At 40.6% G+C, this 72,089-nt stretch overlaps 1 long non-coding RNA gene and 1 pseudogene across 1 annotated transcript; both read left to right on the top strand.

The window, feature by feature from the left end:
- Positions 1 to 22,930: 22,930 nt before the first annotated feature.
- On the top strand, positions 22,931 to 42,325 carry LOC129053336 (testis-specific basic protein Y 2-like; annotated as a pseudogene).
- On the top strand, positions 36,043 to 37,365 carry LOC129053149 (uncharacterized). Its single transcript, XR_008518239.2, has 3 exons — positions 36,043 to 36,156; positions 36,379 to 36,426; positions 37,277 to 37,365. It is a non-coding gene; the product is annotated as an uncharacterized LOC129053149 (long non-coding RNA).
- Positions 42,326 to 72,089: the final 29,764 nt, after the last annotated feature.

Below are 72,089 nucleotides of genomic sequence, written 5' to 3' on the forward strand. Positions count from 1 at the left end.
GTCACCCAAAAAGATAAGGAAACTGTGTCATATCACTATGCCTAGTAACCCTAGGTGTTGAGATTAATGGCTTAAATTCTTTACCATAGGTGGATTGTGAAATATCGCTGGGTTAGAATCATAATAATGTGACTCTTGTTCTTGGACCCAGCAAACAGGAAATATTATCACATATCTCTAGGCCTATTTGCTAGTGGATGTGTCTCTCCTGCCAATGTCCTGCCCACAGGGAACACTATGACATGCCACTAGATATAGCATCAAGGTAATGTGACTCACCTCTCCTGCCTGGATCCTGCCCACTGATGAAACTGTGACATACCCCATCCTGGACTCTGCTAAGAGCAGCAATTATGTCATATTGCTGAGCCCAGCAGGTAGAGGATGTAACTATCCACTATTTTTTCAACCCTGTATGCAGTTGTCAAGATGATATATTATTTGAGATTGTAACCAGTGATATGACCCATGTGACTGGCTCCTTACCACAGAGGAGATTACAGTGTATCCATGGCTCGGTATGCAAATGATGTGACTCTTCTGCCTTGTTCCTGTCCAAACAGAAAATTGTGATACATACCAGAAATCAGCACACTTGCACAATAATAACTCTCATACAGCAACCCAGCCAGGGGGAATATTTTAACTCTCATAGCCTGTCTTACAGCCATGGGTAAATTCCAAATCTGCCACCTATAAGAATTCACAGAAAGGTAGCCTAGTCAGGCATATCATATTAATCCTGAGTGGTACAAAAATGTCATAACAGGCATCAGCAACCACGTGCTATTGTGACTCTTGGACGCACACCCAGCTGGCATGGTTGTTATAAACAGGGCCTACGAATGATGTACTAAATTTCCCTAACATAAGCAGCTGAAGCTAGAAATTGTTACCTCATATATGAATCAGATCCATAGGTGGTTTGGTGATGTTTGAACCATGATTCAGCAGACCTTTAGTGATGTGACTCTCATCCTGGAACACAATCTTCAAGTGGGATTGGGGCCCTTATACATGCATCTTGCCCATTGTTGATATTGTGACTCCAGTACTTTGACCCAATCATAGGAGATGTTGAGTCCTAAGCATGAAGCTCAGACTTGTGTGGGACTGTGAATCTGATTTCTGAACATTTTTTAGTGTGTGAATGAGAAGTGTGACTTTGCCCAGCATCTGAGTGTTTTGACTCTGTTTTCTAGGCCCAGAGCAGCGTTGAAATTGTGACATACATGCAACAGGCAATAGACAACACCTTTAGCAATGTGACAAGGGGCACTTTTACATGACATTGACACCAGAATGCAGCTGATGTAAAATCTTGGCCTCAGCCCTGCCTACAGACAGCACTGTGGCTTTTTTCTAGGTCCATCACATAAGTGACATGACTTCTTTCTACTGCCTTGGCATTGCATGTATGGTGCATTGTGACACATAACTGGGTACTGCACTCAGGTAATGTGACTCATTTTTTTGTGGCGCTCTGCCAATAGGAGGCTTTGTAACAAAACACTTGGTTCAATACCTAAGTGATGTTTCTTCTCTCTTGCCTGAGCTCTGGCCACTAGAGAGATTGTGAAATGTTGCTGAACCCAGCACCAAAGAGAGGACACTCTCCTGCTTTGGCCCTGCACATAGGGGCTATTGTGACATATCTCCAGGCCAATTGCTTAGGTGAAGTTTGTCTCCTTTCCTGCCTAAGCCCTGACTTTAGGGTGGATTTTGATAAATCACTTAAACCAGCATCCAGGTGATGTGACTCTTTTCCAGGAGTCATGTCCACAAGGAGGATTGTGATATTTTACTGGACCAGCACCCGCTCAGGTGATGTGACTTTCCTTCCTTCTCCTTGCCCACAGGTGAAATTGTGCCATATACCTGAGACAGATCAAAGGAATAATAACATTATACCTGGAGCCAGGATGTGCAGAATGGTGACTCTCATTCCTGAACATTTCCACCAGTGTTACTGTGACATACACCTTTGTCCAGCTCCTTAATGATTTAATAATCCTGCCTAATTATAGCCTGCATAAGACATTTTGACATATACCTGGACCTAGAACCTTGGTGATTTGACTCTCCTGTCATAGAAGGTCCTTAGAAAAAATTATAACATATCTATGGGCCCATCCTCTAGGTAATGTGATGTTCTTCATTTGTCTGAACCTCCTTTCAGTGAAGAGTGCAGCATTTCTAAACACTGCATCCAAATGACATGACTGTCTTGTCTGAGCCATTTCAACAGGAGGTTTCGTGACATATCTCTGGGCCCATCATTTTGGTGATATGACTCTCCTCACCTGCCTGGACACTGTCCACAAGAGGTATTATGCAATAGAGCTGGGACTAGCACCAAAGTTTTCTTATTTCTCGGTTAGTGCCCTGCTGACAAAGAGAATGTTGTAATACTTCTGGCTTAGAACGTAGGTGATGTGTTTTTTCTGTCTCTTTTATAACCAAAAATGGGATGGTGACATATAGCTACGCAAAGCTAATAGGCATGATAATGACTCTCTTACATAGACCCAGCCAATAGAAGAAATTTTGTCTCTTATAACTAGGTTTAGGGACAAGAGTGATGTAGAATCTCCTTCTGGTAAAAAGGTCACAGAAGATTGCAACACTCACCCATATTTTTCAACACCCTTGTGTTGAATAGAGAGTGTCACAAAGCACCTAGCACACAGAATAAGTTGTGAGTATCGTATGCAAACACAGCTGATAGTAAGGAATTTCACCATCACAGGTGGATGAAGGCAACTGTACCGCATGAAAACAGGACATGTGTGGTATTCTAAATCTAATTCCCAGAATTTTATTCCTTCAACACTGTGATATAAATCCTTGCCAATTACCAGTGTGATTTCACTCTTCAGACTGGTTCAAGCCTACATATGGGATTTTGATATTTACCTGGGCCAACCTTGACATGATGTTACTCTTCTGCCTGGGCCCTCCTCTCAGTAAGAATTGTAACATCACTGGATCCAGCACCCAAGTAATGTTACATTCTTGCCTGCACCATGACACACATATTATTGTGACATACTACTGTGTCAATCACTTAAAAGAAGTAATTCTCCTCTCTAGAATGGGCCCTGCACACAGGGCAGGATAGTGACATATTCTTAGGACTGGCACAGAGGTGATGATACTATTTTGACAGGGCTATGCCCAAAAGAGGGCATTTTGAAATATTGCAGGGCCTATCATAGAGATGATATGTCTCTTCTGCTTCGGACCTGCAGACTTGAAGATTGACACACACAAAGGTGATGGTACTCTTTTACCAGGGACATGCTTTAGGGAAAGCTTTGTGATATACTTCTTTTTTTTTAAGGGTTCTAAACTAGTAAAATCAAAATTATGAAATGGCATCCACTTATGTATTTATCCTTTATTGAACACCCATTTTTTTTTATAAAGTTGAAAAATCTTTTTTTTTCTTTTTTTTCTTTATTTTTTTCTTTTATTTACTATTATCATACTTTAGGTATATCTCCCAATGCTATCCCTCCCTCCTCCCCCCACCCCACAACAGTCCCCAGACTGTGATGTTCCCCTTCCTGTGTCCATGTGTTCTCATTGTTCAATTCCCACCTATGAGTGAGAATATGTTGTGTTTGGTTTTCTGTTCTTGAGATAGTTTACTGAGAATGATGATTTCCAATTTCATCCATGTCCCTACAAAGGACATGAACTCATGATTTTTTATGGCTGCATAGTATTCCATGGTGTATATGTGCCACATTTTCTTAATCCAGTCTATCGTTGTTGGACATTTGGGTTGGTTCCAAGTCTTTGCTATTGTGAATAATGCCGCCATAAACATACGTGTGCATGCGTCTTTATAGCAGCATGATTTACAGTCCTTTGCGTATATACCCAGTTCTATGCCTATCACCTAGGTGATGTGACTTCCTGCTTGGCCCCACCCATATGGAGCATTGTGACATAAGTGTGGGACCTGCACCTAGGTGATGTAACTCTCTTGACTGGGTCCTTTTCTAAGGAGGGCTTGTGAATAACTCAGGACCCAGGACCAGGTGATGTGGCACTTCAGCTTGGATTCTGCCCACTTAATAAATTGCCTAGGTATATGAAATATATCTAAACAATTGACATGTTGTGACATATTGAGCCCACCACTTACGTAATGTGAATCTCGACTTGTTGCCGAACAACACCCACGAACAGGCCTTTTGCCATATTTTAGGGCTCAGCACCCAGATGATGTTACTCTTCTGCCTAGGCCACGCATAAAGATGGAATTATGGCATACTGTTTAGCCCAGCACCCTAATGATGTGACTCTCCTCCCTGTGCCAGGGCCACAGAAAGTATGTTTACATATCTTTGGCCCAGTCTGTAGGTGTTGTGGCCCTCAACGCTTTGCTTGCTTTCTTCCACGTGTGGTTGTATCATATTACAAAGCTCCATCCCCTAGTTAATATGACCCTCTTTACTAGACCCTGCCTAATGAAGGCATTGTGATATATTACATTGCACACAACCTAGTTGATGTTAAACTTCTGCCTAGGTTTTGCCCCCCAAAAAATTGGATTATGACATATACCTTGCTTCAGTTCAAAGGCATGATGATCAAGTTATATTCAGCCAATAGGACATATTTTTCCTCTCATCACTATGTTTAGGTCAATAGGTAGGTCTTTCATTGGATATTTGTACAAAGCTCACAGTTTACAGTACTAACTCATATCATAAATACTCTTCTGTGGTACAGAGGTTTCATAACCGGGCTCATCAAAATATTAAGATTGTGACTCTCAACTACACATTGAGGTGAAAGTAAAAGTTGTGACCATCCTACATTTACAAAGCTCATTGTTGTGGTCCTCAGTCTAACAAGTGAATACAGTACAAAATTGGAATTGTAACTTTCATAAGTGAATCTGGCCATAGGTGGGATGGTGACTTATTTCTGGAGCCAGGTCACAGGCATAATAATGGTCTCATCCCTGAAGCCAGCATATAGGAGAGATGTGGACTGTCATAACTTGGTTTAGGAAAATATGTAATATTGTGAGTCCATAGAAGCATGTAGGCCTCAGAGTGGTTTGCAATGCTCATGCATGCTGTTTAAAGCCTTCAAAGGTTGTAGAGGGTCATGCAGGGGCCCAGGAAACATTTGAGATTGTGACCCTCATATACACAACCAGCTCACAGTTAATGGTGTCACCCTCAAAGACAAAGAGATTTGGCATATTACTAGGCAGAGTACCAAGGTGTTGAAACATTTTGGCTTAAATTTCTTCCCATGGGTGCATTGTGACATATCGCTGGGTTAGAATCATAAAAATGTGACTCTTCTGCTTGGACCCTGCCAACAAAGGATAGTTTCACGTATCTCTGGACCTATAAGCTTGGTGATTTGTCTCTTCAGCCTGTGCCCTGCCCCCAGAGGACATCGTAAAATATCGTTTGGCTTAACATCTAGGTCATGCTACCCACCTCTCCTGTCTGGGTTCTGCTCACCAAGTAAATTGTAATGTACTGCTGATTACAAAACCTAGGGAATATGACTCTCCTTCATATTCTTTGTGAAGAGAGGGGATTATTACATATTGCAGAGCACAGCACCTAGGTTGAGTGACTCTTCTCTTTTTCTGTCAATAACAGGATTAATGTCATACTATTTCAGTCTGTATCCAGCTGATGTGACTCTTCAGACTATGCCCAGCCTACAAATGTGATTATACTGTATAACTGGCTAAGCATCCAGGTGATGTGACTCTCCTGGCTTCTTCCTGCTCATAGGTGGAATTGTGACAAATGCCTGGGTTAAGCACTCCTGCACAGTAATAACTCTCATACCTGGACACAGCCAGTATGTTGTGATTCACTCAGGTTTGTGGCAGAAATATTAAAAGGAAATATTGGGGAACATTATAAGGAATAGTCACAAAGTTTTTGGAAGGCTGAAAGATTACATAGCTTGTAATAATTGAACAGGCTTAAGGTGGCCAGTTCTTACTTGAGAATATTAGGTCATAGGGTAAAATTACGGACAATATAGGCTTCCCCAGCTAAGTCTGTTTATTTTACCTCCATTAACCAGTCTTTGAACCAGAGAGCTCTCTCAGTGGGGAGCTCACCCAGGAAAGTTGCCCACTAATAGTATTTACTTTAGACCATGGTAGCTGACCTTAATCATTTGTAGAACTACTTTCTTAACCATGTTAATTATCTGCAGCTGAGTTTACTCAAAGCTTCTGTTGTTAATTCCATATTAAAGAAATGACTGGATTACAAGCTGCTTAGTGCCAAGTTTCTCATTCTTTACAGGACTCTCCTCAGAGGCTGAGTGGCCTGGGACCCTCAGCTGGAATGGCAAAGCAAAATATCTGTGTGTCAGCATATTTTATTTTTTTGTCACCAGGTCAGGGGTCTGCAAGGGACAGACTCTCCACAGCTAGTGCCCCCACAAAAGGAGTGCAGCCTCACCGGAAGAGATATTTTGACTCACACAACCAGTTTGAAGCCATGGGTAAAGTCCTGGGTTTTTCACTTGTATAAAGTTCACGAAGAATTATAACACTCAGGCATAGCATGTAAAGCCTTAATGGTACAAAGAATGTCATAACAGAGACCAGCAACCAGGTGAGAATGTGACTCATGTATGCAAATGACACAACTGTCATTCTGACACATCTACAGGGCCTACTAATGTAGGCCCTGAATCTCACACATAGAAAAGCAGTCGAAGGTTGAAATAATTACTCTCATAAAGGAATCTGATTCACAGGTGGTTTGGTAACATATGAACCATGATTCAGCACACTGTGGTGCTGCGACTCACCGACTGAAACACAAGCTTCAAGTGAGAATGGGCTGTCATACATGAATCTGGCTGATTGTTGAGATTGTGACTCCTCTGGTTCGACCTGACACATAGAAAGTGTTTACTCACATACAGGAAACCAGGACTTGTGTGAGATGTGAAACTTATTTTTCAACCTTTTTGAGAGTGTGATTGGGACAGGTAACTTTGCACAGCACATGAATAATTTGGATCTCTTTTATACACTCATGCCACAGAAGAAATTGTGCCATATGTGGAACAAGCATCTAAGCAATATATAACACATTCCTTGGCTCTTTCTATGAAGGGCACTCTTATATATCACTGGGACCGTCACCTAGGTGATGCGGATTATCTGCCTGAAAACTGCCTAGAAAGAGAATTGTGTCTTATATCTAGGTCCATCATGTAATTGACATCACTCCCTTCTACTCCTCTGGCCCTGCATTTACAGTGCATTGTGACACATAACTGGGTACTACACGCAGGGGAAGTGATTCTTCTATTATGGTTCTGCCAGTAGGATTTGTGTGACATATTGCTTGTTTTGCCAACTAGGTAATGTTACTTTCCTTTTGCCTGGGTCCTGACCAAAGGGAGATTGTGACATATTGCTGGGCCCAGCACCAATGTGAGGTCACTCTCCAGCTTGGTTACTGCACATGAGGGCCATTGTGACATATATCTAGGACAATTTCCTAGGTGAAATGAGCATCCTCTTTTGCCAAAGTCCTGCCCACATAGGGCATTTTCAAATGTCACTGTGATGTAAGCATCCAGGTGATGTAACACTTCTGTCAGGATCCTGCCCACAAGGGGGATTGTGACATCTCACTGGACCCTCACCCACATAGGTGATGTAACTTTCTTACCTTCTCTCTGGCTACAGATGATATTGTGCTCTAAACCTGAGCTCATAACAAAAGCCTAACATCAACTCATATATCTGGAGCCAGGACATGTGCAGTTTCATAAGTCTTATTCTTAAACCTTTCCACAAGTTTAATTGTGACATAGGCTTTTGCCCACCTCCTGAGTGATTTAATAATTTTGCCTAGATATAGCCCCAAAATGAGATTTTGACAAATATCTGTGTCAACCACCTTGGTGTTTTGACTGTGCTATCTTAAAAAATCTCCTCGGGGGAATGTCACATATTTCTGGACACCTCATCTAGGTTACATGACTCTCTTCTTTGGCCTGTACTCAGCTTCTTTAGTAATTGTAGCATTTGTAAACACTGCATCGAAATGAGATGACTGTCTTTTCTGGATCCTGTCAACAGGAGGCACTGTGACATATTTCTGGGCACAGCTTTTAGGTAGTATGTCTCTCTTCTACTGCCTGGTCACTGCCCACAGAGACATTGTGCCACAGGGATAAACCTAGCACACAAGTTTTGAGACATTTCTGAAAAGACCTTGCCTACAAAGAGAATACTGGAATATTTTTTGCCCACCATTTAGTGACATTGCTCTTCTTCCTGCTTCATAAACACAGAGGGAATTTTAAGATATGCCTAGGCATGACTATCAGGAATGACAATGACTCTTATATGTGGATTCAGCCAATAGAGGATATTTTGACTCTTATGACTAGGTTGAGGGAAATGCATGATGTCCTGAATCACCTTCTTGCACAAAGGTCACAAAAGGTTACAACATTCACCCATATTTTACAAAGTCCTTGGGTTATACGGAAGGAGTCAAAGCAGGTCTCAGAATGCAGGTAAAATTGTGAGTCTTGTGTGCACATACAGCTGACAGTAGGACTGTTATCATCTCGCATGGATAAAGCCAACTGTCACACTCGAAAAAGGATGTGTGGGTTATTGTAAATCTCATATTTGGAATAGTTGGACAGTGTGATTGTGACATCAATCTTTGCCATGCACCTGCGTAGTTTGCCTCCCCAGGTTTGTTCCAGCACATATATGGGATTTTGATATCTACCTAGGCCAAGCCAAGCTCAAGGTGATGTGACTCTTCTGCCTGGGCCGTTCTCTAAGTAAGGATTGTAATATATCACTGGATCTTGCATCCAGGTGATGTTACATTGTTGCCTGCACGATGCCCACGACAATTCTTGTGACAGATGCCTGTGTCCACCTGATAGATGATGGAACTCTCTTCTCTGGAATGTTCTCTGCACAGAGAAAGAATAGTGACATATTGAAAGGCCAGGCACAAAGGCATAGGTGCTTTTTGCCAGAGTCATGCCCAAAAAGGGCATTGTGATATAGCTCCAAGCCTATCATCTAGGTTATGCTGCTCTCCTGCTTGGGCCCTGCCAAACTGGAGACTGATACATTTCTAGGTCAAGCACACAGGTGATGGTACTCTTTTGCCTGGGCCATACTTTATAGAGGACATTGTCACATATCTCTAGGCCCATTACCTAGGTGAAGTGACTTGCTCCTTGGGCCCTACCCCTATGAAGCAGTGTGGCATAAGCAGAGAACCTACTCCGAGGTGATGTAAGCCTCTTGCCTAGGTGCTGTCCTAAGAGAGCCTCATGACATATCTCAGGACCCAGCACCCAAGTTATGTGGTTCTTCTGCCTAGTTTCTGTCCTCATGTTACCCTGTGACATATTCCTAGGGAAGCACCTAGGTGATATGACTCTCCTAATCTGCCTGTGCCATGCCTAAAGGGGCTATTGAAACACATGACTGAGACCAAGACTGAAGTGATGGGACTATTTTTTTCTGCCTGGGCCTTCAAAATAAGGATACTGACTCATTGTTGAACAGAGCACTCACGATATGTGACTCTCCTCTTTTTCCCGAATGATGCCCACAAAAAGGAATTTTGACCTATTACAGGGTCCAGCACCCAGGTGATATTACTCTTCTACTTGGGTACTGAACAAAAAGAAAATTATGGCACATTGCACATTGCTGGGCCCAGCATTTTTATAATTTGACTCCCTGCCTGTGCTGGAGTCAAATATGTTGATATATCTTGTGCCCATTAGATAGGTGCTTTGGCTCTCATCACTTGGCTAGGTTTTTTTTCCACATGTGGGATGGTGTCTTATTGCTGGGTCCGGCACTCAGTCAATGTGACCAAATTTCCTATACCCTGCCTAGAGAAGGCATTGTCACATATTGCCTGGCATAGCACCTAAGTAATATTACCCTCTTGCCTAGCTTTTGCTCACAAAAGGGATTATGACATATACTTAAGTCCACTTCACAGACATGATGATGAACTTTATATTGGGATTCACCCAATAAAAGATATTCTGCCTTTCATCATCAGGCTTAGTGCAATAGGTTTAATCGTGGAATGCATATTTGTACCAAGCTCATAGAATCTTTCAAGAGTAACTCACATTGTATAAACTCTTTGTTGGTAGAGAGTTTCATAACAGGGCCCAGCAAAAAGTTCTGATTATGACTCTCACTTACACAACTAGTTGAAAATAAAAGTTGTCACCATTCCGCATTTACAGTGCCCACTGTTGAGATCTTGAGTCTAACAAGGGAATACAGCACAAAGTATGAATTGTGACTTTTATATGTGGATGTGGCCACAGGGAAAATGATGATTCATTTCTGGACCCAGCTCACAGGCTTAATAATTGGTCTTCCTCCTTAACCCTGCCTATAGGGGAGATGTTGACTGCCAAACCTAGGTTTAGGATGATATGTATGACTGTGAGTCCCTATGAGCAAGTAGGCCTCAGAGACATTTGCAATTCTCACACAGGTTTCATAAACCCCACAGGTATTTTAGAGAGTGTAATATATTGGCCCAGCATACACATGAGATTGTGACACTAATGTACATGGTCAGCCAAAATTTAAAGTTGTTACCCTCAAAGATGAAGATATTGTGTCATATCACTAGACCTAGTGCCCAGGTTTTGATACTTTTTGCCTCAAATTCCTTTTCTTGAATGCATTGTTACATATCACTGAGTCAGAATCATAATAATGTAATTCTTCTCTTGAGCCCTGTAAACAGTGGATGTTATTGAACACCTCTGTGTCTTTCAGCTCAGGAATGTGTCTCTCCTGCCAATGTCTTGCCCACAGAGAACATTTGGACATATTGCTAGATATAGCATCTATGTAATGTGCCTCTGTCCTCCTGACTGGATCCTTCTCATTGAAGAAATTGTTGCAGAACACTGAGTGCAAAACCTAGGCGATATGACTCTCCCCTTAGTTATGGACTCTGCCAAAAGAGGGAATTATAACATGTTATTGAGCCCAGCACCTAGGAAATGTGACTATCCACTATTTATTCAATCCTGTATACAGTGGGCATATTGACATATTATTTGAGACTGTACCCAGGTGATATGATTCTTATGATTGGGTCCTGCCTAAAAGGAGATTATACTGTTTCCCTGATTCAGGATGCAGATGATGTGACTCTTCTCTTGTCTCTGCCCAAAGGTGAAATTGTGACATAGACCTGGATTCAGCTCATATGCACAATAATAACTCTCATGCCTAGACCCAGCCAGGGAATTTATTTTGATTCCCTTAGTCTTTCTGCCATGGTTAAATTCCTCAATCTCACATCTGTAAGAATTCATAGAAAAGTATGCTACTCTGTCATATCACATAAAGTCTGAGTGGTACAAAAGATGTCATAAGAGGCACCAGTGACCAGGGGCTATTGGGAATCTTGGACACACACCCAGCTGATGCAGTTGTCACTCTCACACATGAACAAAGCCTACAAATCAGATATTAAATTTCACACACATAAGCAGTAGAAATTTTTGTTACTCTCAAACATGAATCTGATCCACAGGTGGCTTGGTGACATTTGAAGTATGACTCAGCAGATCTATGGCGCTTTGACTCTCCTACTGGAACACAATCTCCAAGTGGGATTGGGACATTTTGTTGTTGTTGTTGTTGTTGTTGTTGTTGTTGTTTTGAGACAGAGTTTTGCTCTTATTGCCCAGACTGGTGTGCAGTGGTGCCATCTCGGCTCACTGCAACCTCTACTTCCTGGGTTCAAGTGATTGTTCTGCCTCAGCTTCCTGAGGGCCTGAGACTACAGGCACCTGCCACCATGCCCGGCTAATTTTTTGTATGTTTAGTAGGGGTGGGGTTTCACCATGTTGGCCACTCCTGACCTCAGGTGATCCACCCACCTTAGCCTCCCCAAGTGCTGGGATTACAGGCATGAACCACAGTACCTGGCCAGATTTGGGGCTGTTATATGTGGATCTTGCCCATTGTTGAGATGGTGACTCCTGTACTTTGACCAAACTGATAGGAGGTATTAACTCTCATACCTGAAGACAGGACTAGTGTGGGACTGTGAAATTTACTTTTGAACATTTTTGAGTGTATGATTGAGAAATATGGCTTTGCCCAGCCTTTGAGGGTTTTGCATCTCTTATCTAGGCCCAGAGGACAGTTGAAATTGTGACATATGTTCACCAAACACCTAAGCAATGTATAAAACCTTTCTGGCAATGCGACAGAGGGCACCTTTACACATCTCTGGGACCAGCGCCCAGCTGATGTAAAATTTTGACCTGAAACACACCTACAAAGAGCATTATGGCTTTTATCTAGTTCTATCATGTAAGTGATATCACTTCCTTCTACTGCCTTGGTCCTCCACTTATGGTGCCTAGTGACCCATAACAGGATACTGCACCCAGGTGATGTGACTCATTTTTGGGTGGAGTTCTGGCAATAGAAAGATTTGTAACATATCACTTAACTCAGCACCTAGGTGATTTTTTTTTTCTCTCTTGCCTGAGCCCTGACCACCAGAGAGATTGTAACATATTGCTGAATTCAGCACAAAGGTGAAGTCATTCTCTTGCATTTTCCTGCCCATAGGGACAGTTGTGACATATATCCAGGCTAGTTGCCTAGGAAGCAGTTTTTCTCCTCTCCTTCCTATGCCTTGTCCACAGGGGGAATTTAGATATACCACTGAAATCAGCATCCAGGTGATGTGAAACTTCTTCCAGAGTCCTGCCCACAAGAAGGATTGTGACATTTCACTGGACCAGCACCGACTCTGATGATGTGACTTTCCTTTCTTCTCCCTGCCCACAGGTGACATTGTGCCATATACTTGAGAGAAGATAAAAATTCTAATAACAACTCTGGTACCTGGAGCCAGAACATTTGCAGGATGGTGACTCTCATCCCTGAACCTCTCCAGAGGTGGTGTTGTAGCATATACCTTTGCCATGTTGCTGGGTGATTTAATAATCCTGCCTATTTATAGCCTAGAGATAACAGTTTGATATACACATTGGCCAAAAACCTTGGTGATTTGACTTGCCTGTCTTAACAGTGTCCTCAGAGGGATCCTAACAAATCTCTGGACCAACATCTAGGTTATTTGACTTTTCTCTCCTGCCTGAACCCTGCTTCCAGTGAAGAGTGTGGCATTTCTAAGCACTGCATTTAAATGACATGACCCTCTTGCCTGGGCCCTTTCAACAGGAGGCATTGATACCTTTCTCTGGGCCCATCATTTAGGTTATATGGCTCTCCTCTCCTGTGTGGACACTTTCCAGCAAGGACATTATGCCAACGACCTGGGCCTATGGCCAAATTTTGTGGCTTTTCTGTTATGGCCCTTCCTGCAAATAAAATATTGGAACATTTTTGGCTCATGGTTTGGGTGATGTGGTTTTTCTGCCCATTTAATAACCACAGAGGGCATGGTAGCATATACGTAGGCACAACTAACAGCCATGATAGTGACTCTCATATGTGAACCCAGCCAATAGGAGACATTTTGACTTTTATAACTAGGTTTAGGAACATAAGAGATGTCAATGATCTCTTCTTGGTAAAAATGTCACAGAAGTTTACAACACTCACACATGTTTTGTTACACCCTTCTGTTGTATAAAGAATGCCATAACAAGGCCTAGCACACAGAGAAAATTGTCAGTCTCATAGGCAAACCCAGCTGACAGCAAGAACTTTCACTTTTATAGATGGATGAAGGCAACTCTTCTACATGAAAATAGGACACGTGTGGTATTGTAAACCTAATTTCTAGAATTTTATTCCATCATGACTGTGATATAAATCTTTGTCATGCACCATTCTGATTTCATTCTTAAGATCGGTTCAAGCCTACATATAAAATTTTGAGATCTCCCAGGGCCAACCTTGAAGTGGTTTGACTCTTCTCCCTAGGCCCTGCTCTCAGTAAGAATTTTGACGTCACTGGATGCAGTAACCAGGTAATGTTATATTCTGGACTGCACCATGATACAGACATCATTGTGACATATTACTGTGTCCATCATTTAAAAGATGTAACTCTCCTCTCTGGAATGGGCATATAGGATAGGATAGTCACATATTCATAGGCTAGGCACACAGGTGAAGATACCTTTTTTTTTTTTTTGCCAGGGCCATGAAAAGAGGGCATTTTGACATATCAAAGGGCCTGTCATGCAGGTAATATGGCTCTTCTGCTTGGGATCTGCCCACTTGAAGAGTGACATATTGCTATGCCGGACACAAAGGTGATGGTACTGTTTTGCCAGGGACATGCTTTAAGAAAAGCTTTGTGGCTGTGTGTGTTGGCTCTTGCCTATAATCTCAGCACTTTGGGAGGCCGAGGCAGGTGGATCACGAGGTCAGGAGATCAAGACCATCCTGGCTAATACAGTGAAACCCCATCTCTACTAAAAGTACAAAAAATTAGCTGGGTGACATGGCAGGTGCCTGAAGTCTCAGCTACTTGGGAAGCTGAGGTGGGAGAATACCGTGAACCCAGGAGCCAGAGCTTGCAGTGAGCCCAGATGGTGCCACTGCACTCCAGTCTGGGCAACAGAGTGAGACTCTTTCTCAGAAAAAAAAAAAAAAAAGGAAAGAAACAAAGAAAAAAAAGAAAAGCTTTGTGACATATCTCTATGCCTATCACCTGGGTGATGTGACTTCCTGCTTGGCCCTGTCCACATGGAGCATTGTGACATGCATGTGGAACCTGAACTTATGTGATGTAACTCTCTTGACTGGGTCCTTTTCTAAGGGGGGCTTATGAATATCTCAGGACCCAGGACCACGTGATATGGTATTCAGCCTTGTTTTTTCCCACATATTAAAGTGTGACATATACCTAAAGAAGCACCTAGGTGATATGATTCTCTTTTTCTGCCTGATCCCTGCCTACTGGTGACATTTGGCCGTATCTCTGAGCACACAACCTATGTGATGTGACTCTCTTATTCTGTCTGTGCTTTGACAATAAGAAGATTGTGAAATGTTGACAAGTCCAGCACTTGGGTAAGGTAACTCTTGTCTGGTTGCTGAACAACCCCCACAAACAAGACTTTTGCTGTATTTCAGGGCCCAACACCTGGATGATGTTACTCTTCTGCCTAGGTCACACATAAAGAGGGAATTAGGGCACGTTGCTTGGCCCAGTCCCCTAATGATATGACTCTCCTGCTTGTGCCAGAGCCACAGAAGGTATTTTGATATACCTTTTTCCCTTTCTGTATGTGTTTTGGCTCACATAACTTTGCTGGTATTCTTCCACGTGTCGTTGTATCATATTGCTGGTTCCAGCCCCCAGCTAATGTGACCCTCTTTCCTAGGCCCTGCCTAGATAAAGTATTGTGACACACTGCCTGGCACAGTACCTAAGTGATGTTAACCTTCTGCCTAGATTTTGCCCACAAACCGAATTATGACAGATACCTTGATTCCATTCAAAAGCATGATGATCAAGCTTATATTGGGATTCAGCCAACAGGAGATATTTTGCCTCACATCACTAGGTTTAGATCAATAAGTTAGTCCCTTCATTGCATATTTATATAAAGCTCAGAGAAATTTACATCACTGAATCTTATCATGAAACCTTCCAGTGTGGTACAGAGATATTTATAACAGATCCCAGCAAAAAGTTGAGATAGTGAGTCTCCACTACACATTCAAATGAAAGTAAAAGTTGTTATCTTCTCATATTTACAAATGTTGTTGTTAAGGTCCTGAGTCTAACAAGTGAATACAGGACCAAGTTGGAGCTGTGATTTTCAAAAGCTAATCTTGTCACAGGTGGGATGATGACTCATATCTGGTCCCAGGTCACAGACTTAAAAATGTTCTCATCTCTGAAGCCAGCCTACAGGAGAGGTGCTGAGTGTCATACCTTGATTTAGGGCAATATGTAAGATCGTGAATTCATATAAGCTTGTGGGCCTCAGAGAGGTTTTCAGTTCTCATGCGTGTTGTATAATGTTCCCAGATATTGCAGAGAATGTCATACAAGGGTCAGCACACACATGAGATTGTGACTGTCGTATAAACAACTAGCTAACCATTAATTGTTTCACCCTTAAAGGTGAAGAGATTGTGTCATATCACTTGGCATCATACCCCAGTGTTGAGACATTTTTGTTTAAATTCCTTTCCAAAAGGGCATTGTCACATATCACTGGGTCAGAATAATGATAATGGGACTCTTCTGCCAGGGCCTTTAAAACAGGGGATATTTTCACACACCTCCAAGCCTATTGGCTAGGTGATATGTCTCTCCTCCCAGTGCATTGCCCACAGGGGACATTGTGATATATCACTAGATATAGCATCTAGGTAATGCTCCTGCCTGTAACCTGCCCACCAAATAAATTGTGACATACAACTGAGTGCAAAACCTAGGTGACATGACTCTCCTATTTGTCCTGGACTCTTCCAAGACAGGGAATTACTACATATTGCTGAGCCCAGCACCCAGGTGTTGTGATTCTTTTTTTATTTGTATTTTTCATCAAATCTGTCTATGTTGGGCATGGTGACATGTTACTTGAGGCTCTATCCAGGTGATGTGGCTCTTCAGCCTGATTTCTGCTCACATGTTAGATTGTGACATACAACTAGGAAAGCAGCCCATGCCCTGCCCCACTGGGAGAGTGGGATCTAACTCTGAGCCAAAGACCTAAGTGAAGCAACTCTCTTCTTCAGCCTTATCTTTTCAATGGGGCATTGTGATATATTGCTGAGCCCAGCACTCAGATTTATTGACTCCCGTTTCTCTTGAATCATACAAACAAACAGAAATTTTGACTTATTGCAGGGCTCAGCACACATATAAGGTTACTCTTTTGCCCGGATTTTGCATACACTGAGAATTATGGCATACAATAATATATAATAATAGCACACTAAAAATGTGACTATCATGCTTTCCTGCAGCTACAGAAGGCATTTTGGCATATACTGAGCTAATTCTGTAGGTATCTTGGCTCTGATTTTTTGCCCATTCTTTTTCTACATATGGGATTGTGTCATGGTGCTGGGTCCAGTACCCAGTTAATATGACTTTAATTCCTATACACTGCCTAGAGATGGCATTGTGACATGATGCTTGGCACAGCACAGTGATGTTACACCCCTGCCTAGTTTTGGCCCACAAATGGGACTATGACATATACCTTACTTCAGTTCACAGGCATGATGGTCTAAATTACACTGGGAATCAGCCAAAGGAGATATTTTGCCTTTTATCACTAGAACTAGGCAATAGGTGAGGTTGTGGTTTGCATATTTCTACCAAATTCAAAGACCTTTACAACACTACCTCATAATGTATAAACGTGTGCAGTACAGAGAGTTTCATGACAGGGACTAGCAAAAATTCAGATTGGGACTCTCGATTACACAACCAAGTAAAAGCAAACATTGTCACTATTCCATAAGTCCAAACCTCACTGTTAAGGTCTTGAGTCTAACAAGTGAATACAGTACAAAATCTGAATTGTGACCTTCATATGTGGATCTGGCCATAGGTGGGATGGTGACTCATTTCTGGATCCAGCTTACAGGCATAATAAAGTGTCTCATCCTTGAACCCAGACTACGGAAGAGATGTTGACTATTATACCTGAGTTTAGGGTAATATGTAAGATCAGGAATCCATACAAGCATGTAGGCCTCAGAGTGGTTTGCAACTCCCATGCATGCTGTATAAAGCCTTCAAATGTCATAGAGTGTCAATCAAAGCCCAGGAAACACATGAAATTGTTATGTTCATATACACAGCCAGTTCACAGTTAATGGTGTCACCCTCAAAGGCAACAAAATTTGGTACATCACTAGGCCATGTACCCAGCTATTGAGACGTTTTGGCATAAATTCTTTCCCATGAGTACATTGTGACGTATCACTGGGTTCATATCATTATAATGTGACTCTTCTGTCTGGACCCTGCCAACCGGGGATATTATCACATATCTCTGGAGCTATAAGTAGGGGAATTTTCTCTCCTGCATGTTCCCTGCCCCCAGAGGACATTGGAAAGTATTAACTGAATATCTAGTTCATGTGACTCTACTCTCCTACCTGGGTCCAGCTCACCAAGGAAGTTGTGACATACCGCTGATTGCAAAATCTATGTGATGTGGCTTTCCTTCATACTCTAGACTCTGCCAAGCCAGCAGATTATTACAGTTTGCAAAGCCCAGCACTTAGGTAGAGTAGAGTGACACTCCTGTTTTTCTTTTTTTCCTGTCAATAGTGTGCTTGGTGACATAATCTTTGAGGCTGTCACATTACCAAGATTATATTGTATCACTGGACCAGCATAAAGCTGACACTTCTGACTATGCCCAGCCTTCAAATAATACTATACTGTATAAATGGCTCAACACCCAGGTAGTGTGACTTTCCTTTCTTGTCCCTGGTCTCAGATCAAGTTTTGACATATATCTGGGTTAAGCACACATGCAGAATAATAACTCTCATACCTGGACCCAGCCAGTAGAGATAATTGACTCTCATAGCCAGTCTCATGACAATGGGTTATGTCCTGGGTTTTTCAATTGTATAAAGTTCACAAAGGATTATAACACTCAGGTATATCATATACAGCCTTAATTGTACAATGATTGTCATAAGAGAGGCCAAAAATGAACTGAGAATGGGACTTTTAAATGCACACCTAGCTGACATGATTGTCATTCTCACAAGTGAACAGGGCCTAGGAATGAGATATTAATCTCACACATAAAAAACAGTCAAATTTTAAATAATTACTCTTATACATAGATCTGATTCACAGGTGGTTTGGTAAAGTTTGAACCACGATCCAGCACACCTGTGGTGTTATGTCTTCCCTACTGGAACACAATCTTCAAGTGGGATTGGGGCTCCTACACATGAATCTTGACCATTGTTGAGACTGTGACTCCTCTACTAAGATCTACCTTATAGAAAGAGTTGACTCATACAGGAAACCAGCTGTTGTGTGGCATGTGAAACTTATTTCCAAACATATCTGAGAGTGTGATTGGGACAGGTAACCATGTCCAGCACATGAATAATCTGAATCTCTTTTCTAGGCCCAGCACACAGATTAAATAGTGCCATATGTTGAACAAGCACCAAAGAAATGTATAATACCTTCTTTGGCCTTGCCTGCAAAGGGTACTTTCATATATCACTGGGACCATCACCCAGGTGATGTGAATTATCTGCCTAAAACCTGCCTATAAGAAGAATCATGTTTTATATCTACATCCACCATGAATTGATGTGACTTCCTTCTACTGCCTTGGCCCAGCACTTACAGTGCCTTTTGACACATAAGCGGAAACTGTGTCCAGGTGATCATTGTCCTTTTTGTGTTCTGCCAACAGGACCATTGTAACATATCACTTAGCTCAGAATGTAGGTGATGTTTCTTTGCATTTTCCTAGGCCCTGACCACGGGGAGATTGTGACATATTTCTGGGTCCCAGGACCCTTGTGAGGTCACTCTCCAGCCTTGGTAATGCACATAAGAAGCATTGTGAAAAATAGCTAGGCCAATTGCCCAGGTGAAGTGAGTCTCCTCTCTTGCAAAAATCCTGCCCAGAGAAGAGGTTTTGATATTTCACTGATACCAGCATCCAGGTGATTTGACTCTTCTGCCAGGGTCTTGTCCACAAAGTAGACTGTGACTTCTCACTGAATCCACACCCATGTAGCTGATGAGATTTCCTTGTCTTCTCTCTGGCCACTGCCAATGTTGTGCCTCATACAAGAGACCATAATAAAAGCCTAATAACAACACATGCATCTGGAGCCAGGACATGTGCAGACGGTGACTCTTATTCTTAAAGCTATATACAAGTGTAACTGTGACATATACCTTTGCCCAGCTATTTAATGATTTAATAATTCTGCATAGGGATAGCATCAAAATGAGATTTTGACAAATCCTTGGTATAAACATCTTCATGATTTGACTGTGTTATCTTAATACTATCCACAGGAGTGATTGTAACATATTTCTGCTCCATCACACAAGTTACATGACTGTTCTCTGCTGCCTGTACATGATTTTCTTTGGTAACTGTATCACTTCTAAACACTGCATCCAAATGATATGACTCTCTTGCCTAGGCCCTGTCAAGAGGAGGCATAATGATATATTTTGTGTTCCATCATTTACCTGATATGGCAGCTCTCCTCTCCTGCTTGGACGCTGCCAATAAAGGACATTGTGCACCAAACTGGATCTAGCACACAAGTTATGTGGCATTTCTACAGAATCCTGCCTATAAGGAGAATATTGGAATACTTCTGGCCAAGAATTTAGGTGATGTGGCTGTTCTGCCTGCTTTATAACCACAGAGAGTGTTTTATATATATACATAAAGTCTGAGACAGACTCACAAGTGATGCTACTCTTTGACAGAGCTATGCTTCATAGAGGTTATTATGACAAAACCCTGTGCCTATCACCTCAGTGAAGTGACTCCTAAATTGGGCCCACAGACATGGAGTATTGTGGTATAAACAGAGAATATATATATATATATATATATCAGATATATATATATCAGATATATATATCAGCTATATATATCAGATATATATGTATATCAGATATATATATAAAACAGATATATATGTGTGTATATATACATAAAACAGATATATATGTATATATATATAAAACAGATATATATGTATATATATATAAAACAGATATATATATATGTGTATATATATATATGTATACCTAGGCACAGCTCACAGAAATAATAGTGACTGTCATATGTGGACTCAGCCCACAGAGGATATTTTGACTCTTAAAATAAGTTTACAGATGTTTGTGATGTCTTGGATCACCTTCTGCATACATCACAAATGATTACAACAGTCACACATATTTTACAAAGTCTGGGTTATACAGACAGAGTGAAAGCAGGGCTCAACACACAGGAGAAATTTTGAGTCTTGGAGGAACACCTAGCTGACAGTAAAGCTGTCATCATCTCACATGGATGAAACCAGCTGTCACATATGAAGATAAGACATGTGTCATATTATAAATCTCATCTGTGGGATTTTCTGACAATGTGATTGTGATATAGATCTTTGCCGAGCACCTGTGTAATTTGACTCTACAGACTTGTTCCAGACTATCTATGGGATTGTGATATCTATCTAGGCCAATCTCGAGGTGATGTGACTCTTGTGCCTGGGCCCTTCTCTCAGTAAGGATTGTGAAATATCACTTGATATAACACGCAGGGGATGTTACATTTTTGTGTGTGCCATGCCCATCATAATTATTATGACATATTTCTGTGTCCAACTATAGGTTATGTAAATCTCCTCTATGGAATGGGCCCTGGACAAAGGAAGGATAGTTACTTATTGCAAGGCCAGGCACACAGGTGAGGGTACTGTTTTTCCAGAAATATGTCCCCATAAAAGGCATTGTGACATATCTCTGGGCCTATCACCTATGTTATATGGCTTTTCTGCTTGGGCACTGCCAACCTAGAGAATGATATATTTCTAGGACAGACTCATAGGTGACGTTACTCTTTGACAGAGCTATGCTTCCCAGAGGTTATTATGACATATCCCTGTGCCTATCACCTCGGTGAGGTGACTCCCAAATTGGGCCCTACAGACATGGAGCATTGTGGCATGAGCAGAGAACATGCATCTAGGTGATGTAACACTTTTACCTGGGTGCTGTCCTTAGTTAGCCTTGTGACATATGTCAGGACCCAGCCCCCAGTGATGTGGCTCTTCTGTCTGGTTTCTGTGCACACATTACACTGTGACATATTCCTACAAAAGCACCTAGTTGATATAATTCTCCTCACCTGCCTGAGCTCTGCCTACTGGGAACATTGGGACATATCTCTGAGTTCACGGCCTAAGTGATGTGACTCTCTATTTCTGCCTGGGCCTCACAATAGGATGATTTTGACACATTGCTGAGCTCAGCTCTCAGGATATATGACTCTTTTCTATTTCCCAAACCATGTCCCCCTTAAAAGGAATTTTGACCTATTACAGGGCCCAAGACCCAGATATTGTTACTTTTCTGCCTGGTTTCTGTAAAAAGAGGAAATTATGGCATATTTCCTATTGCTGTGCCCAGCACCATTATGATGTGACTCTCCTGTCTGTGCTGGAGACACTGAAGTTATATTGACATATCTTGGGTCCGTTATGTATGTATTTTGGCTCTCATAACTTTTCTGGCTTTTTGTCACATTAAATGATGTCATATTGCTGTGTCTAGCACCCAGTTAATTTGACCCAATTTTCTATACCCGGCTTAGAGAAGGCACGGAGTCATGTTGCTTGGCACAGCATCTAACTGGTGTTACCTTTCTGTTTATTATTATTATTATTATTATTATTATTATTATTATTATTATTATATACAAATGGGATTGTGACATGTATCTCGATTCAGTTCATATACATGATGATCATGTTTATACTGGAATTCAGAAAATAGGATATATTATGCCTCTCATCCTTGGATTTAGGGCAACAGGTAAGTCCTGGGTTGCATATCTGTATGAAGCCCAAAGAAGATTACAACACCGACTTATATTGTATAAATTCATTGGTGGTAAAAACTTTCATAACAGGGCCCAGTAAAAAGTTCAGATTTGGACTATTGGTTACACACCCAAGTAAAATTAAATGTTATCACCATCCTACGTACACAATGCTGACTGTGGAATATGGCACAAATTTGGAACTGTGAATTTACATGTGGATCTGTCTGGAGGTGGGATAATAATGGCTCTTCTCCTTTAACCCTACCTATAAATGAGATGCTAACTATCAAACCTGAATTGAGGGCAATATGTAAAATTTTGAATCCATATGAGCATGAAGGTCACTGAGAGCTTTGCAACCCTCATGCAGGTTTTATAAAGCCCTTGGATGTAAAGAGTGTCATACATTGGCCCAGCATACATGTGAGATTGTGACTCTAATATTCAAGCTTAGCTGAAAGTTAAAGGTGTCACCCTAAAAGATGAGGAGAGTGTGTCTTATTACTAGGCCTGGTAACCAAGTGTTGAGAATTTTGGCTTAAATTCTTGCCGATAGGTGCATTGTGAATTATCCTTGGGTCAGAATCCTAATAATGTGAGACTTCTTCTTGGACCCAGCCAACAGGAGATATTATCACATATCTCTGGACCTACCAGCTAGGTGATGTGTCTCTCATGCCAGTGCCCTGCCACAGAGGACACTGGGACATATCTCTATAGTATCTAGGTAATGTGGCTCTCCACTCCTGCCTGGATTCTGGCCACTGAAGAAATTGTGACATACCACTGAGTGCAAAACCTAGGTGATGTGACTCTCTTCTTTGTCTTGGACTCTGCCAATGAGTTTGTCTTGTACTCTGCTAATGAGGAAATAATAATATATTGCTGAGCCCAGCACCTAGGGGTGTGGCAATCCTCTATTTTTCAACCCAGTGTTTAGTTGTCATGATAATATTATCTGAGACTGTATCCAGGTGATATGACTGTTCTGACTGGGTCCTGACTGAAAAGGAAGTTATAATGTATCCCTTGCTCAGCACCGAAATAATGTAACTCTTCTGTCTTGTCTCTGTCCAAAGGTGAAATTGCGATGTATACCTGGATTCAGCTCATATACACAATAATAACTTTCATACCTAGACCTAGCCAGTGGGAGATATTTGACTTTCACAGGCAGTCTTAAGGCCATGAGTAATGTCCTAGATCTCCCACCTGTAATAATTCACAGGAAATTATACTATTCAGGCAAGAGTTTCATAACAGGTACCGGCAACCAGGTTCTATTGTGACTCTTGGATGCATACACAACTGACACGATTTTCATTTTCACACATGTACAGAGCCTACAAATGAGATAGTAAATCTCACACACATAAGCAGTTGAAGCTTGAAATTGTTACTCTCATACATGAATCTGATCCATAGGTGGTTTGGTGATGTTTGAACTATGATTTAGCCAACCTGTGGTACTTTGACTTTCCTACTGGAACACAATCTTCAAGTGGGATTCAGGCTCTTACATATGGATCTTTCCTATTTTTAAGATTGTGACACCTGTACTTCAACCCAACTTATAGGAGGTGTTGACTCTCATACCCAAAGCCAGGACTTGTGTGGGACTGTGAAACTTATTTCTGAACATTTTTGAGTGTGTAATTGAGAAGTATAACTTTGCACAGAATCTGAGTGTTTTGACTCCCCTTTCCAGGCCCAGAACACAGTTGAAATTGTGACTTACGTGCACCAAGCAACTAAGAAATATGTAACATCTTTTTTGGTAATGAAATATAGGGTACTTTTACATATCACTGAGACCAGCACTTGGCTGATGTGAAATCTTGGCCTGAAGCCTGCCTACAGAGAGCACTGTGGTTTTTATTTAAGTTGATTACTTAAGTGATATGACTTCCTTCTACTGTCTTGGCCCTGCACTTCTGGTGGATTGTGACACATAACTAGGTACCACGCCCAGGTGATGTGACTTTTTTGGGGGATGAAGTTTCTGCCAATAGGAAGCTTTGTAACATATTACTTGCCTCAGCAACTAGGTGATGTTTCTTTCCTCTTGCCTGTGCCCTGACTGCCAGAGAGACTGTAACATATTGCTGAACCTAGCACCAAAGTAAGGTTACTCCCCTGCCTTGATCCTACATATAGGGGCCGTTGTGATGTATATTCAGGCCAATTGCCTAAGTGGAGTTTGTCTTCTCTCCTGCCTAAGTTCTGCTCACAGGGGGCATTTTATATATCACTGAAAACAGCATCCAGATGATGTGACTCTTCTATCAGAGTCCTAGCCACAAGGACAATTGAGAAGTTTCACTGGACCAGCATCTACTAAGGTGATCGAACTTTCCTTTTTCTCTCTGCCCACAGGTATATTGTTCCATTTACCTGAGACCAGATAAAGAGCCTAATGATGATGCTTTTCCCCATGGCCAGGACATGTGCCGGATCATTACTCTCATCCCTGCCCCTTTTCACAGGTACTATTGTGACATACGCCTTTGCCCAGCTCCTGAGTGATTTAATAATCCTGCATTGTTATAGCCCACAGATGACATTTGGACCTATACCTTTGCCAAGAACCTTTGTGATTTTACTCTCGTGTCCTAACAGGTTCTCAGAAGTGATCATAACATATCTCTGCAGCCGCTGTCTAGGTTACATGACTCTCCTCTTCTGCATGAACCCTGCTTCCAGTGAAGAGTAGCATTTCTAAGCACTGCACCCAAATGACATGAGTCTCTTGTCTGGGCTTTTTAAAGGGGAGGCTTTGTGATATCTCTCTGGGCCCATCATTTAGGAGATATGACTCTCCTCTACTTCCTGGACACACTCCACAAAGGGCATTATGCCATAGAGCTGAGCTTAGCACCCAAGTTTTGTGACATTTCTGTTAGGGCCCTCTCTACAAAAAAAATTGGAGTATTTCTGGCTTAGGATATAGGTGATGTGGTTTTCTGCCTGTTTAACTACCACAGATGAGATGGTGCCATATATGTAGACACATCTAAAATGCACGATAGATCTAAAATGCATGATAAAAGGACTCCCATATGTGAACCCAGTCAATAGGAAATATTTTGACTCTTATAACTAGGCTTAGGGAGATAAGTGATATCCAGGATCTCCTTCTGGTAAAAAGGTCACAAAAGATTACAACAATCACACGTATTTTATAGCATCCTTTTGTTGTATAGAGAGAATCATAACAGGGCCTAGCACATGGAGAAAATTGGGATTCTCATATGCACATTCAGCTGACAGTAATGGTTTTCACCATTACAGATGATGAAGGCAACTGTCCTACATAAAAGTAGAACATGTGTGATATTGTAAATCTAAGCCCTAGAATTTTATTCCATCATGACTGTGATATAAATCTTTGCCAAGCACCTGTGTGAGTTCACCCTTCAGACTGGTTCCAGCCTACCTATGGGATTTTGATATCTACCTAAGCCAGCCTTGAAGTGATGTCACTCTTTTGCCTGGGCCCTCCACTCAGAATTATAACATCATTGGATCCAGCACACAGGTGACATTACATTCTTGCTTGTGCCATGCTCGCAGACATCATTGTGACATATTACAGTGTCCATCAGTTAGAAGATGTCACTCTCCTCTCTGGAAAGGGCCCTGAACACAGGGAAAATTAGTGACACATTTCTAGGCCAGGCACACAAGTGATAATGCTCTTTTGTCAGGGCTATGCCCAAAAAATGGCATTTGACATATCACAGGACCTATCATGTAGGTGATATGGCTCTTCTGCTTGAAACTTGCCCAGTTGAGTAGTGACATACTGCTAGGCCAGGCACAAAGGTGATGGAACTCTTCTGCCAGGGCCATGCTTTCAAAAATGCTTTGTCATCTATCTCTGGGCCTATCACAAAGGTGATGTGACTTCCTGCTTGGTCCTGCCCACATGAAGTATTGAGATATAAGCATGGAATCTGCACTTAGTTGATGTAACCCTCTTGCCTGGGTCCTTTTTTAGGGGGACTTGTGAATATCTCAGTACAGAGGACCACGCGATGTGGCCCTTCAACTTGGTTTTTGCCCACATATTAAATTGTGACACATAGCTAAAGAAGCATCTAGGTAATATGGCTCTTCTTCTGTCTGAACCCAGCCTACTGGTGATATTGGGCCATATTTCTAAGCCTGTGACCTAAGTGATGTGACTCTTTTTTTGTCTAGGGCTTTACAATGGTAAGATTATGACATATTGATGAGCTCAGAACTTAGGTTATGTGACTCTCGTTTTGTAACTGAACAATGCCCATGAACAGATCTTTTGCCGTATTTCAGGGCCTAGTACCCGGATGAAGTTGCTCTTCTGCCTAGGTTGTGCATAAAGAGGAAATTGTGGCATATCTCTTGGCCTAGAACCCTAATGATGTGACTCTCCTGCTTGTGCCGGGACCACAGAAGGTATTTTGACATATCTTTGGCCCATTTTCTAGGTGTTTTCACTCTTACCACTTTGCTGAGTTTCTTCCATGTGTGGTTGTATTATATTGCTGACTCCAGCCTGCAGTTAATGTGGCCCTCTTTCCTAGGCGCTGCTTACAGAGGGCATCATGACATATTGCTTGACAAAGAACCTAAGTGATGTTAACATTCTGCATAGGTTGCTAACAAATGGGATTATGACAAATACCTTGCTTCAGTCCAAAGGTATGATGATCAAGCTTATGTTGGGATTCAGCCAACAGGAGATATTTTTCCTTTCACCACTGGGTTTAGGTCAAAGTATCAGGTTATTCATTGCATGTTTCTACAAAGCTCACAGTAGTTTACAACACTAACTCATGTAATAAAAACTTCCTGGGTGATACCAAGTATTTCTTAACAGTGCTCAGCAAACTGTTAAGATTATGATTCTTGACTACACACTCATGTGAAAGTAAGTTTTTTACCATCCTACATTTACAAAGCCCATTGTTCAGATCCTGAGTCTAACAAGTGAATACACCACAAAGATGGAATTGTGACTTTCATAAATGAATATGGTCACAGGTGGGATGGCGACTCATTTTTGGAGCCAGCTCTCAGTCATGATAATGATCTCTTCCTTAGCACCAGCCTATAGGAGAGATGCTGACTGTCATACCTGGGTTTACGGCAATATGTATAATCATAATTTTGTAAATGCCTGTAGGCCTCAGAGAGGATTGCAACTCTCATGTATATTGTATAATGTTCTCAGGTATTATAGAGAGTGTCATACAATGGCAAGCACACACATGAGATTGTGACTCTCTTATACACAGATAGCTAACATTTAATGGTGTCAGCCTTAAAGATGAGGAGATTTTGTCATATTTCTTGCACTAGTACCTGGTGTTGAGAACTTTTAGTTTAAATTTCATTCCATTAGGGTGTTGTTACATATTACTGGGTCAGAATCAAAATAATGTGACTCTTCTTCCAGGGCCCTGCAAACAGAGGATATTTTCCCGTATCTCCAGGCCTATTGGCTATGTAATATGTCCCTCCTGCCAGTACCTTGCCCAGGGGAGACACTGTGACACATTGCTAGGTTTAGAGTCTAGGTAATTTGATTCATCCCTCCTGCCTGGATCCTCCTCACTGAAAAAACTGTTATACACCATCAAGTGCAAAGCCTAGGTGATGGAAGTCCCCTTTTTTTCCTGGACTCTGTCAGGAGAGGGAATTATTACATATTGGTGAGCAGAGCACCCACGTGGTGTCATTATCTATTTTTATAAGAAACCTGTCTACACTGTGGATGGTGACATATTACTTGCAGTTGTACCCAGGTGATGTGGCTTTTCAGTCTGGTTTCTGCCCATAGGTAAGATTATGGCATATAACTAGGGCAGCATTTAGGTGATATGACTCTCCCTTTCTGACTGGGCCCTGTTTACTGGGGATACTGGGCTATATCTCTGAGCCCATGAACTGAGGGAAGTGACTCTCTTTTTCTGCTGGGTCTTTACAATGGAGACATTGTGAAATATTGTTCAGCCTAGCAATCAGGTTATTTGATTCACCTCTTTTTTTTTTCTCAAATCACGCCCACAAACAGAAATTTTGGCCTATTGCAGGGCCCAGCACCCAGATAATGTTACGCTTTTACATGGGTCCTGTATGTAGAGAATATTTTAACATACTGCTGGGCCCAGTACCCTGAAAATATAAAACTCATGACTTTGCTGGAGCCAGAAAAGGTATTTTCACAGATCCTGGGCCCATTATGTAGGTGTTTTGGCCCTCATGTTTTTGCTGGGTTTTTTTGTATGTTTGTTTTGTTTTTTGTTTTTTTTCCACATAATGGATTGCTTCATATTGCTGAGTCCAGAACTCAGTTAACATGACTCTAATTCCTATACACTACCTAGAGAGGGCATTGTGCCATGTTGCTTGGCACAGCACTTAAGTGATGTTACCCTCTGGCCTTCTTTTTCTGCCCACAAATAGGACTATGACTTCAGTTCACAGGCATGATGGTCAAATTTATATTGAGATTCAGCCAATAGGAGATATTTTACCTTTCATTGCTAGGCTTCAGGCAATACATAAAATCTGAGTTGCATATTTGTACCAAGCTCACAGAGCTTTACAACGCTAACTCATCATGTATGAACTTCTTTGGTGGTATAGAGAGTTTGCTGATAGGGACCAGTGAAGAGTTCAGTTTGAGATTCTTGATTACACACCCAGGTAAAAGCAAGTGTTGTCATCATTCTACATGTCCAAAGGCCACTGTTAAGAACATGAGTTTTACAATTGAATGCAGTACAAAGTTGGAATTGTGCCCTCAGTATGTAGGTCTGGCCACAGGTGGGATTGTGACTTATTTCTAGATCCAGCTCACAGGCATAAAAATGAGTCTCATTTCTAACCCAGCCTATAGAAGAGATGCCGACTATTACACCTGGGTTTAGGGGAATATGTAAGGTCATGAGTCCATATAAACATGAAGGCCTTAGAGTGGTTTGAAATTCTCATGCATGATGTATAAAGCTTTTGAATATTGATGAGAGTCATGCAACAGCCCAGGATATTAGTGAAATTGTTACTCTCATATACACACCCAGCTCAGAGTTTATAGTGTCACTCTCAAAGACAAGAGGATTTGGCCTATTAATAGGCCTAGTGCTTAGGTGTTGAGACTATTTGGCTTAAATTCCTTTCCTTGGGTGGATTGTGACATATCACTGTGTTAGAATCATAATAATGGGACTCTTCTGTCTGGACCCTGCCAAAAGGGGATACTATCACATATCTATGGGTCTATAAGCTAGATGATTGGTCTCTTCTGACAGTGTCCTGCACCCAGAAGACATTGTGAAATATTGTTTGGCTTAACATCTAGGTAGTGTGACTCTCATCTCCTGCCTGAACCTTGTTCAGCAAACAAATTGTGACATACCGCTGATTGAAAAACCTACATGATGTGACTCTCCTTCACATTCTAGACTCTACCAAGAGAGAGGGTTATTACATGTTGCAGAGTCCAGCACATGCATAGGTGGAGTGACTCTCCTCTCTTTTCTTCCCTTTCTATGGTGGGCTTCGTGGCATATTATTTGAAACTGTAACCAGGTGAAGTGACTCTTCTGACTAGGTCCAGCATTATGCTGTATCACTGGTTCAGTGTCGAGCTGAGTTGACTCCCTTTCCTTGTCCCTGCTTACAGGTGAAATTTTGACCTATACCTGGATTAAGCACGCATGGACAAAAATAACTCTCATACCTGGACCGAGCCAGTAGGAATATTTTGACTCTCATAGCCAGTCTCATGGCCATGGGTAAAGCCCTGTGTTTTTCACTTGTATAAAAGTCATGAAGGATTATAATAATCAGGTATATCATATAAAGCATTAATGGTGCAAAGAGTGTCATAACAGAGACCAGCAACCAGGTAAGAATGTGACTCTTTTAGCTGAAATGATTGTAATTCTCACATATAAGCAGGGTCTAGGAATGAGGTACTAAATCTCACACATTAAAAGCAGTGTATGTTTGAAATAATTACGCACATACAGGGACCTGATCCACAGGTGGTTAACATTTGAACCAGGATTCAGCACACCTGTGGTGCCATGACTCCCCTCCTGGACCACAATGTACAAGGGGGATTGTGGCTCTTATACATGAATCTTGTCCGTTGTTGAGATTTTGACTCCTCCATTTTGACCCAACTTATAGAAAGAATTGACTCACATACACAAAACCAGGACTTGTGTGGGATGTGAAACTTATTTCCAAACATATATGAGAGTGTGATTGGGACAAATCACTTTGTCCAGCAAATGAATAATTTGAGTCATTTTCTGGGCCCAGATCACGGAAGTAATTGTGCCATATGTGGAGCAAGCACCTAAGCAATAGATAACATCCATCGCGGCTCTGCCTTCAAACGGAAATTTTACATATGTCACTGGGACCATCAACCAGATGATGTGAGTTATCTGCCTGAAACCTTTCTACAAAAGGAATTTTGTTATATATCTAGGTCCATCATATAAGTGATGTGACTCCCTTCTACTTCCTTGGCCACGCACTTACAGGGCATTGTGACTAAGAACTGGGTACTGCATTCAGGTGATGTGATTTTTCTTTTTGGGTTCTGCCAACAGGAAGCATTGAACACATCACTTGGCTCAGTACCTAGGTGATGTTTCTTCACTTTTGCCTCGGCTCAGACCTCAGGGAGATTGTGACATATTTCCTGGGACCAACACCTATGTGAGGCCACTCTACGATTTGGTTACTGCACAGGATAGACATTGTGACATACATCTAGGCCAATTGCCTCGGTGAAGTGAGCCTCCTGTCTTGCCAAAGTGCTGCCCAGAGAGAGGGTTTTGATATGTCACTGAAATCCAGGTGATGTGACCCTTCCACCATGTTCCTGCCCACAAGGTGAATTGTGATGTCTTAGTGGCCCAGACCCACATAGGTGATGGGGCTTTCTTGTGTTCTCTCTGGCCACAGGTGATAGTCTGCCATATACCAGAGACCAGAACAAAAGCCTAGTAACAACCCATATGACTGGAGCCTACGAGTTGTGCAGGATGGTGACTCTTAGACTTAAGCCTTTTCACAAGTGTAATTGTGACAAATACCTTTGCTCAACTCCTGAGTGATTTAATAATTCTGCCTAGGTATAGCAAATGAGATTTTGACAGATACATCGGTCAAGCACCTTGGTGATCTGACTGACGTATCTTAAAATGTCCTCAGGGGATATTGTAACATACTTCTGTATCCTTCATCTAGATTACATGACTCTTCTCTCCTGCCTGTACCCTTCTTCTTTTAGTGATTGTAGTATTTATAATCCCTGCATCCAAATGATATGACACTCTTGCATGGGACCTGTCAACAGGAAGCATTTTGACAAAATTTTGGGCCCATCATTTATGTGATATTTCTCTCCTCTCCTGCCTAGACACTGTCCACAAGGGATATGGAGCCACAGAGCTGGACATAGCACATAAGTTATGTGATATTTCTTAGAGAGCCCTGACTACAAAAAGAATATTGGAGTATTTCTGACCCAGCATTTATGTGATAGGGCTGTTAGGCCTCCTTCTTAACCACAGAGTGAATTGTAACATATACCTATGCATGGCTCACAGCCATGATAATGACTCTCATATGTAGACTCAGACAATAGAGGATATTTTGCATCTTGTAACTCACTTTAGGGACATGCGTGATGTCCTGGATCTCCTTCTTGTACAAAGGTCACAAAATATTACAGCAGTCATACATATTTTACAAAGTCTTTGGGTTATACACACAAAGTCAAAGCAGGGCTCAGCACACAGATGAAATCGTGAGTCTTGTTTGCACACCCAGTTAAAGCTGAAAGTAAGAACTCATTATCTCACATGCATAAAGGTAACTGTCACACATGAAACCCGGCATGTATGGTAAGATGGTAAATCTCATCTTTCGAATTTTCTGACAGTGTGAGTATGATATAAATTTTCACCAAGCACTTGTGTAATTTGATGCTCTGGACTTGTTCCAGCTCATAGGTGGGGTCATGAAATCTACCTAAGCCAACCTCAAGTTGACATGACTTTCCTGCCTTGTTCTATCTCTCAGTAAAGATTGTGACATATCACTGGATCTAGCTCCCAGGTAATGTTACATCCTTACTTGCACACTACCCACAAAAATTTTTGTGACATATTTCTGTGTTTACCTTATAGTTGATGTGAGTCTCCTCTCTGGAATGGGCACTGCACAACAGAATGATAGTGACATAATGCAAGGACTGGTGCACAGGCAAGGGTCCTCCTTATCCTGTGGATGCCTGGAGGTGGGCAATGTGACATATCTCTGGGTCTATCGCCTACATTATGTGGCTCTCCTGCTAGGGTCCTTCCAACCTTGAAAGTGACACTCTTCTAGGCCAGGCACACAGGCGATGGTACCCTTTTCCAGGGCTATGCTTCACACAGCACCTTAGACATATCTCTGGGCCTGTCACCTAAATGAAGTGACTCTCTCCCTGGGTCCTAACCAGATGAAGCATTGCATCATAAGCAGAGAACCTTCACCTAGTATGATGTATCTCTCTTGGCTAGGTGCTGTGTTAAGAGCAATTTTTGACATATCACAGGACCCAGCACCCAAGTGATGTGGCTCTTCTGCATAGTTTCTGTCCACATGTTAAATTGTGACATATTTTGATGGAAGCACATAGGTGATATGGCTGTCCTCATCTGCCTGAGCTCTGCCTGGTTGGAATATTAGGACATATCTCTGAGACCATGACCTAAGTGATGTGACTCTCTTTTTCTTCCTGGCCCTTCATAATAGGAGGATTTTGTCAAGTCGCTGAGCCCAGGACTCAGGATATGTGACTCTCCTATTTCTCCTTATCCCTGCCTAGAAAAAAGAAATTTGACACATATTACTGCCCAGCCTGCAGATCATGTTACTCTTCTGCATGGGATCTGCATAAAGAGATAATTATGGCATATTGCATATTGCTGGGCCCAGCACCCTTAAGATGTGATACTCCTGCCTGTGCTGCTGATACCGAATGTATTTTGGCATATATTTGGCCCATTATGTAGGTGTTTTGGCTCTCATAACTGGGCTGGGTTTTTTACACATATGAAATTGTGTCATATTTCTGGGTCCAGCACCCAGTTAATGTGACCCAATTTCCTACACCCTGCATACAGAAGACATTGTGACATATTGCCGGGCACAGCATCCGAGTGATGTTACACTTCTGCACAGTGTTTTGCCCACATACGTGATTATAACATATACCCAGTTTAAGTTCACAGCCATGATGATCAAACTTATATTTGGATTCAGCCAATAGAAAACATTTGCCTTTCATTGTTAGGCTTGGGGCAATAGATAGGGTCCTGTGTTGCATATCTGTACCAAGATCACAGAAACTTACACAACTAACTTACATTTTATAAACTCTTTTGAGGTAGAAATTTTCATAGCAGGGGCCAGCAAAAAGTTCAAATTGGGACTCTCGATTACACACCCAGGTGGAATTAAAAGTTGCCACCATCCCACATTTACAAAGCCCACAGTTGAGTCTTATACCTAAGCCTTTCCACAAGTGTAATTGTGACATATATTGTAGTTCAGTTCCTGAGTGATTTAATAATTCTGCCTAGATATAGCCTACAAAAGAAAGTTTGACAAATATCTGCACCAAGCACCTTGGTGATTTGACTGCTATCTAAAAAGTGTCCTCAGGCAAAATAGCCACATATTTCTGGACCCATTATTTAGGGTATATGACTCTCCTCTTTGACCCGTACCCTGCTTCCTATAGTAATTGTAGCTTTTCTAAACACTGCATTCAAATGACATGACTCTCTTTTTTGGAGAAACTCTCCTGTTGAGAGGCATTTTGACACATGCTTGAGCCCAGCTTTTAGGTCAGATGACTTTCCTCTCCTGACTAGACACAGCCCAAAATGAACATTGTGTAACAGAGTTGGATTTAGCACACAAGTTATGTGATATTTTGGACAGGACTCTTCCTGCAAAAAGAATACTGGAATATTTCTGGGCCAGCATTTAGGTGATGTGGCTGTTAGGCCTGATTCATAACCACAGAGCAAATTGTAACAAATACCTAGGGAGGGCTAGCAGGAATAATAATGACTCTTATATGTGAACTCATCCAATAGAGGATATTTTTACTCTTAAAATTCAGTTTAGGGACATGCATGATGTCCTGAATCACTTTCTTGTACAAACATCACAAAAGATTACAACACTCACACATATTTTACAGAGCGTTTGGTTTATACAGAAAGAGTCAAAGCAGGGTTCAACTCAGATGACATTGTGCATCTTGTATGCACATCCAACTGTCAGTAAGGACTGTCATCATCTCTCATGGATGAAGGCAACTGTCACACATGGAAGCAGGACATGCATGGTTTTGTAAATCACATCTTTTGAATTTTCTGACAGTGTGATTGTGATATAAATCTTTGCCAAGCATCAGTGTAATTTGACCCTCCAGGCCTGTTCCAGCCCATCTACGGGATTGTGCTATCTACCTAGGCCAACCTCGAGGATATGTGACTCTCCTGCCTGGGCCCTTCTCTCAGTAAGTATTGCACATATCACTAGATCTAGCATCCAGTTGATGTTCACCTTCTTGTCTCTGCCATGCCAAATGAAATTATTGTGAACATATTTTTGCGTGCACCTCATAGGTGATGAAACTCTAATCTCTGGAATGGGCCCTGCATAAAGGAAGGATGGTGACATATTGTGAAGCCAGGCATACAGCTGTGGGTACTTTCTGCCAGTGCCATGCCCAAAGTAGGGCATTGTGACATATCTCTGCACCTGTCACCTAGGTTAAGCGGCTCTCCTGCTTGGGCCCTGACAACCTGGAAAATGACATATTTCTAGGCCAGACACACAGGTGATGATACTCCTTTGCCAAGACTATGCTTCACAGAGGACTTTGTGACCTATCTCTTGGGCTAATAAACTAGTTGATGGGACTGAATGCTTTGGCCTCACACACATAGAGCATTGTGACATGAAAGTGAAACCTGCCCCAAGGTGATGTAACCCTTTCACCTTGGTTCTGAACAAATGGGGACTTGCAGCATACCTTAGGACCCAGCACCCAGGTTATATGGCTCTTCTGCCTGGTTTCTGCCCATGTGTTAGATTGAGACATATACCTAAAGAAGCACCAATGAGAAACTGCTCTCCTCTTCTGCCTGAGTTCTGCCTACTGGGGACATTGGGACACGTTTCTAAGCCCATGACCTAAGTGACATGACTGTCTTCCCCTGCCTCAGCCTTTAAAATGCTGAAATTGTGATGTATTTCTGAGACCAGGATTTAGGTTATGTGACTATTGCCTTTTTTCTGAATCATGCCCACCAAGGGAAAGTTTCACCTACTGCACTCAGAAAGGATGTTACTCTTCTGCTACAGTCCTGAATAGTGAGGGAGTGATTGCATAATGGTAGGTCCAGCACTCTAATGACGCTTCAGTCCTGCCGGCGCCAGAGCCACAGAGAGTATTTTGACATATCTTCAGCCAAATGTGTAAGTGTTTTGGCTTTCATCCGTTTGTTGAGTTTATTATTTTTTTACAAGTAAAATTGTGTCATGTTGCTAGGTCCAACATCCAGATAATGTGACCCCACTTTCTGTATTCTGCCTAGAGATGGCACTATGACATGCTGTGTGCTACAGCACCTAAGTGATGTTACTCTTTTTTGTAATTTTTTGCTCACTAATGGGATTATAAAATATACCTTGTTTCAGTTTACAGGTATGATGGTGAAACTTACATTGTGATTCAGCAAATAGAAGGTATTTTGCCTCTCATTCCAAGGCTTAGGGCAATAGGTAAAATCCTGGGTTGCCTATTTGTACAAAGCTCACAGAACAATAATTAATATTGTATAAACTCCTTGGGTGGTACGGAGAGTTTCCTAAAAAGGCCCAGCAAAAAGTTAAGATTGTGATTCTCAATTACACACACAATTGAAAGTAAAACTTGTCACCACCCCTCATTTAGAAAGCCCATTGCTGAGATACTGAGTCTAACAAGTAAAACAGTACAAAGATGGAATTGTGACTCTCTTTTGTGGATTTTGCCACAGGTGCAACCGTCACTCATTTTTAGACCCAGCTCACAGGCATAAAAATAAGTCTCATTCCTGAACTTAACATAAATGGGAGATGTTGACTGTCATATCTGAGTTTAAGGCAACATATAATATTCAGAGTCAAAATGAGCATGTGCACCTCAGAGTAGTTTGTGAGTCTCATGCATGTTGTATAAAATTCCCAGCTGTTCTAGAGGATGTCACACAATGGCCCAGCACATATGTGACAATGTGACTTACATACATAGGAGTTAGCAGTTAAAGGTGTCACCCTAAAAGATGAGGAGATATTGTCATATCACTGGGCCTAGTACCCAGCAGTAAAAACTGCTTTAATTGTTTCCCATGTGTGCGTTGTGATGTATCGTTGGGTCAGAATCATAATAATGTGACTCTTTACTACTTGATCCTGCCAAGTAGGGATATTATCACATATATCTGAGCCTATTTCTTGGGTGACTTGTCTATTTTGCTTGGGCTCTTTCACCAAAGAACATTGTGACATCATTGGGGATATCATCTAGGAAATGTGACTCTTCTCTCCTTCCTAGGTCCTGCCCACTAAAAGAATTGTGACATAACGCTGACTGCAAAAACTGGGTAATGCAACTCTCCTCTTTATTCTGGAGTCTGCCAAAACAGGGGATTATTACATATTGCTGAGCCCAGCACCTAGATGATGTGAGTCTTCTCTGTTTCTCTAAGATTATAATGTATCCTGAGCTCACCATCCAGGTGATGAGACTCTCCTGCCATCTTTCTGCCCACAGGTAAAATTTTATCATATACCCAGCTTCAGATACCATGCAATAATATAACTATCATACCCGGACCCAAAAAGGAGAGATATTTTGATTCTCAGAGCCATTCTTATGGCCATAAGCAAAGTAATTGTTCTCATAGTGGTATAAAGTTCACACAGTATTATGACACTCCAGCATATCGTATAAAATGTGAGTAGTATGATGAGTGTTACAACAGGGAACAGCAACCCAATGCTATTGTGATTATTGGATCCACACCCAACTGACACGACTGTCATTCTCTCACAAGAACAGAACCTGCAAATAAAGTACTAAATCTCGCCAAAAGAGCAGTAAAAGATTGAAATTGTTCATCTCATATGTGGGTCTGACTCACAGGTGGTTTGGGGATGCATGGTTCAGCACACCTGTGAGGCTGGGACTGTCCCCCTGGAACACAGACATCAAGTGGGATGGCCATCTTCTACATGGATTATGCCCATTGTTTAGATTGTGTCTCCTCTGCTTCGACCCAACTCACAGGAGGTGTTTACTTATGTAAATAAAGCCAGGACTTGTGTGGGACTGTGAAACTTACTTCTGGTGTGTGATTGGGACTTAAAAGTTAGCCCAGCTCCTGAGTAATTTGACTCTCCTTTTCAGGCCATAACCCAAGATGAAATTGTGACATACGTGGACCAAAAACCTAAGCAAAGGTGACTGGGCCTGCCTACAAATGGCACTTTTATGTATCACTGGGACGAGCACCCAGGAGATGTGTATTATTTGCTTGATTCCAGCCTATATAAAGCATTGTGGCTTTTATCTAGGTCCATCACGTAAGTGATGTGACTCACTTCTACTGCCTTTCCCCTGTAATTATGGTGCATTGTGACACATAACTGGATACTATACCCAGAAATCATGACACTCCATTCTGGGTTCTAAAAACAGAAAGCTTTGTAATGTATCACTTGGCTTAGCACCTAGGTGATGTTTCTACTCTCCTACCTCACCCTGACCACAGGGGAGATTGTGACATATTGATAAACCCACCTCCTCCAAGGTGAGGTCATTTTCATACTTTGGTTTTGCACCTAGTGGCCATTGTGACATATATCTAGGCCAACTGCCTAGATACAGGTAAAGTGATTCTCCTCACCTTCTTAAGCCCGGTCCGACAGAAGAAATTTTGATATATCACTAAAACCAGCTTCCAGGGGATGTGCCTCTTCTTCCAGGGTCCTGGCCACAAGAAAGATTGTGACATCTCACTGGACCAGCACCCTCACAAGTGATGCGACATTTCAGCTTGCCCTCTGTCTGTAGATGATATCATGCCATATACTTGAGAGCAAATGAGAGGACTAATCATGACTCTTAAACCTGAAGCCAGGTCACATCCAAGATGGTGACTCCCATTCCTGAAACTTTCCACCAGTGTTATCGTGACATATTCTATTTCCCATCTCTTGAGTGACTTAATCATCTTGCCTAAATGTTGCCCACAAATGAGATTTGGACACATTGCTCAGCTGAGCACCTTGGCAATTTGACTCTCCTGTCTTAAGAATATCCTCAGGAAGGATTGTCGCATGGTTTTGGACCCATCATCTAGTTTTCTTACTCTCCTCTGCTGTCTGAACCCTCCTTCCACTGAGGATTATAGCATTTCTAATCATGCCATCCAAATTGTATGAATCTATTTCCTGGTCCCTTCAACATGAGACATTGTGACATATCTCTGGGCCTAGCATTTAGGTGATATGAATCTCTTCTTCTGTCTGGACACTGCCCACAAGGGGCATTGTGCCATATATCTGGTTGTAACCCCCAGTTTATGCAACTCTACTGCCAGGAATATGCCTACAAGGAGAATATTGGAACATTTCTGGCTCAGCATTTAGTGTACTTGGCTGTCATGCCTATTTCATAATCCACAAAGTAAATTGTTACATATACCTAGGCACAACTTACAGGCATGATAATGACTCTCATATGTGGACCTGATAAATAGGGTTACTTCTGAGTCTCATAACTTGCTTCAGAAACAGGAGTGATTAAATCACTTTCTCCTAAAAAAGAAGACAAGGAAGATTATAACAGCCTCAGATGTTTCATAAAGGCCTTGGCCCATACAGAGAGTTTTATAACGGAACCCAAGAGAAAGGTTAAACTGTGAGTCTTATGTGTGCACTCAGCTGACAGCAAGTACTGTCACCATCTCACATATATGACGCCAACTGCCAATCATGAAAACAAGACATGTGTGGTATTATAAATCTCATTCTCAGAATTTTCTGCCAGTGTGAGTGATATAAATCTTCACCAAGCACCTGCGTGATTTTATTCTCCAGATTTGTTCCAGTCCACATATGTTATTGTGATATCAACCCGGGCCAACCTTTAGGTGATGTGAAGCTCCTGCCTCGACCCTGCTGTCATTAAGAATCATGACATATCACTAGATCCCGCACCCAGGTCATGTTACATTTTTGTCTGAGTGGGTGATAGTGACATAGGGCTTAGCCAGGCACAGAGGTGACAGGACATTTTGCTAGTACCATGTCCTAAAGAGGGCATTGTGACAAATCTCTTGGCCTATCACCTAGGAGATGTTGTGCTCCTGCTTGGGTACTGCTTACCTGGATAACAACATAATGCACAGAGGTGATGGTACTTTCTTGCTAAGGCCATGTCCTAAAGAAGGCATTGTAACAAATCTGTGGGCCTATCAGCTAGATGATGTTGCTCTCCTGCTTGGGTCCTGCTTACCTGTATAGTGGACATATTGCTAGGCTGCGCACATGGGTGATGGTACTCTTTCACCAGGGCCATGACTCAAGGAGGACAGTGTGACATATCTCTGGGCCAATCCCCTAGGTGATGTGACTCCCTGCTTGTGCCCTGCCCACATTGAGCATTGTGATATTTTTTGTACTTATTTTTTGTAACTCTGTTGCCTGTGTCCTGTCTTAAGGAAGTCTTGTGACATATCTTAGGACCCAGCATCAAGGCGATGTGACTCTTCTCCCTGGCTTCACCTCACATGTTAGATTGTGTCACATACCTAGTAAGCACCTAGGTGATATGACTCTTCTCTTCTGCATGAGTCCTGCCTACTTGGGACATTGGGCCATATATCTGAGCCTGTGTCTTAAGTGATGTGAATCTTTTTTTCTGCAAGAGCCTTTAGAATGGGGTGATGTGACATATTGCTCAGCCCAATACTTAGGTAAGATGACTCGTTTTTTCCTGAACTATGCCCATGAAAAGGAGCTTTGATGTATCGCTGGTCCCAGCATGAAGATGACGTTTCTTTTCTTACTAGGTCCAGCATAAAGAGAAAATTGTGGCATACTGCTGGAACCCCCACCCTGATGATGTAACTCTTTTGCCTGTTCCAGAATAACAAAGGATTTTTTACATACCATGGGCCTATTCTGTAGGTAATCTTGTTCTCATCATTAGTATGCATTTCTTTTTCCTATATTTTCTACATTTGGGTTTGTGTCTTATTGCTGAGTCCAGCACCCAGTTATCATAACCCCAATTTCTAGACCCTGCATTGAGAGGGCATTGTGACATATTGCTTGACACTGCACCTAAGTATGCTACCTTTCTGCAAAAATTTTTTTCTACAAATGGTATGAAATTTCCATTGCTTCATTTCAGATGCATTATGATCGAACTGAAATTGAAATTTCACCAATATTAGATGTTTTGCCTTTCATGGCTACACTTAGAAAAATAGGTAAGGTTATGAGTTGCAAATTTGTACAAAGTTCACAGAAGCTTACAACAGTAACACATAATCTATAAGCTCCTTGGTTGGTACACAGAGTTTTATAACATGGCTCAGCAAAAGTTAAGGTTTTGACTCTTGATTACACATGCAGGTAAGAGAAAAATTTGTCAACATCCCACATTTAAAAAGCCCACTGTTGAAGTCCTGAGTCTAACAAGTAAATAAAGTACAAAGATGGAATTGTGACTTTCATATATGGATCTTGCTACAGGTGAAATCGTAACTCACTTCTGGACCCACATCAGGGGCATAATAATGTGTCTTCTGTCTGAACCTAGCCTATAAAGAGGGATGTTGCCTATCATAACTGAGTTTAAAGCAGTATGTAAGATTGTGAGTCAATAGGAGCATGTAGGCCTCAGAATGGATTGCAACTCTCATGCCTGTTGCTTAAAGCCTTGGTATGTTGTAGAGTGTGTCATGGGATCACCCAGAATACACATGAGATTGTGACTCTTATATACTCACCAAACAAACAGTCAAAGTTGTCACCCTAATAGATGAAGAGATTGTGCCATATCACTAGGCCTAGTACCTCTAGGTGTTGAGAATTTTAGGCTTAAATTCTTTTCCATGGTTGCATTGTAAAACATCCCTGGGTTAGAATCATAATACTTTAACCCTCTGCTTGGACCCTGACAACAGTGGATATTATCACATGTCTTTAGGCCTATCAGCTAAGTGGTGTGTCTCTCCTGCCAGTGCCCTGCCCACAAAGGACACTGTGACGTATCACTAGATAAAGCATCTAGGTAATACAAATCTACTCTCCTGCAGAATCCTGCCCACTGAAGAAATTGTGACGTACCACTGAGTGAAAAACCTAGGTGATGTGACTCTCCTCTTTGTCCTGGACTCTGCCAAGAGAGTCCCAGAAGATGTGCTGAGCCCAGTCCCAAGAGACATTGACTATCCACTTTTTTTAAACCCTGTATTCAGTAGGCATGATGACAAATTACTTGAGACTGTACCCAGGTGATATGACTCTTCTGACTGGGTCCTGCCTACAGTGCAGATTAATATGTATCCCTGGATCAGAATCCAGATGATGAGACTCTTCTTCTGTCTTGTCTCTGTCCAAAGGGGAAATTGGGACATATACTTGGATTCAGCTCATATGCACAATAATAACTCTATGGTCATGGGTAAAGTTCTCTATCACCCACCTGTAAGAATACACAGAAAATTATCCCACTCAGGCGTATCATATAAAGCCTGAGTGGTACAAAGGGTGTCATAACAGGCACCCGAAAGCAGGTGGTATTGTGACTCTTGGATGCACACCAAGCTGACACAATTGTTATTCTCACCCATGAACAGAGCCTACCAATGCAGTGCTAAATCTCACACACATAAGCCATTGACTCTTGAAACGATTACACTTGTACATGAATCTGATCCACAGGTGTTTCATGATGTTTGAACTAAGATTAAGCAGAACTGTGGTGCTGTGTCTCTCTTATTAGAACACAGTCTTCAAGCGGGATTGGGGCTCTTACACATGGATCTTCCCATTGCTGAGATTGTGACTCCTGTACTATGACCCAACTCATAGAATGTGTTGATTCTCATACCCAAAGCTAGGACCTGAGTGGACTGAAAATTATTTCTGAACCTTCTTGAAAGTGTGATTAGGTCATGTAACTCTGCCCAGCACGTGGGTAATTTGATGCACATTTCTAGGCCCAGACCACAGATGAAATTTTGCCATATGCGCAACAAGCCCCTAATCAATATATAACACCATCCTTGTCTCTGCTTACAAAGGGCACTTTTATATATCACTGGGACCATCACCCACGTGATGTGATTTACCTGCCTGAAAACTGCCTAAAAAGAGAATTGTGTCTTATATTTAGGTCCATCACGTAAGTGATGTGACTCCCTTCTACTGTCTTGGCCCTGCAGTTACAGAGCATTGTGACACATCACAGGCTACTGCACCCAGGAGATGAGATTTTTTGGGGGGGTTCTGCCAACATAGTAACATATCACTTGGCTCAGCACTGAGGTGATGTTTCTTCACTTTTCATTGTGTCCTGACCACAGGGAGCTTGGGACATGTTCCTGGGCACAGCACCAAGGTGAGCTCACTCTTTAGCCTTGTTACTGCAGTTAATGGTCATTGTGACATAATCCAGGCCAATTTCCTAGATGAATTGAGTCTTCTCTCATGCCAAAGTCCTTCCCACAGAGGGTTTTTTTAATATATCACTGAAACCAACATCCAAGTGATCTGACACTTCTGCAAGGGTTTTGTCCACCAGGTGGATTGCAACATCTCACTGGACCTGCACCCATGTAGGTGATGTGAGTTTCTTGCCTTCTTTCTGGCCACAGGTGATATTGTGTCATATACCTGAGACCAAAACAAAAGCCTAACAGCAACCCATATGTTTGGAGCCAGGACATGTGCAGGATGGTGACTCTAATTCTTAAATCTTTCCACAAGTGAAATTGTGAAACATACCTTTGCCCAGCTCCAGAGAGATTTAATAATTCTCCCTAGGTATAGCCCACAAATGAAATTTTGACAAATACCTGGCCAAGTAACTTGATGATTTTACTGTGCTATTTTAACAGTGGCCTCAGGAGGGATTGTATCATATTTCTGAACACATCATCTAGGTTACATGATTCTCCTCTCCTGCCTGTACCCTGCTTAATTTGGTAATTGTAGCATTTCTAAACACTGCATCTAAATGATATGACTCTCTTTCCTGGGTCCTGTCAACAGGAGGCATTTTGACATATTTTGGGACCTGTTATTTAGGTGATATTACTCTCCACTTCTTCCTGGACACTGCCCACAAGGGACACTGTGCCACAGAGCTGGACCCAGAACACAAGTCCTGTGGCATTTCTGACAGGACTCTGTCTACAAAGATAATATTGAAATATTTCAGGCCCAGAATTTAGGTGATGAGGCTGTTCTGCCTGCTTCATAACCACTCATGGAATTGTAACATATACCTAGACAAGACGCACAGGAAAGATGATGACTCTTAGGTGTGAACTCAGCAAATATACAATATTTAGGCTCTTATAATTAGGTGTAGGGACACATGTGATATTATGGATCACATTCTTGTACAAAGGTCACAAAAGATTACAACATTCACACATACTTTATGATGTCTTTGGGTTATACAAGTAGAACCAATGTAGCACTCAGCACACAGATGAAATTGTGAGTCTTGTATGCAAACCCAGCTGACAGAAATAACTGTCATCATCTCACATGGTTGCAGCCAACTGTCACACATAAAAACAGGACATGTGTGGTATCATAAATCTCACCTTTGACGTTTTCTGAAAGTGTGATTGTGATATATGTATTTGCCAAGCACCTGTGTGGTTTGACTTTCCAGAATGGTCCCAGTTTACATACGAAATTGTGACATCTGCCTGGGTCAACCCCGAGGGGATATAACTCTCATGCCTAGGCTCTTCTCTCAGTAAGTGTTGTGACAGATCACTGGATCTAGCAGCCAGGTGATCTTACATTCTTGCCTGTGCCATGTCCACAAAAATTACAGTGAAATAATCCGGTGTCCACCTCATAGGTGATGTAACTCTCATCTTTGGAATGGGCCCTGCCCAAAGGAAGGATAGTGACATATCGCAATGCCAATCACACAGGTGAGGGTATACTTTTGCCAGAGCCATGCTGAAAGTAGGGCATTGTCACATACCTCTAGGCCTCTCACCTAAGTTATGTGGCTCTCTGGTTTGGGCCCTGCCGACCTGGAGAGTGACATATTTCTACGCCAGGCACACAGGTGAGGGCACTCTTTCGCCAGGGCTATGCTTCATAGAGTACATTGTGATATGTCTCTTCAGCTATCACCTGGTTGAATTGACTCCCTCTCTGGGATCTACTCACATGGAGCATTGTGGAACAAGCAGAGAATTTGCACCTCGTTTATGTAACTCCTTTTGCTGGATGATATCCTAAGACAGCCTTGTGACATATCTCAGGACCCAGCACCAAACAGATGTGGCTCCTCTACCTTGTTTCTGCTTACATGTTACATTCTGCATATTTGAAGGAAAGCCCCAAGGTGATAAGACTTTCCTCATCTCAATGAGCCCTGCCTGCTGGAAACATTTGGACATATTTCTGAGCCCATGATCTAAAAATGTGACTCTATTTTTCTGCCTGGGGCTTCACTTAAGAGGATTTTGGCACATTGCTGATCCCAACACTCAGAATATGTGACTCTCCTCTTCTTCCTGAACCATGCCCACAAAAAAAAGAATTTGGACCTATTGCAGGGCCCGGCATCCCAATGATGTTACTCATCTGCCTGGGTTTTGCAGAAAGAAGAAATTATGGCATATTGCATATTGATAAGCCCAGCATCCTTATGATGTGACTCTCCAGCCCAACATCCTTATGATGTTGGAGCCACTGAAGGTATTTTGACATATCTTCAGCCCATAATGTAGATGTTTTGGCTCTCCTAACTTGGCTGGGTATTTTCCACATGTGAGATGTTGTCATCTTGCCGGCTCCAGCATCCAGTTATTGAGACCTAATATCCTATACCCTGCCTAGAGAAGGAATTTTGACATATTGCCTGGCACACCATATAGGTGATGTTTCCGCCTGCATACTTATTCGGCCACATATGGGATTATGACATATATCTTGCTTTAGTTCATAGGCATGATGATCAAACTTATTTTGGGATTCAGCCAATAGGAGACATTTTACCTCTCATCATTAGGCTTAGGGCAACAGGTAAGTTCCTGGGTTACATATTTCTACCAAGGTCACAGAAACTTACAACACTGAGTTATATTTTTTCAAACTCTTTGGTAGTAGAATGTTTCATAACAGGGCCCAGCAAAAAGTTCAGATAGAGACTCATGGTTACACACCCAGGTGAAATCAAAAGTTGTCATCATCCAACATTTACAATGACTAAGTTTGAGGTCCTGAGTCTAACAATAGAATACAGCTCAAAGATGGAGGTTTGACTTTTATATGTTAATCTGACAAAAGTTGGGATGGTGACTCATTTCTGGACCCAGCCCACGGGCATAATAATGGGTCTTCCTCCTCAACCCTGCCTATAGGGGAGGTGATGACTATCAAACCTGAGTTTAGGGCTGTATGTAAGTTTGTGAGCCCATAGGAGCAAGTAGGACTCAGAGAGCTTTGCAATTCTTATGCAGGTTTAAAAAACCCTCAGCTCTTGTAGAGAGTGTTATGTATTGGCGCAACACACATGTGAGATTGTGACGCTAATATACACATTCAGGTAAAAGTTAAACCTGTCACTCTCAAAGATGAGGAGATTGTGTCATATGACTGGGCATAGTATCCAGGTGTTGAGACTTTTTGGCTCATATTCCTTTCCATGGGTTTATTGTTACATATCAATGGGACAGAATCATAAAAACGTGACTCTTCTGTATGGGCCCTATCAATAGGGGATATTATTACATATTTCTGGTCTTTTCAGCTAGGTGATGTGTCTCTCCAGCCTGTGTCCCCCACCCAGAGGACATTTTGAAATATCACTCTGCTCTCCTGCCTGGGTCTTGCTTATTGAAATGTAACTCTGTTCTCCTGCCTGGGTCTTGCTTATTGAAGGAATTGTGACATATGGCTGAATGCAAAACCTAGGTGATGTCTTTCCTGTCTATTCAAGAGTTTATACCTATGCTGAATTTTGTTTCATGACTTTGGTGTTCTACTATCATACCGGTAGCAAATCCTTTGATTAATGTAGGTTTGCTTTGTGTTTGGAAATTGTTATGTGTAATCCTATATGTATAGGAAGCATTACATATACCATATATATATTTAAGATTGTCAGGCTTTTCATGGTTTATTGGAATCTTAAGTAATTTTGTGGAGTTTTTTCTGTTTTTGGAAAAGTAAAATTAAAAATTGAAAAGGACTGTGTTGCAGGTGTGGGTCACTTTAAGCATTATGGACATCTTCATAATATTTTATCTCCCAACCCTTGAAAAACAGCATGCTTAAAAGTACGTTCTTGTCTGGGCATGGTGACTCACACCTCTAATCCCAGCACTTTTGGAGGCTGAGTAGGGTGCACAGAGAAGTCAAGAGATACAGACACTCCTGGCCAACATAATGAAAGGCCATCTCTACTAAAATACAAAAAGTAGCTGGGTTTGGTGGTGCATGAATGTAGTCACAGCTACTGTGGAGTCCAAGTCAGTGGAATCACTTGAACCAAGGAGGTGGAGATTGCAGTGGAGCTGAGATTGCATCACTGGACTCCAACCTAGCTCCAGAGTGATAGTCCATCTCAAAAGAAAAAAAGAAATCTGTGTTGCTTAATTTTTATATTTTTGGAGTTTTTCTGTTTTTCTTTTGTTACTAAATTCTAGTTCCAGTCCACCTGGGCTATAAACAATTTTCCATAAAATTTCAACTAAAAAATAATTAAGACTTTTTTTGTGGTGTCACATGTGGTCCATCTAGGAAAATATTTTATGTGCTATTGAAAAGGATGTCTATTCTGTTGTCTCTATATATTTCTTAGGTGTAATTATTGTACAGTACATTCAAGTTTTTGTTTCCTTATTGATATTCTGTCTTGCTTTATTTATTACTGAAAGTGGAGTATTGATGTATACTTCCATTATCTGATTGCTGCCTATTTTTGATTCAATTCTGTCAATGTTTAATTTATATGTTTGGAATAACTCTCCTGCATTTGTAGGTTCTCAGTGAATGAACCCTCTTACTATATTTTAATGTCCTACATTGTCCTTTGTGAATTCTGACATAAAATAAATTATATAAATATAACAGTTTTCAACTTAATACATTGTTACCTCTTCTCTCATTTGATTAACACTTCCATGGAATGTATTTTTATACTGCCATTTTCAGTCTAATTTTTATTAGATCTGAAATGAGTCTCTTAAAGACATGACATAGTTACATCCTGATATAGACAACAATACAGCCACATTTTTTTTTCATTTGGAAGGATAATTTTGCAGGCTCTAGCATTCTTTCTTAGGCTTTTTATTTCAGTGTTTTAACTATGTCATCTTATTCCCTTCATGCACAAAAGATTGACATTCATAAATTTACTGGTAATCTTGTAGAAGCATACATATGAATAACACATCAATATTTTCTTTCTGAATTCCAGATTTTCTTCTTTTCTGTGACTTTCAAAACATTGCGTACATTTTGTCTTGTTAGAAATCTCTTTGTGTTAACCTTAGTTGAAACTGTCTGAGCGTCTTGATTTTCTTAAAATTTTTTACTAATGTTGAAGTACATATTAGTCTTTTTTTGGACTTCTACTGCACAATTTTCATTCCCTTTTGTGATTTTTATCTTTTTGTTGGTTTCACTTATTTACTTTTTTTCTTTATTTCTATTTTACTGATTAAGCATCATTGAGGTGGTGATTTTAATTTTTTAGCATTTTTTTAAAATACATCTAAACTAACCCAAATTGCCTCTGGTAATTTTTATATCTCCATTCTTTTATAACTGATTTCTGGATATTCATTTTTATCTTGATTAAGCCATATCATCTTGTTGTTTTGTATATGTTGTAATCTTAGGTTGCAATTTGCATAATAAAAAGCAACATTTCAAAATCTCTATTCAGTGGCTTTGGGGGAATATGATACCAATTTCTTAGGCTAGAGAATCTTGGAGTCTCTCAAGCCTGTTCTTTGGATGTTTTTTCTGATCTTGTGTGTTTTTTAGTTAAAAAAGATTCCCCATGTTTTTTTCTTTTTCCTTTTTATTGTTTATTTGTGTATTTATTTATTTATTTGAGTTGGAGTTTCACTCTTATTGCCCAGGCTGGAGTGCAATGGCATGATCTTGGCTGACTGCAACCTCCAACTCCTGGGTTCAAACAATGCTCCTGCCTCTGCTTACCTAAGAGTGTGGCTAACTTTTGTATTTTCAGTAGAGACAGGGTTTCACCAGGTTGACCCGGCTGGTATTGAACTTCTTACCTCAGTTGATCCACCCATCTCAGCCTCCCAAATAGCTAGAATTACAGGTGTGATCCAATACTCCCAGCCATTCCACATATTTCTCATTGAGATCCTGCAGTCAGCTGGATACCCGTAGTCTGCCTATGATACTGAAGTCTTTCTTTTTTTGTAACAGTTATTTCTCTTTAGTCTCAGTCAACGTATACCATCTTTCCTTTCAACACTGTCTTGGAATATAGGAATTTGCTTTTCGTAAAAACTCAAAAAGCCAGAAGCATGGACATGTCACTGTTTTATTTATTTTTGAAGGGGTAAGACAGGAGTTGTCAGTCTCTACACTTTTCATAGGATAAAAAATTTGTGTAGTAGGGAAATATGAAATAATTCTATTACACTTCTATGTGGTTCTTGGCATTTTGTTCACTTGGTGCTGCAAATGCTTAACTGATTCTTGGACTTCTCACAAAGACATTTTGGTAAGTATATTATGTTAAATTTATATGTTTATAAAAGAATTAGGCCCTGTGGTATTTTATTATCACCTTGTTAATGTGCCTTGTATAATTACACATTTGTAAAGTGTATTCACCTGAGTCTAATGAGGGAGAAATTTTGTCTTTTTTTGTTCATTTATTTCAGCTGGTTGTTTTCATTTTACTACAGAGATATTGATGGAGCACAACATAAAAGATTCATTCCAAAAGTGACTCTGATAAAATATGAAAGCAGTGACTTTAATAACTTACTTTTTTTTATGGTTTTTGATTTATTTAATATTCAGATATGACATATTGTGTTTATATTTATACTCTTTGTTTGCTTAACAGTAGTATTTTTTTCTTTTTATTATTATAATTATACTTTGGGCTCTATGGTACATGTGCGCAACGTGCAGGTAAGTTACATATGTATACATGTGCCATGCTGGTGCGCTGCACCCACCAACTCGTCATCTAGCATTAGGTATATCTCCCAATGCTATCCCTCCCCCCTCCCCCCACCCCACAACAGTCCCCAAAGTGTGATGTTCCCCTTCCTGTGTCTATGTGTTCTCAATGTTCAATTCCCACCTATGAGTGAGAATATGCGGTGTTTGGTTTTTTGTTCTTGCGATAGTTTACTGAGAATGATGATTTCCAGTTTCATCCATGTCCCTACAAAGGACATGAACTCATCATTTTTTTATGGCTGCATAGTATTCCATGGTGTATATGTGCCACATTTTCTTAATCCAGTCTATCATTGTTGGACATTTGGGTTGGTTCCAAGTCTTTGCTATTTTGAATAATGCTGCAATAAACATATGTGTGCATGTGTCTTTATAGCAGCATGATTTATAGTCCTTTGGGTAATGGGATGGCTGGGTCAAATGGAATTTCTATTTCTAGATCCCTGAGGAATCACCACACTGACTTCCACAAGGGTTGAACTAGTTTACAGTCCCACCAACAGTGTAAAAGTTTAAAGAAACGCTACCAAAGTGCAGGTTATTGCAAGGGCAGAAAAGCAGTTTTAATGGCTTTCCTCAATGTTTGTCCTCTACACATAGTAAAACAAATGTGACAAAGCTTTTGAGTTGTGCTCAAATTTCAGGGAACATAAAAAAAAAAGTTAGTGGGAGAAATGCTACAAATGTGAAGAATGTGGCAAAGACTGTACATTGTTCTCAGATTTTACTATAAAAAAGGGAATTCATATTGTAGAGAGATGCCACAAATGTGAAGAATGTGGCAAAGCCTTTAAAAAGTTATCAAGCCTTACTGAACATAAGAAAGTTTATACTGGAGAGAAATCTTACAAATATAAAGAATGTGGCAAACCTTCACCTGCTCCTAAACCTTTATTAAACACAAGAGAAATCATGCTGGAGACACATCCTAAAAATGCATGGAATGTGGCAATGCCTTTAAGTGCTTCTCAGACCTTACTAATCATAAGAGAATTCAAACTGGCAAGAAACCCTACAAATGTGAAAAATGTGGCCAAGCATTGAGCTCATTCTCACACCTCATTAGACATAAGAAAATTCATACTAGAGAGAAAGTCCACAAGTGTTAAAAATGTGGAAAAGCCTTTAACAAGTCCTCATATTGTGTTCAACATCAGACATTTAATGCTGAACAAATGCAATATAAGGGTAATGACTGATGAAGACTATTTATTTGACATCTTAGAAGGTCTCTAAGAACTTGGTTTACAATCTCAATGTTTCTGTTTTGGGTGCATATATAGCACTTTATTCTTACATAATGTTCTTTTTTGTCTTTTTAAAAAATCTATGTTGAATTAAAGCCTGTTTTGATAGAAACTATAATTGCAACGGCTGCTTTTTTTCTGTTTTCTATTTTCTTGGTAGATTTTTCTTTTTCCATTTATTTTTATCTTATTTTAGATGGGTGTCTCAATTACAGCATACCATTAGATATTAACTCTGCATTCAATTTGCCACTCTGTTTTTTAATTGGGATATTTAGCCCATTTACATTTAAAGTTAGCATTTTTATGTGTGGATTTGATTCTGTCCCTGTGATCTTAGCTGGCTCTTTTGCACATTTATGTATTTGCTTTATAGTGCCAGCTGTTTATGTACTTTTGTGGTTTTGTTGCTGTTGTTGCTGTTGTTTTTTTAGTGACTTGTAATAGTCTCTTATTTAATGCTTTCTTCAGAAGTTCTTGTAAGGCCGGTCTTGTGGTAATCAAGTTCCTCAGTGTTGGCTTATCTGAATAGGATCATACTTATTTTTACTTCCATAGCTTACTTTGGTAAGATATAGAATTCTTGTTGTGAGAAGTCAGGGACTCTGAATGAAGGGACCTGCTGAAGCCATAGCAGAAGAACATAAATTGTGAAGATTTCATGGACATTTGTCAGTTCTCCAAATGAATACTTTTATAATTTCCTATGCCTGTCTTTATTGCAATCTCTGAACATAAATTGGGAAGATTTCATGGACATTTATCACTTCCTCAATCAATACTCTGTTTCCTATGGCTGTCTCTACTTTAACCTCTTAATCCTTTCATCTTCATAAGCTGAGGATGTATGTCACCTCAGGACCCTGTGATGATTGCGTTATCTGCACAAATTTTTTGTAAAGCATGTATGTTTCAACAATATGACATCTGGGCACCCAGAAAAAGAACAGGATAACAGCGATGTTCAGGGAACAAGGGAGATAACCATAAGGTCTGACTGCCTATGGGGCCAGGGAGAACAGAGTCATATTTCTCTTCTCGCAGGAAGTCAATAGGAGAAATATCTCTGAATTCTTTTCTCAGCAAGGAATAGCCCTGGGAAAAAAGGCATTCCCAGGGGGAGGTCTCTAACGTGGCCTCTCTAGGAGTGTCTGTCTTATGCGGTTGAAGATAAGGGATGAAATACAGCCTGGTCTCCTGCAGCGCCCTCAGGCTTGCTGGGATTCAGAAATTCCAGCCTGGCAAATTCTAGTCAGATCCATTGTCTGTTCTCAAGCCCTGTTTCCTGTTAAGATGTTTATCAATGACAGTGCATGCCCAGTGGGACATGGACCTTCATCAGTAATTCTAATTTCACCTTCACCTTGTGATCTTGCTCTGCCCTCTTGCCTTGTGATCTTTTATTGCCCTATGAAGCATGTGAACTCTGTGACCCACTCCCTATTCATACACCCCTCCCTTTTTGAGATCCCTAATAAAAACTTGCTGGTTTTGTGGCTCAGGTGGTCATCACAGAACCTGCTGACATGAGATGTCACTCCGAGAGGCCCAGCTGTAAAACATCCCTTTATTTTTTTACTCTTCCTCTTTATTTCTCAGACCAGCTGACACTTATGGAAAATAGAAAAGAACCTATGTTGAAATATTGGGGGCTGCTTCCCCTGATAATTCTTGTTTGGAATTCTTTTTTTAAAGAAAGTTGAATATTGGCCCCTAGTCTCTTTTGAGTTGTAGGATTTCAGCTGAAAGGTTTGTTGTTTGTCTGATGGTCATCTTTTAGTGGTGGCCTGGCCTTTCACTCCAAATGCCTTTTCATTTTGACCTTGGAGAATCTCATGATTTTGTGTCTTGACAATGACCTTCTTGTAGGGTATCTTACTGGGGTTATCCACATTTCCTTCATTTGAATGTTGACCTCTCTATCTAGGCTGGAAAAATTCTCATGGATGATATCTGGAAATATGTATTTCAAGTTGTTTTCATTCTTCCCATCGATTTCAGGCATTCTTTTTAATCATAGATTTGGTTTCATTACATAATCCTGTATTTCTTAGAGACTTTGATTCATTTCTTTTTATTCTTTTTTCACTATTCTTGTCTGTCTTATTTCAGAAAACCAGTCTCAAAGCTCTGAGATTCCTTCCTCTGCTTGGCCTATTCTGCTGTTAATACTTTTGATTACATTATAAAATTTTGTATTGTGTTTTTCAGCTCTATCAAGTTGACCACATTTTCCTCCTGATTAGCTATTTTTTCCATTAATTCCTGCAATTTTTTCCCTTTATTGCATTGGGTTGCAACTTATATTTGTAGTTCAATGAAGTTTATTTCTATCCATATTCCGAACTCTACTTCTGTCATATTAGGCCTTGCTGAAATGACCAAATTACATAATTTGGCCAAGAATAGGCCAAATTATTCTATTACAGAATAGGCCAAGCACAGGAAGGAATCTCAGAGCTTTGAGACTGGCTTTCTGAAATAAGACAGACAAGAATAGTGAAAAAGGAATAAAGAGAAATGAATCAAAGTCTCTAAGAAATACAGGATTATGTAATGAAGCCAAATCTATGATTAAAAAGAATGCCTGAAATCGATGGGAAGAATCAAAACAACTTGAAATACATATTTCCAGATGTCATCCATGAGAATTTTTCCAGCCTAGATAGAGAGGTCAACATTCAAATGAAGGAAATGTGGATAACCCCAGTAATGACCAAATTACAGAATTTGGTCATTTGGATGAAAGGAGTCACTGTGGCTTTTTGTGTTTTCAACATTTTTGCACGGATTTTGTTGAATCTTTCTGGGCATGTCTTTGAGGTTGCTGAACTTTGAATGGAGTTTTTTTTTTTTTAATCCTATTCAATGGTCTGTAATATCTAATTGTGGTATAAGGTGGGTTCAGCCTACAGGCTTTGCTCCTGGGAATTTTTGTTTGTTTGTTTGTTTGTTTTGTTTTTGGTGGCAGGGAGACAATGCTCAGCTCCCAACTCAGAGGCTGCACACTCTGGGGCAGTTGTATTTATTTCCAACTGTCTTCTCTGGCTCCTTGAAATTTCAAGTCCATCACTCTGTAGGACTAGCATGCCACAGCTGCAGCAAAGTGATAGTGAATATGGGTTTCTGCCTGCTTTTGGGCATTTACCTTAGTGGCAGGAGCAAAGAATTTGGGAAGTGGGTGAGGAGGTACCTGCTGGACACTGTGTGTGCTGTTTCACTAATGGTTGGTTGTGTTAGCTTGGTGCAGGATACTGACCAGTGAATGTTGTGATGCCTTCTTTGTGCCCCCACCAATAAAGAAGTGATTGTTCAGAGTATGGGAGAATACACAGTTCTCTGTACAGTGTTAACACAAAGGCAGAGTTGTGGCTTTCTGGCTGTCTGCCCGCCAAAGCTTCATCTACAGCGGAAGCTGCTGTGGGTGGCAGGGGAATACTGCATTCTTATTTGCTGGTGGGTCAAGCAAAGTCCAACCCACCTTTGCAGACATGTGCCACCAAAGTATTATCAGGAGTTGCTATGGTCTCCGGAGAAGCTGCAGTATGGGGAACATACACATGGGCTGGTGCAGCCACAGGGGCTGCTTTGCTGGAGCAATTAGGGTTGAGGCATCATCCACCAATGCAGATGTTATGGTATGGTAAACTACTCTTCCAGAGGAGCTGAGACTGCCCTGAAAGTGGCTGCAGCCAGACTGGGATCCTGGGAGAGACCAGCAGACCAAGGAGTGCTCAGTTTGAGCAGCTTCTTCTCATTTGCAAGACTATCCTGCAGAAATTATGTCCAACAAGTTCTCTAGGGCTAAAGTATCTTACAAGAGAAGGTTTAGCCTAGAGAAATGGCCATCACTGGCCACACTTTGCTACAGATGCTCTTGTGCCAAACCCACTGGGCACCACATAGGCTGGCTTGCTGCTCCACCTCTTTGCTTTTCTTCTGGGGGCCTGCATCTCAGAGAGATGTAGGTCAGTAATCCCTCAGTGCAGTCAGCCCAGGATGGAGGAGCTGTGCTTCTGGCCAAGTAGAGGTTCACTGTCTGGTGAGGAGCAGTGAGAAGTGTGTGAAACACATGGAAGTTGGACTGGCCTCTTCTCCTTGGGTAAACTGCAGCTTGTTTAAGGTGTGAATAACGCACTTAAGTTTTTGGACTTTTCATTAGCCCGAGGCAAGCAAGGACAGTTCTACTGCAGAAGCAGTGGCAGAAATATATTCAGTTGGTGCTGGAGTCTCTGTCCAGGGAATTGCTAACTTGCTACTGGCTCAATAACTCTGGGAATGATTGGCTAGTGGGCCAGTCCTGGAGAACCTTCCTAGTGAGAATATAGGAGAACAGGCCCTTACATAACAATGTGGCCACTTTCTGAAGGGCTGTTGCATTATTCTGAGTGTCCGTTGCAGTTTCTAGTCATCTCCAACTTTCCAGTATCTGAAGTCATCACCAGTAAATGCTGCAAAACAGCAACAATGGCAGCATGCCCTTTTCTCTGGGAGCCCTATCCCAGAGAGATTAGACCTTTTTCCAGCACAAAAGCACGTATAGGAGGTAGCAAAAATCTCAGTTGAAAGATCTTACCCAGTGAGTATAACATAATTGGGGACCCACTTGTAAAGCAATCTAGCCACATTTCTGTAGGACAGCTCTGCTGGGCAGAGGTACCACTTCCATCCTCAGTTTATTTGGATCCTCAAAAGCCAGAAGGCTGGAACAGCTAAGTCACACAAACAGCAAAAAGGGCAGCTCACTCCTCCCTCCAGGAACTATATCCCAAAGACATTCCAAAATTCCATTGATCAAAGAGCACCAGTGGTGGTACATGGACACCGTGGTTGGAAAGCACTTCCCAGTGAGGAGGAATGAGATTGCAGACCTGCTTTAATAGGCAATCTGGACATGTCTTTTTACAGCACCTGTACTGTGCTAGGAGATTCTTTCTGTCCCGTCGGCTTGAGCTCTTCAAAGCCTGAAGGCTGGAATGGCTAACTTGCCAAAGCAGCAAAGATGGTGGCCCACTCCTCTTTCTGGTAGCTCCATCATGTGGAGGTGAAATACTGTTTTCAATGGTTGGCTGGAATTATAAGCCAGGAGATCTTACCCTGTGAGGAATTGTGGAAATGAGTCCTACAGACCATCACTGCTCAGCCCCCTGGATTCTGCCTGTTTCCTATGGGAGTGTACAAGGATGTAACCTCCTGCTTTGCTGGAGGTACAGCTAATTTTTCTTGGAAGACTGGAAAGCCAGATTATCTAAGGCTCTTGAATCCCTGCACTGGCCTGGGTGGCTGCTCTGCTGGGACTCCATGTAGCACTGTTTGTTAAACAGAAGGCCATAATGAAGTGGGTTCACGAGGGTATCTCCTTACCTGAGGGTTGCAAAGATCAGTGATAGAATTATGGGTTGTCAGGGTCACACATTCAATTACTGATTTACTGGGTGGAAAGTTTCCCTTAGCTTCATATTTTTCCCAGATGGCCCATTATTCTACCTTGCTTTACTCCATTCTCTAATAGATAAGTCATTTCTTTGATTGTTCCCAATGTTAGTACCTGGATGTTTCAGTTGAAGCTGCTGTATTTATGCATATTTTGCATTTCTTTCTGTGAGAACTACACAGTCCAGCAGATTCTAGCTGGCAATCTTGATTACTTTCCTCTAAAAGAAACCTACTTTTTTATTTTGAAAGAAATTAAGCCAGACCAGTGGCTCACACCTGTGATTCCAGTGCTTTGGGACACTGAGGGGATCATATCAAGAGGTCAAGAGATCAAGACTGTCTTCTCCAACACGGCAAAACCCCATCTCTACTAAAAATACAAAAAATTAGCTGGCTGTAGTGGTGAGCACCTGTGGTCCCAGCTACATGTGAGGGTGAGGCAGGAAGATCACTTGAACCTGGGAGGTGAAGGTTGCAGTTAGCCGAGATCGCACCACTGCACTCTAGCCTGGTGAGAGTGAGACTCCATCTCAAACAAAAACAAAAAATAAAATGTAATATCACTTTCAAAAGCAAGTATTGATGTAATTTAACTCCTACATTTGATGCTTTCTTCATTTCTAGTGTTTATGTGAAAGAACATGGTCAATTGTTGCTGTACCAGAGTTATGAGAGGTTCTTCTATATTAGATAGACAGATTTACATTCTTTTTCATGGAAGGTTAAGAAAACTGAAATCTAATGTAAATGAAGAAAATCTAAGTAGAAAGGCCATTTAGTGGTTGGTTTGCAGCAGTATTTTTGTTTTGTTTTGTTTTGTTTTTGTTTTTGTTTTTTTGGAGTTGGAGTTTCACTTTTGTTGCCCAGGCTGGAGTGCAATGGCCCAATCTCCACTCATTGCAACCTCCAACTGCCAGATTCAAGCACTTCTCCTGCCTCAGCCTCTTGAGTATCTGGGATTACAGGCATGCACCACCACACCTGGCTAATTTTGTGTTTTTGGTAGACACGGGGTTTCTCCACATTGGTCAGGCTGATCTGGAACACCCAACCTCAGGTGATCTGCCTGCCTCAGCCTCCCAAAGTGCTGGGATTACAGGCATGAGCCACTGCATCTGGCCATGTTAACGGCGCATTATATGTGACAGGATGATAGGAGTGTTTTAAGTGATCAGGATAGTATTCTGCACAGCAAGAGAAACCATATGAATTTTAAAAGAAAATTCCTTTACCATTTGTAAATTAACATAATCAATATACAGTAAATTTACAAATGCCTTTTTAATGACAATGTGTGAACACAATTTGTTTTAATAAACCAAAATTGTTGTTTTTGCGTTATGGCTATTTTACATTCCATTTGTATTTTGCCACTGATGTTAACTTTTCCCATCTTACTCAAGGTTGTAGGTAACAGATGGTAACAATATACCATCAGGTGACAGTGAAATAACATCTCTAGTGGTTACTTTGCTAGTGGTCTTTAACTGAAAACAATTTTGGGAATATGGTTTCTACCACTTACATTTTTGTTTTTCTTGTAACTACAGATTATTATGATGGTTGCAATGAAGATTTTGAGTATAATGGAACTATATGTTTCAGAATTCTGAACAGCTATCTATAAAATTTTATCCTACTTTTTTTGAAAACATGACTTCTCTGGTCTGCTAAACATACACAGACTTTCAGTTTTGGTTTACATGGTTTTAAATGTACAGACATATCTCTGTAAAATAAAATTAAGGTGTAACAGATTTATAGAGAATAATCATATTTGTTTACAGTCATGTGCCTACTTTGAGAAGAAAAGAAAAATATTAGAATGAAACAGGTAATTATACAAACATTGATAATTCACCAGCAAATCAGAATCTTTGAAGAATTTGAAAGCAAATTTATTATCTCTGCTTTGTATTAAATGTATTTATCTAATATGTCATTGCTCCTGGCTTTGAAGTATCTTATGCAAATTCCTTTTTATATCTGTTCATTTGTGGCTAACTGTAAACATAATACACAATTTTGTTTTTGTCCAGTTTTGTAAAACATTATTTGTATAATTTCCTCACAGATTATGAAAGTGGCTTTGGTGAAATATAATGGTGTTCACAAAATAATTTTCACATGTGAGTAATTTCACAGTATGTGCATTATTGAATGTTATTTATTTAGTATATTTTATATTTTGTTTCAATTAGAAAATGCAATTATCCAATTTTTGTTTCGTTATCATTCATTTTACTTCATAAAATTGATATAATTGAGCTTATTAAATGTATAGGGCCAATTTATTCAAGTAAATAGTTGAATGTTTAATAAGTGGTAAGGTCTTTTTGGCATATAATGAAGTAAAAAAGACAAAACTGGCTATGTAATAGAAGCTACATGATTAGAAAAAATATTCTTTTTAAAATTAGCCTATTGTCTCCAGTGAAAAATTGAAAATATCTATAATAAATAAATGACATGAATTTTTCTCAAAAAGAGATCATAATTGTATGAAAACCTTGTAAAATTATTGGATTATGTTGTTACATTTAAACATCTATGGAGGAAGGCAGAGCGTTAGTCTATGCAGTCAAACCTGGAATGGCTGACACGTTAAGGGTATTCATCACAGTTATTGAAAGCTAAAATGCCCTGAACTCTTTTCATTTAGATTAATAAAATATGGTTTAATCTTCCTCCTCTATATTCTGGCTTAGACAGAATTATCACGCCATTTTTTTACATTCCATTTTATTTATTTTTTTTTTTTCTTTGAGATGGAATCTCACCCTGTTGCCCAGGCTGTAGTGCAGTAGCACGATCTCAGCTCACTGCTACCTCTGTCTCCTGGGTTAAATCTATTCTTTTGCCTCAGTATACCGAGTTGCTGAGAATACAGGCACCCTCCACCAAGCCTGGCTAATTTGTTGTACTTTTAGTAGAGATAGTGTTTCACCATGTTAGGCAGGATGGTCTTGATCTCCTGACCTTGTGATCCACCCACCTGGGCATGCCAAAATGCTAGGATTACAGGCATCAGCCACCATGCCCAGCCTTATTTCTAGATTTTGAAGCAGCTCATCCTCAACTTAATGTCTCTGAGGATAGAAATACTGTGTGATATGGAAAAACAAAACCAAATATTTCTTATAACCTAAGGAGTCTTTATTTCTGCCCTGCTGTCCTGGACTTTCAGAAGTGTAGTTCTGGCAGACATTACTGAAAGGTCGATGTGGGAAACAAGCTTAAATGAAAATGGGGTATGTGTGAAGACTGTCTTTTTAGGAACTGGCAGGATTAGCCTTCTGTTCTGGGTAGATTTCGGGCAATCAGATGATACATAAAGAGAGGTTACATTGTACCAGGTCGTAAGAAAAGCTGGATTCTGCCACTAGTAAAACTCTATAAGAGTGGTATTTTTTGGCCTATGAATTGGATAAGTTTTTAAATATAATCGACATATTTGTTCTGTATGTTTTCAATAATTCTTTCACAAGAGCTCTTTGCTTTATTCCTATACTGACGCAGATTCTGAGCACCTTTAAATCTGTTCATTATCAGACAATGAAAGATAAAGAATAAGTAAATGAATCTGTTTCAGTTTTTGTGGTTAATTTAGCCGGTAAATATAATCTCATTTCTATAATCTTTAAGTTCTACTAATGAAGGCCAGAATAGATTTTTTTCTCCTAAAATTTTAGCAACTATAAAAGCATGTTTATAAAGTCACTTTTATAGATACTATAAATATCTGTTGTCAATTGTGTTGGTTTCTAAGATAAAATATGTGAGAATTATACTACCCAACGTGACCAATACAATGTTTTTAAGTTGCCTATATAAAAATCTATCAATTTTGAATTGCATACCTACCTAATTTTTTTTAAGATTGAGGATAAGATGAAAAATAATTTGTACAATTAACATAAACTAAGTTTCCTGAAATTATTTACTCATTTAAGAAATCTAATTACATTTGAAATAAATTGCTGTCATTTGTTAGTATTTGTGTATCACATTTTTTAAATATTTTTCCCTAAAACAGGTAACAATGGGAACAAAGAAGAAAACAAAAATTCAGTGATTGTCATAAAAATAAATTTGAAGAAAATAAAAGGTTTATTTGATGACCTAATTAAAATAATGTAGAGGATTAACAACTTTTTTTTACACATTTTTTGACAAAAATAACCCTGACATAGTAATGTGCAGAAAATACTATTAATTATATTCTTCAGACACTCTTACTGACTTTGGCAGTTTGAGAATCTCCAGCACAGTCCCAGGATTCCCTAGGAATTTCTTCTAGGACAACATCCTATGGAAATGGAGCAGAAGACCATGTCCGCGTGCGCGCGCGCGCGCACACACACACACACACACACACACACACACACAAATGGATACTCACCCCTTAGAATCCAGTGGTTGCAAGTTGCAGAAAAAGTAGGCCATCCTTGGAGGTCTAGGAAGGGGCTATGGTCACCATCCCAGAAAAGGGGCCTGGACCTCCAGTGAGCCCTCCTGCCTGCAAGGGCCTCAGAGGGGCCTGTGCAGGCCAGCCTAGGTGCTCTGTTCTGTTCCTGGACCTTGAATCCTGCCTCACCTGCTAGCTTTTTTTCACAACAAAATCAGGATGGCAATGCCCAGTGCAGTCCCACTTGAGGAAAGAAATCAAGAGTATCAAGTCCCACACCCATCCTGTAACATTAAGTGACTTATTGATTTATTAGTCGACAAGTTAGAGCAGATTAATTAGTCAACAAGTTAGAGCAGATTAATTAGTCAATAAGTTAGTGTTCTCTAACCCCCTAAGATTACAATCTAAAAGGAAAGCTGGGTGGCATCTGCATGAGGCTGTGCATTGGAGAAAGGATAGGTCACCTGGGCTTCAGTGATCATGTTCCCCTAGCCAATCAGTGAAGACATGGGCTTGGCAAAAGCAGACAATAAGGTTGGCAGGCAGCAGACAAGCTGAGCTGTCACGCGGACATAAAGCGGTAGGCATGAGGGGTCCCAGAGTGGGCAAACCCTCTCAGAGCCCTTAACTCAGCCCAGAGATTCTTCAGCCTTTTGAAGCACAGGATGTACCTGGAGATGCTGGGTGGGCACTGTGCAGTGGCCTGGCAAATGTGGGGTGAGCAGCCAGTCATTGAGGGGATTTCATTGCCCATTTTTTGATGGGCAAACGGAATCCCCAAAGCCACAAGTCAGGAGGGGCAAAAGCACTGGCCTGCGGCATTGCCATTTTTCTTCACTGACACCCATAAGTTTCAGACTTCCCTGGGCTTGCCTTGAGGAAGAACATGCCTCTTCCTTGTGAGTCTAGGCACAAAAGCAACCAGTCATCTGTGGCAAAGCCATCCACAGCCCCTTTTGTGGGCTCACGTGGGCCTCCTTAATCCACTGGCCTGTGAAACCCAACTGGAATTCCAGAGTCCAGAGTTCACATTTGGTTCTAGAACCAAAATTTTAGTACTCAGGCCAGAGCAGAATTGGACCTGTTAATTCCAAGACACAAGGCTCAAATCAGGGAACAGACTTGACTGTTCAGCTGCACCTAGGCGGTGTGTCTACTGTTCCAAGCAGATCCCATTTTCTTCCTGCCTCCAATTATTTCACCTGCAAGTTGTTATTTGTACCAACTCTTTCTCTACCCTGCATATTCTATGACTTTTTGAAATTTCTGTGAAGATTGCATCAGCTAAGCATTAAGGGTCACAGTGCTCTAGCCTACTCAGGCTGTGCTAGGAAGAGAGATCTCTCAAACTTTCTTGACACCTAAGAGTCATGAATAAATAGTACCAACACTATGAGGAGGGCTGTCACATATTCAGACCCTTTTCTGGTCTCCATACTAAAATACTCTTTTCTGGTCTCCTTATCAAAAGGTACATTAGAATGACAAGGAAAATAGGACACCAAGCTGGCAGTTCTGCCTTTTAAAGGGCAGCCTCAGCCTGGTCACAGTGAACCACAATTTCAGGGTCTTGTTCAGCATGTCATGCCTTGGAAAATAGTGGAACTGGGGCCCCAGAATGTCGTGGCCCAGTGAATATGGAGAAGGTCACCTCAGCAGCCTGTATACAGCCAGTCACACCCATAACAGAAACAGACTCTACCAACTCCACTGCCTAAACCAGCCTATATGATGGATGAAACTGACAGTGTTATCTTGACTTGGGCATACCTGGTTATTGACCCTCTATAAATAGATGCTTCTGAGTGTTCAGAGTTCCAAATCTAAAAAACCTTGTCATGGTCAACCTGGAGATTACTCTTTATCTATGAGGAATGTCTGAGCCCCTGTGCTGTCCCAACATGTGGCGTAAGAATACGGGTGACACACGGAATTGAGTCTATTCCATTTTTGTTCAATGAGGGCTGACAGGTGAAAGCTTGTTCAGAAAAAAAAGTGCTAAATAAAAAGGCTATACAAACTGCGTGTTTTTTGCAAGCGGGCATGGTTATTCAGCTATGCCCACTGACACTGTGCTTTCTGCTCTCTGTGGAAGTTTCCACTGAAAGTCTATATCTCATTTACTGGTTCTGAGTCTCTTCTTTCACAGCTTGATCCTTGTGCCATTTCAATGGGTGTCGAGTTTGACAAGACTTACCCCATAGTGAAGAAGGATTTCAGACTCTGCTCAATGTGCTTCAAAGCTCACCAAGGCATCAGCTCTAGAAGGATTAATTTATTCCTTTTACCACTCTCATCAAGGCCTCTATTTTAAATGTACAATCAGTGGAATACAAAGAAAGACCAGTAAGAAACATATCATGGTCAGAAGCAAGATTAATGCCAAAATGGGCTGTGACTGCTTGCGAAGTAAAACGTAGCATGTTTTCTTTATCCTCTGGGCAGCCATCAACTTCTTTCATCACTTTTTGGCTTCAGCAATGCTTTTTAAGCTCCATTCTGCCTTTGGAGGAACCGTAAGCCATGGTTGGTAAACATCTTTACTTAATCCTGATGCAAGAAAGCTTTCTCCTGACAAATATGACCTCTGTGATTATGAACTTGTAGGAAATCTAGACAGTGCCCTACCTTAAAACTTATGAAAGGGAGATGAGTAGGTCTGAGGGAAAAAATTTCCCTTAATTTCCTTTGGCAAGTTCAAAAAATTGTGATGGTAGACGAGTGTACAGAAGAGGACAGCATAGTATAATTCCTCATCATGTCAGTTTACAGCCAAGAGTTTTTAATCCTAGCTGTGAGAGCTCCAAATAAACACCAGAAGTTAACTCACTGCATCTATCAATGACTAATTGAACATTTTGTATATCACACTGAGGAGTCCTCATTGAGGATTTTCCCATTGAATACATAGAGATAAAGACTGGAAAAGGTAAAATAGCAACTCCATGAAATCCTTAGATAAAATGTAGAAATGTTCATCTCCTCATATCATTAGCTTTTTTTGCATATATTTGCATGTATATCAACCCATAAAGCAGATATTTTCATTTCTTTTTTTTTTTTTTGAGACAGAGTCTCACTCTGTCACCCATGCTGGAGGGCAGTGGTTCGATTTCAGCTCACTAAAAGCTCCGTCTCCCGGGTTCAGGCCATTCTCCTGCCTCAGCCTCCCCAGTAGCTGGGACTACAGGTGTCCGCCACTGCGACCGGCTAATTTTTTGTATTTTTAGTAGAGACGGGGTTTCACTGTGTTAGCCAGGATGGCCTAGATCTCCTGACCTCATGATCCACCCACCTCGGCCTCCCAAAGTGCTGGGATTACAGGCGTAAGCCACCGTGCCAATAAATCAGTTATATGTCAAGTTAATGTAAAAAAAAAATTTCAACCAGGCATGGTGGCTCACACCTGTAATCCCAGCACTTTCAGAGGCCAAGGAGGGTGGATCTCTTGAGGTCAAGAGTTCAAAACCAGCCTGGCAAATATGGTGAAACATGGTCTCTACTAAAAATACAAGAAAAGAAAACAAAAATGATGGACACTTGTAATCTCAGCTACTTGGGAGGCTGTGGCAGGAGAATCACTTGAAACCATGAGGCAGAGGCTGCATTGAGCAGAGATCATGTACCTGCACTCCAGCCTGAGTGACAGAGCAAGCTTTTCTCTCAAAAAAAAAAAAAAATTTAAACGTAGAGACACACATATGGTCTAGACATGTCCTGGTGGAGTAGAGTGGGTATGATCCTGTTCTGGGAAAGGAGAAAGAACAGTCAAGGCCTTGGATTATTTTTGGGGGATCCACTAGGACACTAATGAAGAGGCAGTCAGGGCCTCAGCCTAGCAACACTGAGGCTTGCAGGGGGCTTCTGAAAGCAGCAAAAATATAGTTGGACTATAAGCTGGCTTGAAGACTTCTGGGGTAGAGTAACTGAGAGAGAGCCTCAGCAAACATAAGCCTTGATGACTATGGCTGGGCCAACCTAAAATATCTTATCTCTTCTGTTTTATGAAGCAGAACATAGAAAGGTAAATTAAAAAAAAAATCAAGAGAAATAAAATGTAAAAATAAATTTAAAGTAAGTGAAAAATAGTAAAGACAAATAAAATAAACCAAAATAGAGAAAAATAGAGAAATGCAATTAAGATAAGTGAAAATAAAATGAAGGTAAACAATAAATGCAAAAAAAAAAGAAACAAACACGAATGAAATAATTTGCAATAAAAAGTTTCAGAATAGGGAGAAAAAATAAAAAAAGGAATATAGGTAAAAAATAAGGTAATATGAAGGAATATGACAAGAAATAAATAAAAGAAAAAATATAAAATTAAATAAACTGCTAAAAACAAGATACAAGTTGAAATATATTTGAAATGAAGAGAATGTAATGAGAAAAAAGTAAAACAGAAATAAAAGTAAATTAAATTAATAGATAAAATAAAAAATCGAGAGAAACAAAATAAAGACAATGCACAAAAATAAAAAGTTAAACAAAGAAATAAGACATCAGGTTAATTTACAAAACGTTTCACCCAACAATAGCATAATACATAATACTTCTAATTGTATATGACACATTTTCTAAGATAGGCAAACTTCTAAGGTAGCATGCTAGTTTTAGCATATTTAAACTGATGGTAATCACAAAAGTATTGTTTCTTACTACAATAAAATACAACTGGAAGTTAAAACAAAACCATCATGTTTGCATATATTTGAAAACTGGACATATTCTTGAGCACACTATTTTTCAAAGAGTTAGAACATGCAAGTTTTTTAGATGTTAATGTTATACTAGGTGATCTATGGATCAATGAGATCTCTTTTAAAAAGGTGATAGTTTTTGCAGAAGTACTACATTATTCTAAAATGTTTGAGTCAATATTTACCTGTGTAACTTAGGCTGCAGTATAATGTCATAATCATGACTTACTGTATCTTTGACCTCCAAAGCTCCATTGATCCTCCTACCTCAGCCTCACAAGTGCTGAAACTGCAGGTGCATGACAGCATGCTCAACAAGTTTTGTATATTTTTTTTAGAGACAGGGTTTCACCATATTTCCCAGGCTGGTCTCAAACTCCTAGGCTCAAGCAACCCACCTACCTTGGCTTGGCTTCCCAAAGTTCTGGGATTACAGGAGTGAGCCAACACATATTGCCCTATAATTTCCATAAACACTCAAAAAACCACAAGTAACCAAATGACCTGTAAAAAAATAAATAAAATCAGAGGAATAATTGTTTTGTATTTCAAAACGTAATGCAAAGTTACATTAATCAAAACAGTGTGGTGCTGGCATAAAGACAGAAAAAAAAATGTTGAAACCGATAAGAGAAGCCAAAAATAAATCCACATGCTTATACTCAGCTTATCATAAATGAGGGTTCCCAATCCTCATGTTGCAGAACTTTCTCCTTACTTCAGCAAAATTGGGTTCTTCTCACATGACTAAGAAAGATTAGGCCCAGGGATACCCTGAAGGATGAAGGGTAGAGTTGATTGGGTAAAAAGAAGAAAAGAAAAACTGTCAACAGAGTCAGTGGGAGTCCTGTTTACAGGTCCCACCTCCTGGGTAGATTAACACTAAACCATCACATAACAACTGTGGAGGCCAGTCTCTTTCTCTCCGCACAAGGAGTGAACTTTCCATGGCTCCAATCACTTCCCCCAGGGTGGACGTGGGTATCATTCAGAGAGAATTGGTTGAAAAAAGGTAGGCTTCATCTGGGAGAAGCAGTCTGATTTTTCAGTCTTTATGCTGTTTTAGGCTTGAAGATGGGGTTTCACCCAGGACTGTTGACTGTTTTCTAACTCTGTTATTTCCTCATATAAAGAAGTACATCTAACTGCCATTAGAATAAGGAGAAGGGTCAGGACAAACACCACTTTTAAGAGCTTCCTGTTGACAGGGGGCACTGTTTTGGAAAACCGGCAGTCAGATTTTCCTAAGAGGCCTATCTAAGTGTCTCCAGTGAAAAGGGCCTTGTCTGAGGCTCTAGTGGCATGAATTTGGTAACCTAAATGTGAGAAGAATCAAACTGGGTTATTAAAAATCATGTGCTAAAATAAAACAAGGGGAAGGTGGCAAGGACAGCTCAAAAATTCCAAGGTATTTTTCCAGTTTGCATAGGAAGGAGGAGGACAAAAGCACAACTTGAAAATTTTCTTTCACCCTTTTGCCAGCATGTCTGGCTTCTGTGTTTTTTGCCCTGAGTCCAGTCGTAAGCTAAGCCAACCATTCTAAGGTTGGAGAATGCATCTGAGGTGACTGTCCCATAGTATGAAGACATGATTACCTGTCTGTGAAAAGAGGACAGAGGAGAAAACAAGGTAAAAAGTACACATTTTTTCAAAGGAGACCCAAATTTCAGGATGCATTTAAAAGGAATACAGACTGAAAATGAATGGCTACTCATTTAGAAGGAGAGTGAAGACCATTTATCCCTGATTCCTTTATCTTTCTAGGAAATATCCAGTGTATGTTGAGGGACAGAATAAAGAATATTGTCTTTCCCCCTTGCATCCTTGTATCCCCGAGTCCCAGGGATTGTGATAGTGTGCAACCCATGGATGTCAAAGCAGCTTTCACTCATGTTTACAGGGAGGCCTGTTGTCGGTGGAAATATCTGCTCTTACCTACATATGTCATATCTTCCCTGCTCTCAGTAGTTCTGGAGTTCACTAGACTTCATTTATGCAACAGATACCATCATGACCTTTATCCGTGAAATGGGAGGCTCGGCTTAATCCACTGGAATTAGTCATGCTCACTTCCACGGTGAATTTTAACCTCCATAATCATCTGCCTCTGGATTTCTCAGATCCAGTATTCCTTCTTAGGGCTTCAACCTGAGGCTTGCAATTGAGGTTGGGACAAAAATGTTTCTCAGAGGATTGCTTGGACTCCTTATTAGTAGCTGAATGCTAAGATAAAGCTGTGGAATTCAGTCCTCTTTCCACAAAGAAGAGAAAAAAATGCTTGTGACAAAACCAGATAACTATTGGCAATAGTTTAAGCTTGCTAAGATTTGGGAAGGGAGGCACCCTATTTATTTTCATTACTCTGAAAAATTTGCAGGATAATTGCCCAGAACTAGAATATTAAACTAGATTTTTCATTACTCATCCCTTTTTGTTTCTTCTGAGTTGCAGCTGAAGACTGCCAGTTTTTTCATAGGAATAAGCATGGTTGGTCTAAAATGTAGGCAAAAATTCAAACCTCATGGTTTTAGAATTTAATGACAAATGTATAATAAGTTTTGATACATAATCTTTCTCTATCCAGTCCTCTAATTTAAAAAAAAAAACATGAAGACCCGCCAGTAACAGTATTTGATTTGTTTATTGATTTGTCATATTTTGCCTTAGCTTTGTTGAAGTACATATAATCTATACATAATTTGTTCAGCTGTTTTTAATTACAAAGTTATGTAAAATTTTCCAAATACTTTTTGTTCATCTAGAATAAAAAATAAGTGTGTGTAGCAGTAAACTTAATTAAAAAGAGAAACACTCTCTACACTATAAATTATAAAACATTGTTGAAAAAAGTAAAAAAAAAAAAGAGAGATATTTTTGCTCATGAGATAAAAAATATTGCCAAAATGGCTATGCTACACAAGGAAATCTGCAGATTCAGTGCAAACTCTATAAAAACACCAAGAACATTTTTGAACAAAAATGAAATAAAGAGGCTTAAAATTTATGGGGAACCAAGAAAACACTCCCCAAATAGCTGTGAAAAAAGAACAAATCTGAAAATATCAAACTACCTGACTCCAAACCAAACTGCAAAGCTATAACAAGCAAAACAGCATGATACTGGCATAGAAAACAGACACATAGACCAAAGTATCCAATGATCCCAGTAACAAAATTCATAAACTTAGAGCCAAGTAATTTTTAAGTTGTTTAGAACATGCATTTAAGTAAAGACAATCTTTTCTAGAAGATTGAAATGTAGAATCAAACTTATAAAACTATTTGAATAAAACATAGAGATATTCTTTACTGAATAGGACAGGAAAAAAATTTTAAATAGGATCTCAAAAGCACAGGCAAGAAAAGCAAAAGCAGACAAATAAAATTAACAGAATCTAAAAAAAATTTACATAGCAAAAATAAATTAACAGGGTGAAAGAACAACTTACAGTGTGGGAGAATATATTTGCAAAATATACATATCACAGTGGAGAAACATAGAGAATATATAAGAAATGTGACAGCAAAAATAACACACAGTTTAGTAATAGGCAAGATACACTGTGTGACACTTCTCCAAAGAAGACATACAAATGGCCAAGTACATGTAAAGATGCTCAACATTATTATTAGAAAAATGCAAATTAAAGCTACAATAAGACACCAAATGACTCCAGTTAAAATGGCTACAATTATAAATAATACATGCCTGGCCCTTTCAACAGGAGGCATTGCGACATATCTCTGCGCCTATCAGTTAAGTGATATACTCTCCTCTTCTGCCTGGACACTACTCACAAGGGTTATTGTGCCATACAGTTGGGCGTAGCCCCAAAGTTATGTGATTTTTCTGCCAGGAGCCTGCCTACAAGGAGAATATGGGAACATTTCTGCCTCAGCATTTAGGTTATGTGGCTGCCATGCCTGTTTCATTACTGCAGAGTAAATTTTGACAAATAACTAGACACAGCTCAATATTTTGACAAATAACTAGGCATGATAATGACTCATATGTGGACCTCCCAAATAGGAGTAAGTGTGACTCTTGTAACTTGCTTTAGCAATGCAAGTGATGTCTTACATCTCCTTCTGGTAAAAGGGTCACAGAAGATTATAACACCCTCAGATATTTTACAGCCCTTGGCTTGCACAGAAAATGCCATAACAAAACCCAGCTGAAAGATGAAATTGTGAGTCTCATATTCACACGCAGCAGACAGAAAGTACTGTCAGCATCTCATGTATATGAAGCCTACTGTGAAACATGAAAACAGGACATGTATGTTATTGTAAATCTCATCTCTGCAATATTCTCCCAGTGTGAATGTCATACACATCTTTGCCAAGCACCTGTGTGATTTGACTCTCCAGAGAGGTTCCAGCACATATATGGGATTGTGATCTCTACCTGAGCCAACATCTAGGTGATGTGATTCTCCTGCCTGGACCCTTTTTTCAGTAAGGATTGTGACATATCACTGGATCTAACATTCAGGTGATGTTACATTGTTGCCTGGACCAGATTCACAGGCATCATTGTGACATATAACTGTGTCCACCACTTAGGTGATGTAACTCCCCTCTCTGGAATGGACCCTGAACCTAGAGGATGGTAGTGACATACTGGCAGGCCAGAGCATACAGGTGATGGTACTCTTTTGCCACGGATATATTTCAAGGAGTTCATTGTGATGTATCTCTGGGACTGTCACCTAAGCGATGTGACTGAATGCTTGGGTCTCACCTACATAGATCATGGTGACATAAAAGTTAGACCTGCATCAAGGTGATGTAACTCTTTCAATCTAGTACTGTCCTAGGGAAACTTGTGACATATCTCAGCACCCAGCACCCAGGTGATGTGGCTCTTCTGCCTGATTTCTCCCCATGTGTTATATTGTGATGTATACATAAAGAAGCACCTATGTGATATGACCAACATTTTCTGCCTGAGTCCTGCCTACTGGGGACACTGGGACATATCTCTGAGCCCATGACCTAAGTGACATGACTCTCTTCCCCTGCCTGGGCTTTTAAAAGAGTGGGATTATGACATATTGCTGAGCCCAGCATTTAGGTTATGTGACTCTACACTTTTTTCTGAACCATGCCCACAAAGGGAAATTTTGATCTATTGCACCCAGATGATGTTACTCTTCTGCCAGAATCCTGAATAAAGAGATAATTATTGCATAGTGGTAAGTCCAGCACCATGGTGATGCTACTGTCCTGCCTGTGCCAGAGCCACAAAGGGTATTTTGACACATCTTTGGCTTGTTCTGTAAGTGTTTTGGCTCTCATCTCTTCAATATGTTTTTCCACATGTGGAGTTGTGTCACATAGCTGGGTCCAGTGCCCAGTTAATGTGGCCATCTTTCCTAGATTCTGTGTAGAGAGAATATTGTGACATGTTAATTACCACATCAACTAAGTAATGTTACACTTTTTTTTCTAATTTTTTGCCTGCAAATAGGATTATGGTGTATATCTTGCTTCAGTTCACAGGCATGATGATCAAACTTATATTGGGATTCAGCCAATGGAAGATATTTTGCCTCTCATCACTAGGCTTATGACAATAGAAAATATTCTGGGTTGAATATTTGTACAAAACTCACAGAAGTTTACAACACAAACTCCTGTGGTATAAACTTTATGGGTGGTACAGAGCATTTTATAACAAGGCCCAGCAAAAAGTTAAAATTGTGACTCTCAGTTTAACACCCAGTTGAAAGTAAAAGTTGTCACCATACCACATTTACTAAGTACACAATGGAGTTACTGAGTCTAACATGAGAAAACAGTACAAAAATGGAATTGTGACTCTTACAGGTGGACCTGGCCACAGGTGTGATCGTGACTCATTTTTGGGCCCAGGTCACAGGCATAAAAATGGTTCTCATTCCTGAATGTAGCCTAAATTAGAAATGTTGACTATCATACCTGAATTTAAGACAATATATAAGATTGTGAGTCCGTATGAGGCTATGGGCCTCAGAGAAGTTTGCAAATATAATGCAGGCCATATGAAGCCCTTGGATGTTGTAGAGGGTGTCATTCGGTGGACCAACACACACATGACAATGTGACTTTGTTACAGTCACCAAGCTA

This window comes from Pongo abelii, chromosome Y (genome assembly GCF_028885655.2).
Source record: "Pongo abelii isolate AG06213 chromosome Y, NHGRI_mPonAbe1-v2.0_pri, whole genome shotgun sequence".
NCBI lineage: Eukaryota > Metazoa > Chordata > Mammalia > Primates > Hominidae > Pongo > Pongo abelii.